Genomic DNA, 72,089 nt, shown 5'->3' with positions numbered 1-72,089 from the left:
ATTTGAGTCCTGATTTCAAAGCCGTCGTTGTATAGTGCTGGCAATGTGCAAAACAACTGAACACACATTCAATGTGCTGATTGTTGCTAAAATAGAATAATGCAAATATCATTTTCAAAATCTCCAAATCAAGGTCACACCTGTGTAATCACTTATTTCTAACATTATTGTTTATGCTGGTGGTTGTTGAAGCGTGAAAGAAATGTATTTGCTTAAAGAAATTGTTAATTGTATTGACAAAGCATCCCTTGGAACAGAACCACAGCTCGAGGGAGAAGCGCTGTAGAAGAAGGAGCTCGCTTAATACATTTGACAAATTTATCCTGATTCATTTTAATATTGACCTTAAATTCACACAAAAAATTCCTGGTGGGATTCCCCAATGACATAATGGCAGTTCTGAATTTCCTTCCCCTTCTGCAGCCCCAGCTCATCTGGGTCTTTATGGCTAAGTGAAGGAGAGAGTCAGCCAGCCAGAGTGAATTCATCACAAAATATAGTAAACATTGTCCAGCCAAAAAGAGCCATTTATTTCTTCTGTAAAGCAGGCTGTGGATAGACACCTTAATTAGAAGCACATTTAGATACAGGGAATAACTATATTTCCTTTCTCTATTTTAGTCTTCAGTCTTTTGCTGAAATGTGTGATCAAGCAGCTCCTGGACACCATTTGAAATTGGCATAGATGGATCTTCCTTGACTAAATTTAGCAGGATAGTCAAAATTTTAGTAGTCTGTCTCACCCACTCTAAGTTAATTTCCCACTTGGCATTTGTGCCTGCTAACTGGCTGTTGTTTGTGTGGAAATGTAAAGTTTTGCTTTCCAAGAGAAAAGAGTCGGGGATGGGGTATAGTCAGCCCTGAAACTGTTCCTATTCCAGGATTAGATATTATTTTCATCTTCTGGAGGGAGATGAGCCAGGCATGTACAGACAAGTCTTCTGCAAAAGGCCAGCTCAGAAAAGCCCTCTGTAGAACATACGCACTTTTGGTATTGCTATTTCAGATAAATTTCATCCCTAAATATATAAAAATTTTCCGGTTGCTAAATTTGGTTGAAAACATAATATTCTATTTGGATGGTGGATAAAAGGATATCATCCTGGTGACATTTGATACAATTAAAAAATAGTCTCATGTGGATAGCTAAAGAAAGAAAAACCTATCATGCTTTGGGACTAATTTCAGATACTGCTTTTGTGCTAAACAATAGCCATATCAACAAGCCAATTTCTATCACCCCCTACAAGAGGAATTCAAAATTTACTTGGTCAGTAAGTCTACTATGGCCATTAATTATCACATTGTAGTCCAAACAGTGCACTGATCTTTTTTCCTGTTAACCAGATGGTTTAATGAAAAGGGAGCCGCCTCCACCCCAGCCCCATTACCAGGCCCCTGCATGGTCTGGTTCCCACCCTGTCTCAGGGGTCCGCTTCCAAAGCTGTGTTTGCTGCACCCACTGCTGCAGCCCACCAGCTGAAGCTTCTGGAACTAGCCGCTTCCACCTTTGTATGAGCCTGGAGGGGGGACTTCTTTTCCCCTTCTTCTGGGAAAGTTCTTTTGGTTGGGTTTCTAGGTTGCACCCTCATGGCCCCTGTTTCCTCCCTGGCTCCTTTTTATCTATGTGTGACTATATCCCCTTTGGTAGGAGTATTTGATGAATTTCTTCCTTCCCCCCAGACTATAATCCCTTAGTGCAGAAAATAGTATTGTATCCCCACCACTTAGTTCAGTGTCTAGCAGCTACAAAGAGGAAACTCGATAAATATTTGTTGAGTGAATGACTGAATAAATGAATACTAGAAGAACTTACTCCATATCAAATGTCAGTAGAATTCAGAAGAGCCTTCTATGTCTGGAGCAAGGATTAGTGGCCTCACTGAGATAACGGAAACAGATAGAAGAGGCTAAAACCTTGAAGACAGACTTCTCTAACCCCACAATTTTGCTTAAGGACTCACTATGTTACTGAGTGCCCAGGTGCCTTGGGACAAGTTTACATCATTAGTGTCAGATTTTGAAGACCTTGATCTATAAAAGAACTGTTTCCTCAGGAACTTCTCGGGTAATGGAAGTGATTTTTTCTTCCGGCAGTGCTTACTAAACTTAACTACAACTCAGAGTTAGAGAACTGAAAGGACCCCCCGAGAGAGGGGCAGCCAAGGGGAAATAACTTTGGGGCAGCAGTGCATCCATGAGATTTGAATTCCAGGGTCACAGTTGGAGAGTATTTAGGATGTCTCTTCTCATAGACAGCCGTCTGGGTAGGCTTCAGTTCCTTCTCTCTGCTCTATCTGTGTATTGGCTGAGGTCAAGTCTGAGCAGACATCTTTGGCCCCAAACCTCTGCAGACCAAGGCAGCTGCAGCAACAGTTGGGCTCACATGCAGAGGACAGGTGAAGGTGTAACTGAACTCAGTGGGTTCGTCTCTTGGTGAGTGCAGAGCTGAAAAGCACAACCAAGGCATAAGTAGGTGAAGTAAAGGTTTATTGCTTGCACAGGCAATGGAGAACACCAGCGATAGCTCCCAGCGCAGTGTCTCTCTGAGCTCAGTGCTAGTGGAGACTATACACAAGAGAGCAGAAGATATGAGGTTTATTTGTAACAACTGTGAGACAACTGTATTAATTTAGGGCACATGAGTCTCAGGTAAACATGCTATTACATACATTGCATGATCTAAAAACGGCTGTTTGGGCCCTCCCAGAGGAGGAGAATTTAAGATACGTAATGAGTTTAAAGTAGCTTTAGGACGTTTGGGGCTGGAACATTTTGCAGGGGTCTTGCAGCAAACGTGTAAGTTTCTCTGCAAGACAGCAACATCCTCAAAATGGGGACAGCAACTTCTGCAAAACAGAACTCATAATTTCTTCTGAAAACATTTGACAGACCATGTTAGTTGTTGACCAGACCCTCAGTAACCCTTTCTTTGCCTGGTTCCCTGGTCACAAAGACGTGCAGCAGAAAGGTCTCTCTGGGAAACTCACAGAGTTCTCTTTGGTTGTGCGTCTTTCAAGGTGTAATCCTAGGAGTGCTGGCATCAGGTTCACCTGTGTGCTTTTTAAAAATTCAGATTTGTGCCTGCCTAGCCCTAAGTGAATCAGAATGTCCTGTTGGTTGGGGGAGGGTGGTGACTGGGGAATTGTATTAGTTTGCACGGACTGCAAAATACTATAGACCGGATGGCTTAAGTAACAGAAATTTATATTCTTACAATTCTAGAGGCTGGAAGTCCAAGCTGAAGGTGCTAGCAGGGTTAGTTTCCCTTGAGGCCTCTCTCCTTGGCTTGCAGATGGCTGCCGTCTTGCTACTTCTTCAGAGGGTTGACACGAGCCCCTGATGTCTCTCTGTGTACCCTAATCTCTTATAAGGACACCTGTTGTATTGCATTAGGGCCTAGGCTAAGGGCCTCATTTTAACTTTCTCAACTCTTTAAAGGCCTGTGTCCAAATGCAGTCACATTCTAAGATATTAGGGCTTCAATATACAAATTTTGGGGGGACACAATTCACTCTATAACAGAAACATTAATTAAAAGATACTTCAGGGGCCAGCCTGCTGGCATAGTGGTTAAGCTCACGTGCTCTGCTTCTGTGGCCCGGGGTTCACAGGTTTGGATCCTGGGCACAGACCTAGCACTGCTCAGCAAGCCTTGCTGTGGTGGCATCCCACATAAAACAGAGGAAGATTGGCACAGATGTTAGCTCAGCGACAGTCTTCCTCACACACACACAAAAGGATACTTCCAAAAGCACAAATCTGGAAAGCAGTGGTTGTTCTTCAGCCCTCTCTTGTAGAAAATGGTGGGACTTTAGTATTCCTTGGCATAAGCGGGAACCTCCTGCCTCTTGCTGCTCAGACTGCTTAGGCACATCTGTTAGTGCCATAACCATCAAAGCCAAAGAATGCTATGTACTTTTTTAACCTAATGTGATGACTCTTTCCTTCTAAACTTAGCTGTCCTCATTAGTAACTCTCAGAACATTAAAACATTTCGCTTCTTAGGCTAAGGAGTATTTGCAAGCATAATTTTTATTTTGCTGGGATGAACAGACATTGTTTTTATGAATTAATAATCCTTAATGGAAACATCAGCCTCCATCCATTCATTAACCAACATCCATTGAGCTTCCATGTACCAAGAGCTCAGATCACCTGTCATCAGCATAGCCCAGCTTCCAGCTTGCCCAGCAGCCGTGGCACACAGGAGTCAGCGTGCCTGTCACACTTTGCAACTGTGGGAGATTTGTCGATGCCTGTCTGATGTCAAGCACCACATAATATCATAGTTAATTGTTTATATATTTGTCTTTTTTGCCAGCTGATAAGTTTCCTGAGAGCAGGGGCAAGCACTAGATCTTATTCAGCTTTGTTTCTCTAAAATAGTGCCTGACATAAAATATTTTTCAAATGAATTAATGATGAATTTATTTGAGAAATGTCGTTTAGGTTTGAGATTTCTCTGAAGAGGTACTTCCTTATCCCTTATCTTGACTGACCTCACTAAATTATCCATATTCATCATTTTAAATCTCTGCGTATGGAGGTGAAGGAAGGAAAACCTCAATGTTTTTTCTACAATCTCAAGAACAACTCAATGCAAACAAACATATGAATAAAATTCAAATATATTTCTTTAATAGAAAAATTTAATAGTAAAACCAGTAAGATATGAACAAAGGAATAACCTCAGTATGGAAGACACATTATGCCTGTCTGAGCCATTTTCCTTCTTACTACAGGCTGAAGAGAAAGAAAGTGGCCCTGGGATGAGATGAATCAAGTCTTGAGGGAGAGGATACAGAACTCTCCACCTGCTCCTCCCACAGCAGAATGATTCGTCTCTAAAGTGAAGGATGCTTCTAGAGAAGGATCTCTTTTCTTTGAAGGAAGCATCTGTAACAAGCGTTGCAGCTAAAACCTGGTTACTGAGAATTTCCGGGGCACGAGCACATTCTTTCACTATGCTGCCACAAATAAGCATTTGGGACTAGGAATTTTTATTTCTTTGTGGGAGTTTGTCATTTTATTCACTATAACAGCATTGAAGCTATATTTGGGCATTTTATTTGCATGAAGTAGAATCTTTAAAAAGGTATATTTTGAAAACCACTTCGTATCCTCTCAAAACAATGCCTTTTTAAAAAATATTTTTAGTTTAAGACTGAAATATGAAACATTTGCTGGAGAGAGAAAAATTTTACAGAGAGCAAGCAGACAAGATGATGGTAATGACTCAAAAGAATGGAGCTATGAAAAGGGTATTTACATAGTGTAACGTCTCACTAATCATGACTTCCTTAATAAAGAATTTTGATAATTCTGATAGAATTGAACCTGAAAATAATTTATGCACTTCTGTAGAAAAACAAGGCTTTTCTTTAGTAAGTAAAGAGCATAAATATAATAATTCAAGAAGAATACATAAAAACCTATATGATGAACACACCATTTTCAAGTACATTAGCACCACAAACATACGTATTCTAGGCATAATATAGCATAATGCTCCTTTTACCTCTTTTATTCTTCCCCCCCTCATTATCAGTGGTGAGAAGCTTTTTTTAGAAAAATAATGCATCAGATCCTGCCTTGAGAAGTGACAGATATTGGCAAGAACTAGGTCTGTTTTGTCTTTTAAACACTCTACCATGAGGAATGGAGAATCCACCCTTGCTCTCCCAGAGTGACTCGGGAATGGCTTCCGTGGCTTTGATAACAGTGGGCAGTAGCTGGAAGAAGCTGAGTTTCTATGGGAAGACCGAGGGGAAAATAGATCTTTGGGTGCCCATCCTTGGATAACACTGAACAACCTGACAGGGACCCAAAGAGGACAGTGAGGGACTTCATGACTATCTCTTGGATTTGGAATGTTTGGAATTGGCTTTTTATAAAATTGTGTTCTTTCTGACTGTGGACTTACCTAGCATGCTCTTCCAGGTAAGTGAGTCATTTTGGCAGAGTTGCATTTACTTCACTGTTAAACGTGTCTTTTACTGCATTAAAACTTTAAGAACTCATAAACAATAAAAATGTATTTCTTTAAACACATTTTAGAAATCAGACTTTTAATTACTTTTTACTGGCCTTCCTTCCAGTTCGTGCATCTCTGACCTCCTATTGTCCTGATATTTCCAAACAGTTGGGTTCTCTAATTTTTCCTGTCTGCCTACCTGCTCTGGCTCTGCTGTTATATTGGAGTCAAGTTACTTCACAGTAGTGGGACCTTGTTTTACATTCCTCTTATGCTCTCCAAAGAGCAGAATATAATACAAGAACATACAAGTGCTTGATAAAGATGTGTTGTTTGTTTGGTATTTTAAAACTCTGACTGCATAAATCAAACAAGGTTCTTCTGATTTCAACTCAGTCTTTTCTCAGCTTTTCTTAAATCTCTTGTTAAAAGTTTTAAGAAAAAGATGTTGGTATTAAAGTTACCAATTTCTTGAAGAAAAGAAAGACCTCTTTTCTGCCAGAAGTTGGAGTGTTACAAACACGGATGCACTGAATCCTCTCACCCCATCACTCACTGGATCCTTTTTCATAAGTTAGTCATGGCTGAGCTCTAGTGCTTTCCATTTGATTAAATATGGGACATATTTTGTGTCATATACAACGACTCAACGGTCTTTCATCCACTGTCTTCTTGCTGCAGATCAGCCATCTCCTCATAACCACCATCTGAGAACCTTTGTAAGAACTGCTCCGCCTGCCTTTTCTCCATCCATTACATACAGCGCAGAGTGAGGAAATGGTAGCTCTCATTTGAGAGAAGAAACAGAAAGTTCTTTTTTCCCTTCCTTTCTCCATACTTGGTGTTCCCAGAGGGTTAGCCCGCCACTGATCATCAAGCTTACTAATATGAAACCACAGCAGTACCTTTCAGTTATGTTCGTTCATCATCAGCCCTGCGTCCTAATGGATTTACTTGAATATGTACACCATTGCTCTCGAGAGGAGTATAACAGGCCTGCTTAAAAATAACCACCCTTTTCCCATGCTGTGCTAGTTCAACCTCAGTAAACACTACATTAGAAAAGATTTTTTGGTTTTGCGGTGATTGTATGATAAAAGATTTGGCAATATGCATATTGATTATTGTTGAGAAAAAATATGAAAATTAATTGAAGATTTTTCTTATCTAGTTATCAGATAGGCATTGAATTGAAAAATAAATTAATAGTAAGATTACTGGGCTGTTTGTTGAGAAACTGGACCTTTGTTAATGCCAATATTCTTAGGATTTTTTGCTTGAAATAAATTTCTTGATAGATTTATGTCATGGAATCACAGAATCTTAGAAATAGAAATAACCTTATAAACTCTCTTGTCCAATCCCTTCAGTTTTAGCTTGAGAGTTAAAAGAATAAATGATCTTAATAGTATATTATTCTTCCTTTATTTTTTAAAATTAAAAATATTACATAAGCTTATAATTTAGAATGCAGATTTACAAAAAGTTGCAAAATATCACAGAGTCCCTATATACCCAAATACAGTTTCCTCTATTATTAACATCTTAAATTATTATGGTACGTTTAGCACAATTAATGAACAAATATTGATATATTATTATTTACTAAAGTCAATACTTTATTCAGATTTCCTTAGTTTTGTGGGTTTTTTTTTTAAGAAGATTAACCCTGAGCTAACATTTGCCACCAATCCTCCTCTTTTTGCTGAGGAAGACTGGCCCTGAGCTAATGTCCGTGCCCATCTTCCTCTACTTTTTATAAGTAGGATGCTTGCCACAGCATGGCTTGAGGAGCGAGGTCCACACCCAGGATCCGAACTGGTGAACCTCTGGCAGCTGAAGTGGAGACCATGAACTTAACTGCTGTGCCACGGGGCCAACTCCCAGATTTCCTTAGTTTTATTTCATGAATGTCCTTTTCCTGTTCCAAGATCCCATCCAGGATATCACATTACATTTAGTTGTCATGTCTCCTTAGGCTCCTTTTGACTGTGCCAGTTTCTCAGACTTTCCTTGTTTTTGATGACCTTGATGGTTTTGGGGAGTACTGTTCAGGTATTTTGTAGAATGCCCCTCAGTTGCGATTTTCCTGATGTTTTCCTTATGATTAGGCTGGGGTTATGAGTTTTGAGAAAGACGCAGAAGTAAATTGCCATTTTCATTACATCATGTCAAGAATATGTGCTATCAACATGACAACACTGTTGATGTTGACCTTGATCACCTGGTTCAGGGAACGTTCGTAAGGTTTCTTCGCTATAACTATACTTATTTCCCCATTCCATACTGTGCTCTTTGTGGGGAAGTCACTATGTGCAGCCCACACTTACGAAGTGGGGACCTGTGCTGCCCGTCTTTGAGGATGGGTTGTCTATGTAGATTATTTGTGTTCTTTTGATATCATTCAATCATTGTGAGGTTTTTTTTGTTTAGTTTTTAAACATTCCTAACTTTCTGACACTATAAGATGTTTCAGGCTCATCTTGCATATTTCCTGCCTGCCCCAGTCCTAAAATCACCCATTTCTCCAAGTAATCTTGGTTCCTTGTATTGGAGAATGGTATTAGAAACCAAGATCTAGTTGCCAGTTTTGCTTGTTGCTGGGGGAGTATTGCTGCTTCTAGGCACTTTAAGCTAGCATATCAAGAAAATATATGTGTGTATACTAATCCATGTATATTCATATGGCTATAGATATTTCTATATGTGACCAAATGTATCTTAACTGTATAATATAAGCATGAGTTCATATTGATATCTCCAACTCTAGTCCATTACCTCGTGGGTCATTCTAGATTTCTCCTCTTGCTTGTCTGTAACTTCCCACTCCAACAGTGAGATACCTGGATTCCACAATCTGCCATCCATTTACTTAATTATTCAATTTCATATATACTGATTTTAGAATTATTTACCTGTATCCCTATGGGAAACAACTTTATCAATCGTAGAATAGTCCTTAGGTACTGATTCTTCTGCCTTTAGTCTTGTGACTCCCCTTATTTCCAAAATTACATAAGTGAGCACCTCTTCTCCCTTCAGTGAGGTAATTTCTAATGTTTGTAATACAGTTAGATTCTTTTGTCATAGTCTGCATTCCATCCTGTGATCGCCTGACCTCTTAAACAATTTCTTTTTAGTTTGCAAATAATAATGTTCACTCTTTGTACTGTAAAATTTTATGGGTTTTCACAAATACACTGTGTCATGTTTCCACCATTAAAGCATCATACAGAATAGTTTCACTGCCCTAAAAAATCTCCTGTGCTTCATCTATTCAACCTCCCCCAACCTACCCCTTCCTGAACCCCTGAAAACCAGTGATCTCTATAGTCTAGCCTTTTCCAGAATGTCATATAAATGGCATAAAATGGACTGGCCTTTTCAAACTGGCTTCTTTCACTTAGCAATATACATTTACCATTTATCCATGTCTTTGCGTGATTTGAAAGCTCATTCCTTTTTATTGCTGAATGATATTCTGCTGTGGATGTAGCACAGTTTGTTTGCCCATTCACGTATTAAAGAACATCTCGGTTGCTTCCAGTTTCAGGGGATTATAAATAAGACTACTAAAAAATTTCTTGTGTAGTCCACTGTGTGTTGGAGGAAATGTGTGTGTGTGGGGTGGGGTGGAACTCTTCCCCATACAATCTTTTAAGGACACAGGTTGATAAATTGTTATCTTCAATGTGTAGCGCTCAAGTTTTCCCTGGTTGTTGACATTCAAGTGGCAATAGGGGAAAGAGAAAAAGTAGAAGATTGTGCCAAAGATTTTATGGGCAAGGCCTGGATGTGTTCTATACGTCAATTCTGCCCATCTTCCTTTGGTTGGAGCTCAGTCGAATGACCCTATTAACTGAGGGAGGCTGGACGGTATATGCCCAGGAAGAAAAGCAAATAGCTTTGGTGAACACATAGCATTGTCTTTTCCTTAGTACCTCTGTTTGGTCACCAAATATCTGTTTACTCTTCCTCCTATGCCTAGAACAAACTTAAACCCTCCCCAAACCACACAATCCAAAGTCCCATCTAGCCCCTGCATCCATTCAAAGTCTAAGACTTTTGCCTGGTATGGTGGTCTCGATATGGCACTTCATGGTGACTTTTTACTCTAAAGACACGGTTAAATGATGGAAGAGGGGAAGGGTAGCCACAATAAACACTCCGATTCTGAAAAGGGACGAATGGAAGACTTGGCAGCCACTGGTGCAGAACAATGCGGGAATCCCATGGGACTGGCATCGGGAAGTTTCTCTGCCCTGGCGATGGAAGAGGTCCCTCATTATCCCCTGATTAAACTTTATTTTTCTCTCTGGTGGGAACTCCATGGCCCCTGGATTTGTTTTCTAGGGGATTCTTCCTTTTTATTCCTCTCCCTTCGCCACATTTGAAAGGGACATTTGTATGCCCTTATTGGAAGCTATTGAGCTCCGTGCATGTGGAAGATTGAAGGTTCAAGATTTATTTTAAATGAGAAAAAGTCAAAGACTTTCTAAGTTCATGCTCATGGTTTCTTTGGTAATAAAGTTGCCTTAAAAATTTAATAAGGTTCTGACCCATAATCTTCCAGTCATTCCATATGCCAATAACCTCACAACAAATTCTTTACTAGATATGATTCTCAAATTTATTTTATTTCTTGGCTTCTTGTCTCTTTCCCCTGCCCTATCCCTCCCACCTAAAAGGTGGATATTTTGAGGCTATTAATCTTGAGAGGGAAGACCACATTTTTAATTTGATGTTGTAAAACTGGGTTTTAATGGTTTCTTTGGCTCAAGTGCTATTTTCATCTTAAATCCTCAAATCTTAATTGGGATATAGAAGCAGTTGGCTTTTCTGACCCTGGCCAAATTTCTAGAAACTGCCTAGTTCTCTCCTATGTAAATCTTTTTCTTTCACTGGTATGCCAAAGTCAGCCAAGGTCACCAACACACACTAATCCATTTATTCTTTCCAACCAACCCTCCAGAATGGCCACTTGAGAAGGCACATAGCCTGTCTTCTATGTTACTATAGTTTTCCCAAATGTTTTGCCACAGTATAACATTGATTGCTATCCTTCTGGAATCTGATATTAGCTTCTTTGCTAATGTAATATATTTTAGTTTTGTTACAGCAGCATCTTGCATCAAAGGTATCAATTTGTATAATAGGCAGGGTAATCAATACTGCTGTTGATTTTCAACAAGAATCCCAACATAAAAATCTCAGTGACTTAACCCATTAAAAGTATATTAATTGCTCTTGTCACATTCCAATATGGGTCTTCAGGGAGATCTAGTCCACATAACTATTTAGAGAACCAGATTGACAGATGCATCTCCAACACGTGGCTCACAAGGTCATCTTCAGCATCAACATCAAGAAACAGGTGGGAGGAGAGACCCTATTGCTTCTGCTACATTCCACTGGCCAGAACTCAATCATGTGATCTTACTTAATGGCAAGGCAGGGGAAGAAACATGATCTAGCTCTGGTTGTTTATGCCCAAGAGGAAATAGAATTAGGTTTGATTAACATAGGGCATTGACTCTGTAACAATATCATTGAGTTTCTGTCACCTCATCAGTAAAATGGGTCCATTGATAACCTACCTCATAAGGCATTGTGTATGGACGCTGTAATTTATGTAAGCAACTTTTGAGTTCCTGGTGCATTTTCCCATATTTGAAAAATGGGGATAATGCTACCTGTCCCCTGCCTTCTCTCTCTCTCTCTCTCTCTTCCTTCTTCCCTATCCCCACCTTTCTCTATAAAAAAGTAACTTCAGCTGTTCCCTTCAAATTAGTGAAGTTAGAATTTGATGATCTTTTACTGTGTGTCATGTGATCAGTGGCATTAGATGGTAGCTGATTATAACTCAATATTCAAATTTGGTTTTGCCACTCTCTTGGTGTCTGTCTCTCTTTCGTTAGCTATACTTAATGCAAAAATCTTGTTAATTTCCGTCAAACTAACTAGGCTACACATGCTCATTGCAGCCTTCTGATGTATGGACACTAGAGATGAAGAAGGCTTTCCTGGTCTTGTTCTTAGAGCCTTCCACTTTGTCCTCATCAAAAATCATGAGAGTCCTGGAACATAAACTATCTATGATTGAATTCACCAAGACTTTTACTAATTTATAAGCCAAACACTGAAGATAATGATCATACCCAGATCATCACTCCAGATATATCAGGCAGCTCCTGGTGATAGGCTATAAGAAATTACTATCTTCTCCCAGGATGGGTACCAACACGTCAAGTTCCTCAAACTAATACATCTTGATAATCAGTGCTTTTTAGACTTCTGCATGCTGCATAATGAAGACACCGAAATACTGGAAAGTCTCAGCAGTGCTTCACCCTAATTGTCACAAGACTGAAAGCCTGGGATCCCCCAACAGCTGGAATCTGCTGCCATGGAAACCTTAATGTTCCATCATCTGAGAGATTAAAAATTGAGACTATTAACGGATTCAACAGTAGTTTGCATGTTTCGTTAGTAAAAAATGCCATTATTCTAGGGCCCAAAGGAATCGGATTTCTGAGTGATGTTTTTTATTCTCTACTAAAACGGTCCAGGCATAATTTGGATGGTATAACAAAAGAAAGAAAACAACTGAGGAGGAATTAGGACATTTTGGCAAGTCAATTCTTCCTCTTCTTGACTTTCTCCGACTGGCTGATTGTTTAACTGGGCACGGGTGGGAGTTGGAGGATGGGCAGGAAATGAGGGAGAAGCCAGTTTGAGGCTCCATTCAATTCTAGTGCAGATTCTTTCCGAATCCCAGGCTCCTCTGTTTAGGAGGCAGCATAATTAATGTACTGTTCAGAAAACTGCGGACTACAACCCATTATTGAGTCATAAAATTAAGTTCACTGAGTCTCAACCAGCATTTATTAAAAACAGGATGGAATAGAATAAAAAGGAAAATACTTAAACATGTTCCCCATTGTTAGGATAGGTATTCTTTCCAAAACTCTTTCTGCTGGCTTACAGTGTAAAGTCATTTCCTATTGTGAATTATGACCAAAAAAGCTTGGAAAGCATGGTTATAGTGCATAATTAAGAGTTCAGGCTATGAAGCTAGACTGTCTGGATTTGAATCCTGATTTTACTACTGGCTAGCTGTGTAAGCAAGTTACTTCTCTTGCGTCCATTTGCTTATCTGTAACATAGGAATGATAATAGTAGAACCATAAGGTTGTTGTAAGGAGGAAATAATTAAACCATAGAAAGTGCTTAGAATATGTCTGGCACAAAGAAAGTGCTCAAATGAGAGTTAGCTATTGAAAGTACATCATCGATTACTTGGAGGAATTATATCTTTAGATCATTGAACGTGTCTATCTTTTCATATTTATATTTGTAAAATAGGGCCATTCTTGCCAGTTTAGAAAAACATCATTATAAATTATCCTGTTAGACCACACAGTACATCACATCCCCTTGTAGTTCTTGATACCGTTATGCAGGTTTTATTCCAGCCTCTTGATACCAGAATCCTAGTGGGTTCTACTGCATCATGAAGTCCTTAGAGAAGTGTTGTAAAGATAAATGCAAATATTAAGTCTCTTTTTTTCTTCTAGGAAACAACAAAGTTTTTGCCCAATTTCTCCTTAAAGGCTACATCCTATTAGAATGGACCACTAGGGTACCATTTAGTGCATCAAAACATTAATCCACTAAATGGCGCCCGAAAGGTTAATGCAGCCTCTGGAAATGACTGACCCGCTCCCAGAGGCCTGTCCTGGTAGAACAGAGTTCTCCAAGTCAGACATGGGGCACAGCCCTAGAGAACCGGTCAGAGAGAGCAACACAAAGTTGGGAGGCAGACACGTGGGCTTTCCTGGTGTATGGCAACTTTGGGATCTGAGGGAGTTGACTTATTTTCCTAAAAGTAAAACTTTTAACCAACTGAGACTGCTAAATGGAACTTACTGGGGTCACAGGTGTTCTGAACAATAAATGTGATGATAGTTTTGTGTGTTTGAAATTCTTTACCTTCACCCCATCCCCAGACAGGGGAGAATTGACTCAAAAGCGCAATCACACTCTAATTTACATAGGTATTGCAGTTAAGCATAAAGCAAGGAAACTGAGGCCCAGAGACGTTGAAAGGGGAAGGGGGTTGTATAATTATAGCTACCATTTCCTGAACTCTTACTGGGTACCAGGCACTGTCCTGAATGCTTTATAACCGTGAACTGATTGAATTCCGACCACAGCTCTGTCATGTTGGAATTATTACTCCTATTTTCCAGATGAGGAAATTGAGGTTTTGAAAAACTGTTTAATAATCTACCGAAGGTTATAAAGCTGGTAATTACTCTACCACCTTCACTTTAATGACTGATAATAGTGACCTTCAATCCATCAATTCTGTTGCTTTTTCATTCTCCATCACCCACCTACCTGTATCCTCACTTGTCTCCTAACATTCTAAGCTACTTTTTAAAAAATCACTCTCTCACAAAAGCCCTTGCTCTTGCCCCCTCTCTTCTAATGTATTCACCTGGGGAAACTGCAACCCTAGTTAAGTACAACCTTCTGCCTGCGCCAAGGCTATTTGAGCAGCTGTCCATCATCCTACACATCCAGGTCTTATATATATTGATTCTACTCCACCTGAGTCTAAGCCGCCATCATTTCTTGCCTAAATTGCTGCAGTAGCCTTTAAGTAAACTCTCTGCTTCCGCTATTGCTCCCTACACTATTCCCTGAACAGCACAGAAAAATCTTTTAAAATAGTATTCAGATTGTGTCCTCCATATGCCTCAAGGCCTCGAGTAGTTTGCCGTTGATTATTAAATAAAACCCAAGGCCCAGCATGATCAAGGCCCTGTGTGCTTTTTGACCTCAGCTCAAATCATGCTCCCTCTTGCTCATTATGCCCTAGCTCCGCTTGCCTTTTCTTTGTGCCCTGAAAACATGGAGTGTATGCCTGCCTCCGGGACTTTGCAATTGCTGTTTCCTCTACCTGACAGGCTCATTTGCCAGACCATCCCATACCTTGCTCCTTCTTGTTGCTCAAGCTTCAACTCAACTCTCACCTCCTCTGAGAAGCCTTCCCCAGATGCTCAGTTTAAGGGGCTTGTCACATAGTAAAGAGGACAAAGAATTCCCCAAGGTGGCAGAGAAAGCTAGTGGCTGAGATGAGGCCAGATAAGTTTTTCCAATTTCTTTTCCTGTGTTCTTCCCATTACCTTGTGCTATCTCCAAACCTTTTTCATTTTTTTGGAATCATAGACAACCTGGTCCAAAGCTTTCAAATTATCACTTGGATCAGGAATTATAAAATTCTGGTAACACATGGACAGAATTTCCTTCTGGGACTTCTTGGTATTGTGTCCCATGCTGTTGATGGCTCCCTGGAGGTCAGGCCTACTCTCAGCTGGCTCCCCACTCCACTGACAGGCAGCTCTGGGCCCAGCTGTACAAACACATGTAAATACTGTCCCCAGTGCTGTGTGGAGGAGAAGCTTCATGCTCCACTGATGTATCTGCATTTTTATAGTCACAAAGTCAACTGTGGGATCACGATGACTAGTCATGCACTTTCTGTTCCTGTGGACATAATCAAAAATGAACGCTGCCTCTTACTGAAGGTCTTCTCTGTGCTGGGTGATTTTACATATCTTATCCCTAAGGTTCAGAGAAATGAAAAACATATTTAAGTTCCCCCTTGAGTGATCCAGAGCCTGTGTTCTTTCTAGAACTTCATGTTACCTCTAAAATGATATGTGTATTTGCATGAGCTGCCCTTTAGGTATAATTTGCAATTAATGCTTTCCATCTCTCTGTTCCAGTGCTTTCCTCAATCTTAGCAGCCTTGACATAACCATCCCCAAGCCTTCTACCTGTTTCTTAGCTAGTCAATATAAAAACCTCACAAATGTATGATTTGATATGGCCCATTCTAAAGTACTAGGTGTGAGGAGGAAAGTGGCAGATTTTTATTTTATTAGGAAAATGAAACTTAGTCATACAGAGGAGGGGCTTTGACAAGAGGGTAGAGGAGATTTTATGAGGGTCTCACCACAAAGTCTCTCAAATCAATTTATGTGTCCCCACCACATCAATGGTCACTTACTTCTACTTATGTGCTAACTCCTTTCAAGCTGATAGACGCACATCCTTGTCTGAATCCAATTACATCCAGCTGCACCTGATCCTGGAACAGTATTTCCCATTTGAAAGTAACCAGCCCAATTAGAGATTAACTATCTTACTTTTACTAACACGGATTCTAACTAGTAGAACTAGCTGCTTCAGACTTAATATCAGGACACACTTTTGGTAATGTGTGTCTAATAGCTGTTAACCATCTGAGTGAATGCTCTCCTCACACTACTTCTCAGTGCCTTTTAGTACAAAAATTATTTAAGAACTAGGTAGGAAACGTCCAAGGCTGTGTTTTTCTTTCCTGACTGCATAATGAGGCCGTGGTGCCTTGCTGCCTAGCCATGCTTTCCAAAGGCTGCTTTCCATGTCTTTTGGGCAGTAATCATTACTCATTATCATTTTCTTGGCATGGCTTTTATTTGCTGGGGAAGCTATTCAAAGGCTTCCACACCCAGCTCGGTGACCCAGATAGGTATGAGATATCGACATCTCTGCAGGCTCGTTACCAAGACAGCGATCTTGCCGCATTGATTAGTAGGACAGATAGAGTGGCAATTTTAAATTCTATTCCAAATGTTAGAGTCCCTTAATTTTAAAACACTTTTTAAACCTTTGAAAAAGAAATCATCTGTAGAAACTTCTAATAGACTCTATGGTGGACTTCATGCCAGGATAAACATGACACTTAGCTGAAACAAAACCATTCTCAAAACAACAAAAAATGGGCAGGAAAGAGAACATTTACATTTTTATCCTCCAACTTGAAGTTGAATTACATGATCTCGATGACCCTTCAGTTATGATTTGATAATAGATCTGAGTATGTTTTATTTTCTGTGTTATTTTCTTATTGGCTTTCAGCTCCATATCTGCACTTCTCTACTCTGCTCTCTACTGCTGGGCTTGGTAGTCTGCAAACTACATTTCCCAGCCTCCCTTGCTAATTGCCTTCCCATCAGGCTCTTTCAATGGGAGGCACTGGTGGGAGACCAGCAGTCGGGAGGAAGAGAGATTTCTGCCTCTGGCCCCAACTCCATGGCAGGGACTGGCAGCTGCTGGCAGTTTCTGGGGGTGGGAGAAGGATGATTTTGGGTTCCCTGGCAGCACATCTTCACAGGTTGTCCAGTCTTGGCAACAGTTGTGACTTTTTGGCAGTTCCAGCCCCAGTCATAGTGGTTTTAATGCTGGCAGCGGTGGCAGTGTCTCTAGCAGCAAGGAAGCAGGTACAAGGCGGTGGGCACCAAGCCAGAGCACGTCAGCAGCTTCCTGGTCTCCAGATATCCCTACTTCTTCTTTTTTCCCTCCTCTAATCCTGCCAACACCTTTGTAGTCAATTCATTCTATTTGAAATACAGCGTGTGGTTTCTGTTTTCCTGACTGGATTCTGAATGATACATTTATGAACAAACCACTTCAACACTGAAATATCAGTACATTGATTTTGAACTTTCAAGATTCAGTGGTCTTACATTTTGTTGCTAATCATCACCTAATGGGACTTTTATTTAAACATTTGTAGGAGAAAATAGTAATAATAATAATAGTAAATGATAAAAATGGCTAACTTTATTATAATTTACCACGTGCCATGTGCTCATCTCAGCCCTTCACGTCTTTTTTAATCCTCACAATAACTCTTATGTCTTACACAGTATTCTTATCCCCTTTGACTCAGGAAAATGAGGCACAGAGAGGTCAAGTGGATTGCCAGTGTCCACCATCACCCTGTGGGGGGAGCCAGGATTTGACCTAGGACATCCTGACTCTGTAGCCTGAGCTGTCGATCATTATAGAACGTTGCCTCTGCCCTGGCCACTCTGTGCTCTAACTGAACACACTTTTATATTGTAGACCAGAAAGTCTTGGGTTGAACTATGGTCTTTTATGAAAGGTTTTGCAGATGTGCTCCCTGAGGTCACTTCAGGAGTTGGATAATTCTAGAAGTAATGTAAAGAATGTTAACTCTAGGCACTGGTAGGTTGTAACCTTCATGAGGCCAGCAACGATTTCCTGCCTTCTTCATCTCTGTATCCCCAGCACCTAGCATAGTTTGTGTCACATCTGAAGCTCTAATAATGTTTATACAATAAATATAGTATCTTTATACAATAAATGTTTATATAATAAGCAATAAATCATATATATAAAACAAATTGTACTTGCAATATACAGTAAATCAATGAATCAAAGCCAGCATGGGCTTGGATAGGGTTAACATTCCACTGCCAGATAACTCTCTCTATTGCTAAATACTTCCACTTGAAAACACATCTAGGCAACAGGTAGGCAAAGAAGGCTTTAAGTTCTTTTTCTCAGCCAGAACACAATACGATCAAAACTCAGGAGAGTACATTTTCATAAAGGCAAAAATATGGACTAAGAACACCAGTTATGAAAAGTAGAAAATTGTGTTATGATTAAGGACTATACTTAATGATTTCTCTTAAGTCCATCAGAGGTGCATAGATAAATTAAGGAGATGAAATAATACTAAGATGTAACAGATATATGGCAGATCCTTGGATAGAAGAGGCAATAAAGAGCAAACTTGGTCCCCTCTATTTCTTTTGGAAGGAAAGTGTACAACATTAAGAGCAAGCAGTTACAATGAAGGCTTTGCGTGTTAGGTTCAGCAATCTCATGAAAGAAGAAGTGAGATACCTTTGGGGAGTCAGGCACTGACACAACCTTGGAAGAGAAAAAGAGATGAATGAGAAAGAGGCAGGACTCTAAACAGGATGTCCTGTCAAGCTGGCCATCCAAGGCCAAGGATTCAGGCTCTGTTCTGAGGACTTTGACAATAAAGGGACATTTGCAGGTCCTGAGTAAGGAAAGTTTGTGCAGTAGCCTTCTGTGAAAAAAGTGGATAATATTATTTGCTCTGTGGCTGAAGGGGAGGGAATCTTTAAGATTACTGTAAGATGAACAAGAATCTGTCAAGATTGCAAAGGACTTCATAAAATGGGAAGAAGCAGCATATCGTACCCCAGACATAGGCAAAAAAGGAAGGCATTGTGTACAGGGCAAGTAAAATAGTAATAAAACCTATTAAAAGTTGGTCTATTTATTATCACTGCAAGCCTAATATGTATATATATATATATATGTATATATATATGTATACATATATATGTATTTTTGAAGCTAATTTGAAGCCTATGTATATGTTTCAAATATATATATGTGCTTCACATTAGCTCCTTTTAAAAACTTATGCTTCAATGAACATTGTATTCCACATGGAAGTTACCTTAGAGAACTGCCAGATGTCAAGTTGCCCCCTGACACATGTGACTCAGCCACATGAATTTGTTTCAAGAAAGTATGTATGAAGCTCCTTTCTGCCATAGTTTAAATCTTCACATATTACTGTGTTTGATCTGTAGGTTTTAAATAATGGTTGTAAATATGATGAAACAAAACTTGAGTTACTTCCGTCATTTTATGAGACCACTTGGAGTTTTTATTTGCATTTAAAATTTTAAAATTTACAGATGTTAAAGCTCAAAAACAGAAACTGTAATATTAACTATGTATGACTGTGACTAGCCAACATAGGTATCTTTCCCTTTTTTTTCCAAAAAATATCTTGAGGATATTGAGAAAGTGATCCATTAATTTCTTCCTTTTTAATACTGTAATATTTATTCATTTATTCATTCATTCATTCATTTTTGGTATGATTATGTCTATGAAGGTCAACAAAGAAAAATTTTCACAGTCTTCATTTCTTTTCTGGACATTATTCTTTTCATGTCATAGTTATTACTGAGAGCAATTTTGTCATATAGAGGAAAAATGTTCTTCTCTCAGTGTCAAATATGCTAGGGATGTCACTGGTTGGGAGTATATGGATTGCTGTGAACACGTGGCAAGTCTCTCACATTGTTATTGCAAGTGAAGCCCATGAGACTGGGTAAGAGAAATGCTATCAGTTATGTTCACTGCTTGTTAACTGACCCTCTTGATAGAGAAGGAAGAAGAGTATTGACCTATTTCTTGGACCTTCCTCCATGCCTCATGAATTTCTTAATTATCTATCCACTTTTGACATTTTGGTGAATCCTTTTAGGTTTCCTATATGATTTATAGCATTTCATTCAGTGTGACTTTGTTCAAATGGATAAAATGTGTGTTAGTATTATATTGCTTTTCATTCTTCAGAGCCATTGAGTTAAGGACATTTGCTCGGGGTGGGCCATCAACACAGATTTTTGAGTTGGACACCTGTTAAAAGCTAAAAATATTCTTGTCAATTATCTAGACTTTCCAATGGTAGGAAGAAAATAGTGAAGTATAATAAAGAAAAAAGTTTTCCTTTACCCAAGTAAACATTGGCATAGTAATTAATAGACTTCATATTTACCTTGCCTTCAGGGTTTAAACTTCCAGGTAAAAGTTCTCATATTTTATTGTGGAATAAATCAAGGTTAATAAGAATGAACTTGTCACATACCACTTTTTCAAGAAACTGGAAAGATGTAGGCACATGATTATCTGTTGTCTGAATCAGAGTTTGGCAAGTTTGATGGGAATAAAGAGGTTTAATATAGGAATTAGGGCTTCCAGGAATATGAGGAGAGGTGGGCAGGTGCTTCTGGTCACCTGGTCATACTGTTCTCCTCCTTGTAGGCCAGTGACATAGGCAGCCAAATCAACACTGGGTTCTGTGGCAACTGATCCAAATGTATAAGGACAGAAGGACTCAGAGCCACTGCAGCTGTCTCCTCAACAGGAAGCGAGCATGACCAGGTTATCAGCATAATTTGGCCCACATCCTCCTCCCCGGGTACTATCAGGGTGGGCACTGCCAAGAACTGACTCTCTGATTCTCGTTTTTCAAGTTTTCATGGCTAACCAATACCTCTTCTGAGTGACACTGTCTTTCCTTTAATATTCAGTCTTTAATCAAGTAACTATCTTGTTGATTCTGGAGCTTTTCCGCCACTAAAAATTGTCTGAATCTGGGCCATTTTGTATTGACTTTATAGTTTTACCCTTAGAGAGCAATCCTATAATTACTATTTTCTAGCAATTTATTTTTACATAATAACCATTACTAAATACCAACCAAAAGGAAGCTCATCAGTCAACTGAGAGTTTTATCAATCTCTCTTCAGTGCATTCACTTCTGAAGTTATAGACGAGCATGAAGAATTGGAAGGGGCTCAAAGGAAAGCCACAAAACTGATTAAAGCTGAAGGTGGATTTAATAACAGTATCTCAAAATAGTGGATTGTTAAGCATAAGAGACCAAATTATTTTGCAACATGAGGGAGTTAACCTTGACAGAAAGAAGAACTTCCTTATGGTGAGAAATGTGAATGATGAATATGCTACCAACAAAGCATTGGAAATTTCTTCTGCAGAGTTTGAAAAAATGAATGTATTTTCATTTATTGTAGACTACAGTTCTTTCTGGAGTCAGAGAAATGGGCCACATAACATTTCAATTTTTTTCCAGATCTGAGATTCATAGATTAACTTTCTCAGGAATAGGGTAATGAATCCTCCCACAGTTAAGTGAACCAAGAGCTTCAGATGGTGATCCAAGCTAAAATACAAAGAAATTCCTTTTTTGTGCACTAGTTTTAACTTCTTTTTAGCAAAGAACTCTTTGAGATACTGATATGACAATAAACCATCACACACACATATGTGCGCTCATGTCACACTTTGTATACAATTTCCAGGGATTCGTGGACTCCCCACAACCTACACAGGGAGCCCTTTCAGGGTCTAGGGAGCAACATACAAACAAACCTCTTTCTAGAGGAAATTTATTCTTATTCCAGAAATGTTCAATCTCATTTTTATCTTTATAGAAAATATGTTCCGGAATCTTCTTGGTATCATTATTACCTTCACACCACAGGAAATGTATGACTTGCATACTCTTCTTTCTCATTTTCTTCTCTTTTGTTCTCCCTCCTAATTTTTTCCCTTGCTTTGACAGTCTCAGATCCTTTCTGGGTCTTCTTCTTTGTTCCTTCCTTTCTGCATGGTCTGTTAGTGGCCCCCAGGACATAAGGTAACAACTTAAAAAGATTGCCTATTAAAGCCCAGAATCTAATTAAAATTAATGTACGTGTTAGACAAAGATCACTTAAGTCCATTTGCATTAATTGGTCAAAGTCCTTAATGTCACTCATACTTTATAGTTGCTTGTAAAGGAAGAGCTAATTGTAAGCAGAGACTGTAGAATCTGGAAAGGATTGTTGTGTTCCTGGGATTCTTCATTTAGAGAAATCTGGGAAGTCCTGTCTTTCGGTTGAGGTCAGAGGTAATTAGGGAAAGCACATTTCTCAAACCTCTCTGCATGATTGGAATCAATTTCCCTTAAAACAGGTTTCCTTGAGAAGTCAAGGCAAGATTAGAGGAGACTCTGACTTTATCCCCAAGACTTTTCTCCTGCCCTTTCCTGAGAATGAAATTATATGAAGAATAAATGTGTCCCCTCATGTTACTTCGCAGAATTTCCACTTATATGCAGCCCTTTGTCTTTTGCTAGTTTCTCTTTGAGGAGCTGTTATGGAAGCCATTTCCCAGGGAATCAAGGGCAACACATTCATTTAAGTCTTAATCAGAAGTCTGTTTATGGAACTCATCCTTCCCACTTTTGTAGCATTCTAGTATTTCCAGGCAAAAGATGTCCTCCCTGGGATACAGTTTAAAGAAAACCTTGCCATAAAATAAACTCTCTGAAAGTCTGAGTATTTATTCATGAGCTATATAGGAGAAAATAAGACCAGTGCACATATTTGGAAGGTTTTCTCTTACTTTTAACTTAAAAACATCACCAGTAAGAAGTCAAAAATTTAAATTTTAACTTGATATCTTGACCAAGTTTCTGTTATAAACCAAGAGAAACAAAGAACAAACAAACTATGCTTTTCTTTTAGGAAAAGAGTTTGATTTACAGAGGAATCTTTCTCTGAATGTGTACTCAGATAATTTTAATGTAATGGTAGCAAAGTCAAGGGGATGGCATTTCTTATTGGCAAAATTCTGCACCACTGAGATGCCGTTCTATATTTATTTTATTTCATTTTCTAATTGAGCTATAATTGACATATAAAATAGTATTAGTTTCGGTTGTTCAACATAATGATTTGATATTTGTGTATATTGTGATCATCGACTAAGTCTAGTTAACATTCATCACTTAACAATGGTACTGCATTTTTAAGGTGAGCATCCAGTTGATTAGGGCTTGAGCTATCCCAGTTATTGAGTATCTTCCATATCACCCTGGTCATGGACAACGTGACTCCACAGCTGATTATATCCGCCTCCTAGTGTGGGCTACCAGGGAGTCCAGAACTGACTATGTGGTTTCCCTATTCCCATGCAGAAGCTTGAGGTGTGCATTTCTGCGAACTAACTCTCCTGGGCTTTTTTTCCCTTCCTTTCACTTTGTTCTCATTTCTTTAGAGAAAAAAGATCTCATTGTGCTACCTGTGAGTCCATAAACTACCTCAGATCTGTTTTGCACTAAGGAAGGGCATTACATAAATAACACAGATAATTTTCTAATGGTGTAATCTTGAAACTTAAAATTTAGGAAGAAATCAACACCTTTGGAAAATGGGTGAGTTGACAACAACTTCCGTCTCAAAAAATGTTTGTCTGCTCTGTCCGATTCAAAGTTAGTTGGACCAACCTAAAGTTTCTGCATAGCTCCCTACAATTAAACCCACAACAATGACAGGCTCTTGAAAACTATTTTCCCAAGTCCAGATTTATGTCACACCTACAGATATATTTGGCAGAACATTATTTATATGTATTTATGCAGAAACTGCAATAAAAACCTCATGTTTTCCCATTTCTTAGGATTTTACATCTGAATGGTCTGTAAAATATAGAAGCCATATGCCACATACTGGGTCTTAAATATTTCCCCATGAATCTTGGTGAATGTTTTTTGGCAGCACTTAAGTTTCCTCCTTGTCATTTCTGGTAGAGGTCTCCAGTTTCTAGAGCCACTGCTGTTTTTCTGGCAAACTGGACAATCCCCTGGGGAACACACAGTCGAGTGATTGAGTAGAGAGCTACACAGCTGTAGCTTGAAAGCTGTGGTACAGGGACACCACAGGTTAGGAACAAGTGGACTTATTTGTTGTAAAGGAATAATTTGGGAGGAGAAGGGACTTTTACTGAATGGGGTATCCAGAAGTTCTTCCAAGCATAGCACTTTTTTCTGATGTCTACACTTGGCTGCTTATTTATGTATTTTTTTAACCTAAACGATTTTCAAATTTGAGTTTCTCCTCTATAATCTGTGAATTAAGGAAATGACTCCAGATATAGTCTCTTGACTTTTCTTTGACAGCTCTCACGGTATCCCAGAAAGTCACAAGCGAAAGGGAGTGTAGAGAGATGAGGGGAATTGCCCAAGAGGCTGAAATAAGCAAAGAAACTGAGTTCCTTGCAGTTATCCGAGGCCCCAGGCTGATAGAAGTTTTCCTTCTTGAGAATCCAGCACTTTCGGGATTCCTTAGATTATAGTTAAAGCAATTACAAGTTTGGAGACTGCTTAAACTTTAAAAATAAGCCTTCTGCTAAAAGACATAATCTTTTCCAGTTTCTGAAATCTTTTGGTAGAATCTTAGAAGTACTTTTTCCCATTACATTCTATCTTTTCCTTTAAAGAAGACATTAAATGAACTGAGTTCTGGAAAATATAAGGTGCCAAATAAGATCACAGAGAAGTAACCCAAGGCTCCATCCAGATAAGAAAAAATGAATAACTGTATCCTGCTCTTCTCCTGACAAGATGCTGAGTGGTGGTCATAAGACAGCAGAGCGTAGGGAAATAAACCAATGGCACATGAATCAGGGAACCCTGCTGGTGGGCTTGAAGATGTTGACATGACGTGACAAGATGACATGTTTGAAGTAAGACAGATTGGAGGTTATATCGGGCAGTTATTTCACCTTTATTTCCGTTTCCTACTATGTAAACATGTCCTAATCTGGAAACAGCATAACAGTGCCATTTAAACAAGGTTAAATGAAATAGCAGGTGAAATACCGAGTGCCTGGTACATAATAATGCTCAGTAAATGATGACTATTATTATTGCTTATAATTGTTAAACCTACTTTTTCTGTGCCTGAATTTCAAACCTATCTTGGAAATAATTATGCCAGTAGTTATGATTTTCACTTCCTTCAAGGGAAGGTGCCCTTCATTCATATGTAGTTTTACTAATTCAGAATGATTTGCTAGAAGGTCAATCTTAATGATTAGCAATTCAGAACTGTAGAATATGTTGAAAACAAGGAAGATGGGGCACTAGTTTCACCCACAGTGGATACTTATAGATATTTGTTGAATTAAAATACATAAATACTTGGGGAAAGATGCTCCAAGTCTTGTAATTATTAGGTGATCGCCACTTGTAACTAGTACCCTTTGGATGTGAAGGTGTTTGTTATTCTATAATTTTTGACTAATTGGCTACTTAAAAAATTTTTTAATGATATTTAAAAACTGCAGAGTTGGACTATTGTATAGGATAAGACTCAGTGTTTGCTGGGTTAACTGTACCCTAAGCAGGTAACTCGCCAAGTGTGTATTCAGGCCACTCCCACCCATTCTATTTCTTCTACTTTGCGCCTTCTGCCTTTGGGCCCTCCTGTTACCCTGGAGCCACAAAGGCTCCCTTTTTATAGATCTAATGGGATGATCACAGACTGAAACTTTTGATCCTTTTGCTCCTCATCCAAGTCAAAATATACTCATCCAGTGTCCAACTTCTTCAGAGCTCCTTTGATAGACTGATTTAAACTACAATGTGAAGTAGCCCACAATAATTTTGCATATTATGTCTCACAGATACTATTTGCATATGTAGAGCTATCATTAGTGTATTTATGAAATTTTATTATTTTGGTAATCTTTTATTCCTTTTAAAAATTTTATTTTAAAATAATATTAGATTTACAAAAAAATAATTGCAAAAGTAGTACACAAAGTTTCCATATACCCTTTGGTGAGCTTACCCAAATTTTAACATCTCACATAACTGTAGAACAATTATCAAAACCAGCAAATTAATACTGATATGATACTGTTAATTAATCTAAAGACCTGTTCAGATTTCAGCAGTTGTTTCACTTACGTCCTTGTCTAGTCCGGTATCCAATCCCGTTCCCGCACTGCATTAGACATCTGTAGTCCCTTCCAAACTGGGACAGCTCCTTGGTGGCTCGTAATCTTGACACTTTGAAGAGTCTTCCTGTCTCTCAGTTTGGGTTTTTCTGATATTTCCTCATGATTAACTCAGGGTATACATTTTTCTTAAGGAAACCACAGAAATGATGCTTTGTCATTCTCAGCACATCATATTGGGAGGTTATTGTGCAACACAAAATAACTAGTGGTGACTTTAATCTTCATTACTTGCTTAAGGTGGTGTCTGCAGAGTTTCCTCACTGCAAAGTTACTATCTTTCCCTTTGTAATTAATAAGTATCTTGTAGGGAGGAACTTGGAGACTATGCAAATATTCTGCTGCATATCTTACTTTTGTCCACTAATTTCAGCATCCAGCAATGATTTTGCTTACAACAATTATTACTGCGGTGCTTGCCAATTATTGCTGGGGATTTCCATTCCATTAATCCTTCCACATTTATTAATTGGAATTCTACTGTAAAGAAGAGTTGTTTCTTCTCCCCCATTTATTTATATATTAAATTATTTGCTTATATGAATATGGACTAATGAATGTTTGCTTTTTTTTATAGCCTATAATGCATTACTATTATTATTTATTTTTCAATAAATAATTGAGCTCCCTCAAGGAGGTGGCTTTGTCCTTTTTATATGCCTCCACTTTTTTTTTTATACATACTTTCTTACTTTTTGGGGCTCATCTTATAATATCTCTGCCCTAGCTTTGCAATTTTTCCAAAGAGTCCTGATTCCTTTTATTGGATGATGTTCAGAAAGCAAGGGCTAGGTGCTGTTACTTCTTAGGGTAAATCTTTATATATATATATATTATTTAAAATCATTTCTTTCATGCCTTTAATTCCTGTCCAACATCATACATAACTCCTATCCCTGTGAGAAAGCTGGATTTCATTATCCAAAATATATTTCTTATTTTCTCATAGAATGCATAAATGTAGTTTCAGATTTACTAACCTATGCTCCTGTGAAAACCAAATTTAGCATAGAGAGTACAATATTTGTGTCATTTTTTTCTTAGCCATACATACATAATAAAGTGTTATTTTCCAAAGTCACTAAGGCTACTCATTTTCTTCACCAACTTCTTCAGTGTGGTATGTTATTTATCAGTAATACAGTTAGGATAACTCTGAATTCCATTTTGGGTTCCCCCAATTTCCTGGTTGATTTTAATTATTTATTTATTTTTAGTGATATAGAACATTATCATAGTTCTAAAGATCAGAAATAGACAAAACAATTACACTGTCCCTCATTCTTTCTGCCTCGTTCCCACCTAGCCACTGTGGATAAATATCCCCATTAATATTTCTGGTTTGTTCTTGCTATATTACTTTTTGTATACTTTCTTCTTTTTCCTTATTTCTTAATGAAGATAACATACTGTAGATAATCTTTTGTACTTTGCTTCTTGTACTTTCCAGTATATCCTAGAAATCTTTCCATATTAGTTCATAGTGATTGTCCTTATTTTTCTTTATCTATTGGGTGGATATGCCATAGTTTATTCAAACCCTCTCTTATGTATGGGTGAGTGCATTATAGCTTTGTTATATTGCCAAATTCCTCATCCAGAAGATTTGTTCTAGTTTGCATTCCTAGCAGCAAAAGAGAATGCCTATTTCTTCGCAGCCTGTCCAGTAGAATGTGTTGTCATACTTTTAGGTGTTCCCCAATCTGATAAGTGAGCAATGGTAACTCAGTGTTGCTTTAATTTGCATTTATTTAATTACAAGTGAGTTTAAGCATCTTTACATATGTTTAACTGCCATATATCTAAGGGTCATTTGTATACATTTTTTTGTGAATTGTCTATTCATATCTTTTTTTTTAACCATTTTTTCATTGAGTTTTGATCCTTTGCTCCTCAGTTTTTAAGAGTTCTTGTGATTTAGGATTTTAGCTTTTTGTTTGGAATATATGTTGCAAATATTTTTTCCCAATCTGTTAGTTGCCTTTTAACTTTGTGATGCTTGCCAGGCAATTTAAAAGAATATTTCATGCAGTCAAATTTTTCAATGTTTTCTTATATTGCTCCTGGATTTTGAGTCATAGTTAGAAAGCCTTTTCCTACACTGAGGGTGGAGGAATTCACTCTTTTTTCCCCTAATACTTACATGGTTTGGTATATTATATTAAGATTCTTGTTCTATTTGGAGTTTCTTCTTGTGCATAGAGTGAGGTATGGACTTACTTTATCTTTTGCCAACTGGCTGGTATTTATTAAAAAGTCCATATTTGTCCCAGTGATCTAAGATGCACCTTTATCATACACTCGATTTCCATACATTTTTGGATCTATTTGCATTCTTTCCTTTGGTCTCTTTGTCTGTTCATGTGCCCCAACGTTTGAATCATAGCTGCGTTACCGCATAGTCTGCTTTAGGTAAGGCTGGATCGCCCTCACAGTTTTTCTTTTTCAGTGTTTTCCTGATTATTCTTGCATGTTTGTTTTCCATATGAACTTTAGTATCAAGTTGTCTAACTCCATAAGAAAGCTCGTTGGTGTTTTTTGCTACTTGTTGGGTTTGTAAATTTATCAGTTAACTTGGGGAGGGCCGACATCTTTATAATGTTGAGTCATTCATCTCAAGAACAGGGGAAGCCTCTGCATTTGTTCAAGTCTACTTTTGCATCTATCAGGAGAGAGCCATTCATCTTTTAATCAAAAGAAGAGATTAATAATGAAAGGGTCAGGACTCAGGAGTCAGCGGGTACAACCATCAAAAGCGACGTGTTGGTGATTGCGTCTTCCTTATTATCCATTCAGCTAATATTTACTGAGGGTTTACCTACCAGATGGGAGAGTCTACGCTAGGTCCTGTGGATACAAGAGTAAAACTCCTGGTTCCTGCCCGGGAGGCACTCACAGTATAGTACGGACACAGGTTATTAAGTTGACAGTAGCAATTACTCCTTTTCTAAGGACAGCCCAGTCTTTTTACTGAGGAGGAGAACTAGATTCTGTGTCTGGGAGACACCAAGGAGTATGTTGAAATTGATCATATGAAACCTAGCTGGAAGTTTGTTTCTTGAAGTCATTTGTGCATTCAATAGCTTTTGCCTACAATTGCATCTTAGAAGATATGTAATTTAAAAGTCTAATTGTAAAGAGTTGGAGCAGTTCTTGTTCATGTATGTGTATCGAGTGGAAAGTTCTCATTAGCTGACTTCAGCAGAAGCTAGTATGCAGCAAACTTCTCTTCTCAAATCACTTTACTTTCCCATGACCATTAATAATTTGCCTAAAAAGGAAACAAATCCTTAAAGACTTTTATTACTCTTCCCCAATTTTTCTACCAGTTCTTGCAATTTAACATGTAGCTAGAGCTTTTGGGAGGGTAATGGCGATTATGGGTATCCTGCTTATATGCTTTTTAACAAAATACAGTTGCTGCCTAAGCTGAGTTCATAATCGCTTAAAAACTTTTTTCGGTGACTCTTTCAAGCTTAGTTCAATCTTATTTTGACCCCATGGAGAGTCAAGCAGGATCTTGGGTCAAGTGTGATCTTGTGGGAAATTAATTAACCCTTTCAGGACTGTCAATGTTCCTAGAAAAAGAAACAATTTACCTTCTGATCTATTCTCTGACCAAATATCTAGTATAAAATTCCCAGTCTCGGGGCCAGCCCATGTGGTGAAGCAATTAAATTCTCACGTTCTGCTTTGGCGGCTGGGGGTTCTCCAGTTCGGGTCCAGGGTGTGGACCTAGCACCACTTGTCAAGCCATGCTGTGGCAGGAGTCCCACATATAAACTAGAGGAAGATGGGCACGCATGTTAGCTCAGGGCCAGTCTTCCTCAGCAAAAAGAGGAGGATTGGTGGCAGATATTAGCTCGGGGCTAATCTTCCTTCCTCAAAAAAAAAAAAAAAAACAACCAACAAATTCCCAGTCTCTCATTGTCTTGTTGGGAAAGAATTCTAGGTTTCAAAATGGAAGTAAGATAATGATAGGACACCGGTGTGGATGTATGCTTCCAACTGCAGAATTAGAGGGAGTGATCGCTGGCACTAGGGAAACAAGATGGGGTGGGAGAAGGGAAGGAATCCTAGTCTTTTTGATTCCTTTCTCATCTCAGCTTGAAAGTGAAAGGAAATATGTTCACTATCGCTTTTCAAAAAGCAAAGACTTTCTTCAGGGAGGCTCAGAATCCAAGAGGGAAAGTGATGGAATGTAGTCTTAGAAGCCGTTCCGAATGAGAAGCAGGCAACTATTATTCACATATAAGTTGAAAGTAACGTTACATGGAACTTGCTCGAGAGCAACTCCTAGAATTTCACTAGCGTGTTCTCTTATCTTCCTTTTTTAAAAATGTTTTCCCTCTTCTTTTCTGCTCAACACTGCAGTCGTTCAGTTAAATCCATTCATTCCCTATCCTCCATACCCTCCCCCTGCAAGTCTCCAACCCCTGGCTCCACCTTGACTCACACGTTTCCTCTTATTTTCATTCTAAAGCGGTGCTACCGGACAACTACATAGTCCCCAAGGCTTTGTGGTTTATCACCATCCTCAACCACCTTCAGAGCTGTTCTTTTTCATTCTTATCCCCATTCACCCAAGAACATGTTATATGCAAAGATCACCGAAAATCACTGGCCAAATCCATTAATATCACCAGTTTTCCTCCATTTATTCGTCCATCAAACAAGAGTATTTATTCCAAAATAATGACTAACAGCTATATAGTGACACAATTTATAATCAGGAAATTTCAAAAATAGGAAAGTGAGGCTACTGTGCCAAAGGATCATTAAATAATGAATGACAAGCTGGGAAATGTGAAATACGAATTTTCCCATTTAGTCTTATTATAATTATAAAGGATGAAAACATTTTTGATCTTTTCTCCTTTCTGTAGCCTTATTTCATCAGAGTGTTGCATGCCACAGTATCTTCCCAATAGCGACAGCTCCCCTTCCACTGCTGCCAGAGTGGAACATTCCCCACCCCCACCCCTACATGAATCTTCTAGCAAGGAGGAGAGGAGCTTCTCATCACCATTCCTGGGCCTCTTGACTGACCTGATGGTAGTGTTTAAGCCTCATCCCATGCAACCACATCCATCAGTGGCCTTCATAGATGAATTTCTGCTGCTTAACAGTCTCTCCATACCTCATCGTTTTCATGTCATTACATATTAGAATTTGGCAGAATCAGTTATTAAAAGGAGCATTTCCAGATTTACTTGCTACATCACTGCTTCTTTCCCTTATGTGTTTTCAGTTTTTTATTTTAAAAATGCCATATAGAGGAAAGAGAGGGCTTATTTACAAACTGATTGTACGAAATGTTTATGTTTAACATTGCATCCCTCTACTTCCCCAGAGATTCAGAATTTGGCTTTTATTGTGTTTGGACTAAAAATAGAACTTGCAATAGTTATAATTGTGTGGGACTTAATGGTTCATTGGCTTCCATGGATCTGGAAGTTTCTATACCTTGAGTCTTGGAGAAAGCTTACTCTGAGTTAATTATTGTAATTCAGGACCAACTGAGCTTCAAACTCATAGCACTACCCACATACCCATGCCGGTGCTGGCCCAGAGGTAGAAGGGAGAAAGAAAAGTTCGAAGGCAGGAAGAGAGAGACACCGGCGTGAAATCAACACTTTGTGGCTATGAAAAAAACTGCTTACAAATTTTGTCCTGACCTACTTTCTTTCTGACTGAGACTCTAATTATATTTGAGTGTTTGATATTATCTCACAGTTATAGATGATCTGTTGATTTGAAAACATTTTTTTATTTCAGATTGCATAATTTTTGGATAATTTATAAATTATATGGATAAATAATAATTTTGGATAATTGTTGGAAGTTCACTCACCCTTTTTTCAGCAATATCAAATCTGCTATTAAGTCCATCCAACAAACTTTGCCTTCTGATATTGCATTTTTAAGTTTTAGAACTTCCATGTGGTGGTTTTATACTGTTTCCATTTTTCGTGGAAAATCAAGAGAAAAATTCCATTTGTTCACCCATAATGTGCATTGTCTTGTAAATTCTTTGACAAATTTATAATTGTACTAAAGTTTCTGTCTATTAATTTCAATAACTAGGTTATCTCTGGGTCTGTTTCAATGTCGTATTATCATATTTTTGATTATCATATTTTCCTGCCTCCTCACATTTTTCACATATAGGGAGAGAAAGAGAAAGAGAGAATTCCAAACATTGTGGATGAAAGGACATTGAAGTCTATTGATCTTGTTGGTGTCTGAGCTGGGAGGAGTTGACTGCATTTCAGATACATTGGATTCACTTTGGCCTCAGAGTTCAATCACTGTGGAATTGCCCAAGACCATGTCCTTGCCCCTTGCTTACAACCCCTTCCCCACTGCTTCTTTCTCAATGGGGGAAAGACTAGGCAAAGAAACTAGCAGTACTTAGACTCCCAGTTCAGCCCACCAGCCCAGTTGTCCAAGGAAGCCCTGGCTATTTCTCCTCGAATCACAAAATCTCCCTATCTCTGGCAGCTCACCTGGGCCCAGGACCCAGGTGTGGGAGACTCTGCCAGTCTCTGCTCACCTGTGATGGGCTCATTTCTCTCTGGAATATAGTTTATCAAGGCTTCCTTGCTGCCACTGTTCTTCACTAGCCTCAGAGAAAAATATGGTTTTCATTTTATTGGATCTTTTCTTGTAGTTACCATGAGAGCAAAGGTCTTTCCCATCCTTCTCCATCCTAACTGGAAGCAGAAGTCTAACCTAGTTCTTTAATTCAACATTTATCTGCCCTGGAAAAGGACACAGGACACTGAGGAATATTCATAAAGTCCCCAGAGAATTTCTGTGGCATCAATGGTTTCTTTTATAAGAGAAAAACAGATGGATAATGAAATTTCCTAAGAAAATATCATTTATAATTATATTTTCCAAATGAGATGACAGAAAGAAATACAGAGAAAGAGGATGAATAAGCATAGGATCATTAAGGACTCCACATCACAAGATCAGAGGGTATAAAGATACCACACTATTACAATCACAGCATTTCAGAGCTAGTAGAAAACCTTAGGTCGTCTAAAGTCCACACTCCTTATTTTATAGACATCGATACTTATTTGGGTTCACATGATAGACTGAAAGTTTCTTTTGACTTTCCCAATGACTTGGGAAGCCTGTGACTAAGCATCAGCATTTCTTCATCAGACCTACAATGAAGGTCAGTCCTTCCTTTTTTATTCCTTGTAATCAAAATTCCCAGGAGGCATGTATCATTTCCTGATTTCTAAATTTGGAGTCTTTTTTTTTAAATATCAAACTTAGACCTCACAACCCAGGAAAAAATCAGACCATCTTTGCATAATGGAAAACAAGTTGTGGTTAGTGATGTTGTCATCTTTTGATAAAACGATAACACCTCAATCTAGTTTGTCTGAGGCAGGGCAGGTCTGAAGGATCAGGGGCGTTTTGGAACACATGTGAATCCTTCCAGATCTGTAGGATATCACAGGAAAATATGTTCATTAAGAATAGGCCTCAAACCCTTTAATACTGACTCACAGGCTCAGTGACTGAAAATTCATGCTTTGGGCATGTAAAAACTAAAATTAGAACTCATGGAAGTTGACCTATTCTTCCACGGTCTAACAAATGTTGGGATAAGGTCCACTGCTTCCTTGGTTTTCAACGTGAGCTGGGGCTTGTAACCCCGCTTTCTTGTGTAGTGTTTCTCAAAAGTTCTAGGAAAAGGTGCTTGAGAGTCACCTTCATGCTCTAACAGGAGATCGATAGTTATTTCCTAAGAGAACTTTACAGTTCCAAAAACCTTAAATAATTCAATTAGAAATAGCCAAGGAATGAAAATAATCACAACAGTGTAGCAATGATAAATACCCTGTTGAGTAAGCCTAATGTGCACGTGGTTGGTCCCATCAAGTCTATTCTGACTCTTAGTCACCTTATATACAGCAGAGTGAAACCCTGCCTGATCTTTTTGCACCATCCTCTGCCCTTCCGGCGCTCTATCGGACAGTGCTCTGCTGCTCTTCACAGGGTTTTCATGGCCACTTTTTCCAGAAGTGGGTGGCCAGGTCCTTCTTCCTAGTCTGTCTTAGTCTGGAAGTTCCACTGAAGCCTGTCCATCATGGGTGACCCTGCTGGTGTTTGAAATACCAGTGGCATATCTTTCAGCATCACAGCGACACACAGCTACTGCAGTATGATAACCAACAGATGGGTGGTGTGCTTCCCTGATTGGGAAACAAACCCAGGCCGTGATGGTGAGAGCAACAAATCTTAACCACTAGACCACCTAACATATAAGAGAAAACAGAAAATTTGGGAGGTATGCACGTCTTTAGGAAGGAAAAGGGTGAAGTTTTTGGTTGATACAAGAGCATGATCTGTGATTGGTTACATGGACTGTGAAACAGAGAATCATGCAATTCTTTCAGAAGATAATTTGTTTATTGACTATGGCCAATGCTTTCTTTGGAATTTATGGAAATATCATAAACTTATGCAAACAGTTTTTCTTAGTCTCTCACAAGAGAAGGCAATTTCATTATTGGAAGGTCTTTTGAAAATAGAGATTAAACTCTGTTAGCTTTAGAGTAACTCCCAATAGAAATGCTGTGGTTAAGATTTAGAAATAATTGTGATTGCTACCTCCAACACTCTCCAAGCTTCTCAAGAGCACTTGGTGGTTTCCTAACAAAATGCATTAAATGTAAAAATTTTGTTTGCAGACTATGTTCTTTTTCTGACTTGTGTTTTGGTTCTCTTTGTTTAATTTATTTTGTTTTATTCATTTATGTTTTTTCATGTTAAGAAGATGTTGTCTTACCTTCTCTTCTAGTAATGCGTGTGCCAGAGAGCATTGGCCATAAGGCACAAATGGAAAAATTAGAAGGTGTATGAAAAATGGGGAGATTTATAATGCTGAGGTTCATGCTTTAGTGACTTGAGGCACAGAGGGAGGAGGAGCAAAAGCCCCTACTTCTTCCTCCCCTTGCCCACCAGTGCCCTCATTGACCAAACCTAGCCAGAAACCTCACGGTGCAGAAATGCAACCTACAGGGGTCAGCACCATACCCTCACCTCCCTGACACAGAGCAGAGTGAGGGACGGAGAAGGAATGACTGAGGGAAACCAGGCCCAGGATCAGCTTAGAGCCCAAATCATAAGGGGTCCCATCATGGAGTAGCAATATGGCGCTTGTTGTAACATCATGAAATATTTATCAGCTGGCGTCAACCAAGAAGTCTACCCAGTCTCTTCATTTCCAATATGGGGGGTGGATATTTAAAATGGGAAGATTTATTTATAAACAAGGGTTTTCCTTGTAGCTGGGGCCAGCAGGATTTAAAGAAAGGTAATTGAAGATTAGTAGTCATCATTGTTTTGTAATATTTGGACTCTACAATAATAACTTGAGAATATTGCTAGGTAAAGTAATAATTTATGGCCTCAGACAAAACTTGGTTAAGACTCCATGGCAATTTATATAAAGTGAAATGTCCCTTGTCATCCATTCATCCTCAATCCTCAATCTGACACCTAAGGGTGGCAGAGAAAGCAAAGCAATAAAATTCTGAAAACCAAAGAATAAGTCAAAATATTCTTTTATTTTACAATATTGTTTTCATTCAACCTAGGAACTAAGATAACCTTTATTGGTGTAGTTTTTGGTTCTACTTCTACCACATTTTTGATAGCCACATAAAAAAACAAATTTACGTGTGTATGTATGTACTTTTTCAAGTCATATTAAATTAAAAGGCTATCCTACGTGTCCGCTTCCATTAGAGGTCGTCCATGATTCTACAGGTTTCATTTAAGGCTCTGGTCAAGGTCCACCTTCTCCAGAGCACTACAGCCCAAAGGGAGATTTTCCTGACCTTCGGCTGACCATCTTTTCTAAATGACTCACCTAAATCATACGCTGCTAAGTACATTGACTTATATTGCAGTCTTGGATAATTTTGAACCCTTGAACTGGATCTTAACATTTGGGTAGCCACACATTTTCTTCTCAGAGAGTGTGATGGTCACTGACCACCACATCCTTTATATTCTCCTCGACCCCTTGCACAGTGTCTGGCACAGAGTTGTCCCTCATTAATCAAGGAGAAGACTGACCATGCTAATTCACTGAAGTTCTAGCTAGAACCCTCTCTCTTATCAGAATTTCTGGGCTTCCAGAATTACTAGGCTCCCAAATCTGAAAAGTGTTATTTTTCCTCTAATGAAATATATAATGATCTTTTAAAAAATAAGAAAACAATCTACGTCAGTTGGCAAAGTCCTTGTTTTCAAGGCTGTCTGCTAGATTTGCCACAGCAGCTCCCCTAAGAAACGCCCCACCGCCGAAAATAACTCACCAGTTCCCCAGCAGACGGGCCAGCCACCGGTGCTGTCTCAGCAGCCTCAGCAGAAAGTGGCTTTTTGGAAGTCTCCCTGTTGGACCCTAAGAGTGACAATGACAGGACAATCTGGCTTCTGTTAGAAGCTTTAATTGAAAATCTGTAGTCTCCTGCATAATTTCAGAAGTATAACTTCATACCTGCTTTATTTTCATTTAGTTTAGTTTATTGGACAGTCAGAGTTCTCTGAAGAAACAACCAATAGGATGTGTGAGTGTGTGTATATATATGTATATATATAGAGAGAGAGAGAGAGAGAGAGAGAGAAGAGATTTTAAGGAACTGGCTCACACAGTCACAGAGGCTAGCAAGACCAAAATCTGCAGGATGGGCTGGCGGGGCTTGGGGACCCAGAGAAGAGCCTATGCTGCAGTTCAAATCCACTGTCTGCTGCAGAATTTCCTCTTGCTCTGAGGAAGTCACTCTTTTGTTCTAGTCAGGCCTTCAAATGATTAGATGAGGCCCACCCATTATGTAGGACAATCTGCTTTATTCAAAGTTCGCCAATTTAAATCTCATCCAAAACACTCTCTCAGAAGCATCCAGAATAATGTTTGACCAAATAATTGGGCACCGTGGCCCAGCCAAGTTGACACATAAAATTTAGATTTAGTTTATTATTTTATTTTAATGATAGATGCCCCAACACTCCTTTGGCTCAATGTGAACTTCACCTGCCCGAGGGCAGGCACCCTCTGCAGCTTATTCATCCCTGTATCCACAATACCCAGCTCAATAGATGCATGACTGTACACTACTAAGAGAGCTCCTCTTTCCTTTCTTCCATTCCCAGTGGCATTTGGGGCAGCATCTGAGTTGACAGTAGCCCTCAGTGCCTCTTTGTCTACGCCCACCGTATGCACACATCACTTCACCTGGGGGTCATAGGGGCGTATATTGAAAAGGGATCATCCTAAATATGCAATATGTAAGTAAACTGATTTCTAATCATGACATTGGCCAAATAATATTACCCCACACTGTCAGAGGCAGGGACTGTGTTTGTTATTTGATAAGGGGCCTCACTTCCCTAAGCCCACTTAAGCTTTTTGATACTTTTTTTCTTCTTGCTCCTCTCCCTTGTCACTTGTCCTTTACACACATTCACACACAAACACACACATACACACACACACACACACACACATCCTCCTTCCTCTCTATTCTCCTGTTTTGCCAAACTTTTCTCTACCCCCAGTATTTTTACGCAAATGTGGAATGGGGATAATGTTAGTTTTAGGATTCAAACAGCTTTTTGTGAGGCTGTCTAGTCTTCAGCCAGGACTGTCAGTTGTTCTTTCTGCATCTTACCGTCCCTTGTACTTCTTCCCCACATGTAACTCACTGCACAGTTCACACTCCTGGCTTCAGCATCACATTCCGGCTTGTGGTCATCAGGATGGTAGTGGGGACGCTTGTGTAGATGAACACTGGGGTGGGTGTCCAGAACCTAAATGAAATGAGGCAGGACACCCAGAAGTCACTTAAGGTGCCTTGTCCCTACTGCTTCCTTACTTTTCGGCTAATTTTTCTCAGATCAGTATTTACAGATGGAGTCTGCACATGCAGACCAGGCGATTTTGTTTTTGAACAGAATATGGATGGAAATGTTTGCAAAGAAAAGATTCATAATTAATGGATACTTTTTGAGTCTAATGATTTTGGGAAAAAAGTTTATACTGCAGTCTGTTATGTATTTTCTTCTCCATGAAAACAGTGTAATGTGTAGGAAACTCAGGCAGAAATAAGCCTGTAAATGCACATTTTTATATATGGGCTGTTTACCTAGTTTTCTTGCTCTGAACAACAGAATCTTGACTAGATGAATGAGGTATGACCTGACCAGTTCTGATTTTTATCCAAAATACTGTTTCTTTACCTTTTTATGATTGAAGATCTCTTTGACTTTCAAAGAAAAAACTATGGACCCCTTACCTAGGAAAATTCACATATGGCTATGAAATTTTGCAGAGATCTTTAGCCTTGATCCAAAGATAGCTTGCTAGTCTATCCTTGGGACTTCAGTTAAGAGTCCTCGATCTATGGCATGGGATTTTGCTTACTCCAGACTTTATAAAGGATTCATCGAGAATGGCTAGGGGCCGGCCCGGTGGCACAGTGGTTAAGTGTGCACATTCCACTTCGGCGGCCCGGGTTCGCTGGTTTGGGTCTCGGGTGCAGACACGGTACCACATGGCAAGGCATGCTGTGGTAGGCATCCCACATAGAAAATAGAGGAAGATGGGCATGGATGTTAGCTTAGGGCCAGTCTTCCTCAGCAAAAAGAGGAGGATTGGCAGCAGATGTTAGCTCAGGGCTAATCTTCCTCAGAAAACAAACAAACAAACGAAAAACAAAAAAAAAGAGAATGGCTGAACCCACTTATATTGTGAAAAGTACTATATATTTCACTAAATTATTCACCTAACAATGAACTTCAAATGAATGGCAGTGGTGATTGCTACAAACTTCTCATTTCCTCTTACTAACACCTCGTGAGTCTAGGAATAGTCTCTGCCTGCCCTGGGGTAGCCCAGATCCCACAGTCCCTCAAGCTGTAACAGGATCTGCTGCTCTTCCTCAGTGTATTCCACAGGAGCCGCCCTGGGATATACATTTTCATATTCAAGATCTAAATTTCACTCTTTGCTTACGCACTTGTGCAAATTTCTTTTTAAGTACAAACTCTCTCAACTGTATTGCTAAGGAGTTCTTTCTCTGTCTTAAAAATGCCTGTTACCAATAAGTTCCCAAAGGACTTTTCTCTGTTCGCAGGAAGCTGCAGTTTACAACCTATCTCTGAATCGAGTATATTCCATCACTCTTTGTTCTGTACTCTTTGCTGTCCTTGGGGGGTTGGAAGAAGTTTTGAAACAACTTTTGGTTGAAAGAATGTCTTTGCAGTTGAGATTTGAGTTAAAAGCAGATCCCTTGCCCCATAAAGGGTAGAAACATGGAAGCCATGACACCTCCTGCCCTCTCCCCCTACCACAAGCTGAAGCATCAAGGGATGGCCCCCTACAACCTCATCGTGCTCAGTTGGCTACGGCAGATTGAGCAGAGAATGTCAGCAGAAAATAAACTTACTGTATTTCATTGTTAGTCTTATCTCATATCTCCTGATCCAGATACTTTAAAAGTTTGCTTCAGGCTGAGGTTTTAAAGCAAAAGTTTTATGTTGTGAAACATTTTGAAGCCCAAATCCAAGCAAATAAAATTGAAGAAGGCAAAAATTATTTCTAAGTCCTGTAAGTTTAAAGGCAGTCAATGTATTCATTCTTTAATCTTTTAATTACATGTTACACGACATAGAGTAAATATGAAGTAAGCCTTCTGCCTTCTCAAAAGTTATGGAATAATTACGGATTTTAGATAGGAGAACAAGCATTAGCTTTGGATTGAATCTACATAGCAGGCCTCTTGGAGCCAAATGTCGGTTTCAAGCTTCCAGTGATTTAACAACGATCTCTCAGGACCTGGTGGGAGCTGGCTCCAGCACATCGTATGTCAAGTGTGCATCTGCTGGGCTCTCTACTCTGTTTCATTGTTCTATTTGCCTATTCATATTTTAATTGATACAGATGAATAATAAGTATTTGGTAGGCTAAGTCTTCCCTTTTATTTTTTTCGGGGGAGGGATGTTGGGTATTTGTGGGATTTTGTTCTTCCATAAAGAAGAACTGTTTAGATCTATTGTTCAAGTTCCACCAGAACCAAAAACCAAAATTCAACTCGTGGTGGAACTTGAAGTGCAACCACCTGCATGGAACTGGTCCTCTGGAAGGTAAAGGAAGACCTGAAAGGAAAGAAGTCATCGCTTTCCCCAAGAATATCTTCAATCTTTGCATTGTTGTTTCAGTGACTCCTCTGGCCTCCAGTGCTGGCAGTAGAGTTTGGCCTATAATGGTATGATGTTTCTTGACAACTTCAAAGAGAAGAGGAGGAGGAAAAGTGCTGTTGAGGTTTATTTATTACATTTTAAAGGTTACATTTCCATAAGATTTCTAAAGTTGTGACTGGGGGTGGGGGAATGGAATTAAGGTGGTTTGAATTTTTGACTTATTTCTGTAAGTAGTGTGTGAATAATAGTGGAAGAAGGTTTAAAGTTGAAGCAATGAGTCCATGACTTGCACAAAGATCATTTCTCTCTAAATATCTAAAACCATCATACTACTTGAAGTTAAAAACATCTTTTTTTAAAAAATTTTTCCCCTGCTTTTTTCTCCCCAAATACCCCCAATACATAGTTGTACATTCTAGTTGTGGGTCTCTCTAGTTGTGGCATGTGGGACGCCGCCTCAACTTGGCCTGACGAGCCATGCCATGTCTGCACCCAGGATCCGAACCGGTAAAACCCTGGGCCACTGAAGTGGAGCATGCGAACTTAACCACTCAGCCACGGGGCCAGCCCCAAAAACATCCTTACCTAACAAAATTGTAGCAGTTTTCTTTAGATCTCCTATATATAAACAGAAGTAGAGATTTTCCTTACAAAATATATGGAAGTAAATATAAACTTTCCAGGGCACTCTGTTAACATAAAGCTTTCTGGTCATTTGGGGGAAAAAAGCCATTAAATAGGGAAAGAATAGTCTTTTGAACAAATGATGCCAGGACAAGTAGATAGCCACATGAAAAAGAAAAGAGTTAGACCCCAACATCACATCATATACAAAAATTAACTCAAAATGCATGAAAGACTTAAATGTAAGAGCAAAAACTATAAATCCCTTAAAAGAAAACATAGGAGTAAATCTTTGTGACCTTAGGTTTATCAGTGGACTCTTATTTGTGACATCAAAAGCACAAACAACAAAAGAAAAAATAGGTGAACTGAACTTCACCAAAGTTAAAAACTTTCGTGCTTCAAATGACACTATCAAGGAAATGAAAAGACAACCTGCACAATGGGAGAAAATATTTACAAATAAAATATCTGATCATTTGTGTCTAGAATATATAAAGGACTCTTACAACTCAATAGTTAAAAAACAAATAACCTAGTTTAAAAATGGTCAAATGACCTGAAAAACATTTCTCCAATGTAGACATACAAATGGCCAATAAGCACAAGGAAAGATGCTCAACATCTTTAGTTAACAGGGAAATGCAAATTAAAACCCAAATGAGATTCAACTTCACAGTCATTGGGATAGCTATAATTAAAAAGCTAGAAAATATGTTGGCAAGGATGTAGAGAAATCAAAACCCTCATACAATGTAAAATGGTGTAGCTACTTTGGAAAACAGTCTGGCAATTCTTCCAAAAGTTAAACATTGAGTTACCATTTGACCCAGCAATTCCATTACCATGTATAGAACCCAGAGAATTAAAAACATATGTTTACACTAAAATTTATACACAAATGTGCATGGCAGCATAATGTAATTGCCGAAAGATAAAACGGCATGAACGGATGAACAAAGTGCGGTATATCCAGACAATGGAATATTATTCCACTCTAAAATGGAAAGAAGTATTAATCCATGGTACAACATGAATGGAACTTGAAAACAAAGTAAAAGAAGCTAGTCACAAAAGAAAACCAAAGAGTTGTTTTATATGAAACGTCCATAATAGGCAAATTTGTAGAGACAGACAGCTTAGTAGCAGTTGCTTGGGGCTGGGGCCAATAGGGAAATTGGAGGGTGATATCTAAAGTGTCCGGAGTTTCTCAAGTGATGAAAATTTTCTAAAATTGATTGTGGTGATGGTTCTAAAAACCATTGAGTTGTGTGTTTTAACTGGTGTATTGTATTATATTGAATTATATATCAATAAAGCTGTTACAAAATAAATGAAACAACACAAAAAATCAGTGTGATGATTAATTTTATGTGTCAACTCAGCTAGACCATGCTGCCCAGACATTTGGTCGAGCACTACTCTAAATGTTGTTGTGAAGATATTTTTTAGATGATATTGGCATTTGCGGAAGTAGACTGAGTGAAGCACATCACCTTCCATGGTGTGTGTAGGCCTCATCCGAACAGTCAAAGGCCTTAATTGAAAGAAGACGGATGTCTCCCAAGGAAGAGAGTCAGCAGACAGCCTTCAGACTCAGGCTGCCACATCAAACTCTGCCTGGAATCTTCAGTCTGCTGGCCTACGCAGTAAATTTTGGACTTGCTTACCTCCACAGTTACGTGAACCAATTCCTTAAAATAAATCTCCACCGGCCCCCCTGGGTATATGTATTCCTTCTTGGCTCTCTTTCTGGAGAACCCTGACTAATACAACTAGAAACAATCAAAGCTACCCAGTGCTTTATAAGGACATATGCGTACAGTTGTGACAACACACTTCCATTTGCAACGTGTCTACTGTTATCCTCTTGGTGTCTAGAGTCTTGACTTGGTGCCTGCTGACAGGGGTGGGAAGCTACTGCTGCAGAGACTTAGAACAATTAAAAAAAAATAGTTAACTTTATACTTGTTGAAAAAGGAAGATAGTTTAAATCTGTCTCCAGCGCTGGCAATACTTGGTAAAACTGGCACACCCCTTGAGAAATTGGCAGTATACATTGGCACAATATATTCAGAAAGCAATTTAGCAATAAATATCATGATATATAAAAATGTTTATATCTTTTGACTCAGTATTCCCATCCTATATATTTCTCGTCAAAACTTATCTAGAAAATTAGAAAAACACTATTTATGTACATTTATATCTATGTAAAACATACATACATATATAAGAGATATATATATAAATCTATACTTAGTTATACTACATTTTAATATATAGTTATATCATATGTATATTATATATGGTTAGTTCTGAGATGAATTGTGTTTCCCAAAAATTCCTTTGTTGAAGTCCTAACCCTTACTACCTCAGAATGCAACCTTATTTGGAAATAATGTCTTTAAAGAGGTATTTAAAATGAGCTCTTTAGGGTGGGCCCTAGTCCGCTATGACTGGTGTCCTTATACAAAGAGGAAATTTGGACACAATCACGCACACACACAGAGGAAAGACCACATGAAGACAGAGGGAGAAGACGTCCTTCTACAAGCTGCAGAGAGAAGCCTCAGAAGAAAGCAACCCTGCCAACGCCTTGATCTTGGACTTCTAGCCTCTAGAACTATGAGAAAATAAATTTCTGTTCTTTAAGCCACTTAGTCTATGGTACTTTGTCATAGCAATCTTAGCAAACTAATGCACATATAAATATACAGGCTAATTAAAACACTTAAAAAACCTGAATCAGCAATAGTAGGAAAATGCTTAAATTTAAATTGATGTATCAATATGGTGGACCATAATATAGTCATTAAAATGAAAATTATCAAAAAAAGATTACTACAATAGTATATAAGCAAACAATGGAGTACTATTCAACGGTCAAAAGAAATAAAACTACATATGTTCACATGCAGCATTCTCCAAACATAATCTTGAGTGATTTTAAAAAAATGAATGTGATTTATAGATTAATACCATTAATATAAATTTAAATCACATTCACAATAAGCAATGTATGTATACACATGAGGAAAGGTAGCTAATATGTATTGGAAGAAAACACCTTAAATGTATGAGTCTATGGTGGGGTAAGGGAATGGCATCTGAAAGGAAGGGAACGCACCACGAAGCTAAACATCCTAAGGAGGGCCCTGGAGGAGCTGATGAAGATAATATGCCCCGAGGCAGCTGAGGAGGACAACTGATTGGATCAGTGGAGCTCCGTGCATGTGAAGTGCAGCTAGAAACAGAAGAAAGACCAGACGCGTTGATTCTGTACTTTTGCTCCCATACAAGTATTTATATATCTGAACAACAAATTGAGTACCAGAAAAACAGAGAAGTAATGGTGGTGAAATTGAGAGTGTGTTTTTCTTCTTTAAACTCTGTTCTCTATTTTTGTTTTGATGAGAGTTTTTTGTTTGTTTGTTTGTTTTGTGCTATAAATCAAATTTCTGAGGGAAAATAAAAGAATGAAGGACTCTCTGTAGTCCAAGATCTGCATTGTGGTACTCTGTTCTTTCCAGAGAAGAAAAATTTCCTGCTGCTGTTATCAACAAAACAGAAATTAGATATAATTATCCAGAAATTCAAGCAAAAACTCTACTGTTACCTGACTCCTGTGGGCAATTGAAACCGAAAGCGCATTTGCCACTGGAGAGCTGGCTTCAGTTGAGGTTTGTCTTTTTCATTCTTGTTCTCCTTGTGCTTTTTTGTTCTCAGTGGCCTCTTCATCTTCTCCCATTCTGCCTCCAAGAAACACCTAAAATAAGCTTTGTGACTGTCTAGCTTTTCCTTGTACCCAGTGTCAAACGTAGTGAAAAGAACAAAGAAAAACCAATTTGGTCTGACTGCTTTGAGACCTTCAATAGTCATCTCAGTCACTTGAAGGAGAAGAGAAATCCTGCTCACAGGTGCCAAGGCACTGCTCTCCCGCTCACTGGGCCATGCATGGAGCTGCCACACAAGCAAAATTAGGGGAGTGTGCTCCCCCAGGTAGAGGAGAATTCCCCAGTAGGAGATGACTTCAAGTGGAGGTGGCTATTTCCTGTTTTTGAGATTGGGTCAAATTTCAAGCCTTTTAATCATAGTCAGCTATGAGTTTTTTCACCTTGAGGTGAAAAACTTAAATGCTAGCCAGTGGTTCTCAGCTCCCACTGCACATTAAAAATACTTGGGGATGTTTTAAAACATGCCCATGTCTGCTTGCCAACTCAGACCAAATGAATCCGAGTCTCTAGGGGTGGGTCAGGGGCATTGGTAAATCAAATGTGCAGCCATGGCCAGGAACCACTGGGCTAGAAGCCTCATGAATCCAGTCTAGCATTCCACAACAAACAGAGTCACCGCACTTGGTATTACTGTCAGCCCTCCGCTGTAACAGATGACGGGAGACTCGTGTCTGTTTCTAACGGGACTGGCTTATCTGTCAGCTCTGATATTGAAAAGGAGGAGCATAGTGATGGGATTATTTCTTTCTAGAATAAGATCTTATTCTTCTGTTGTTAATATGATTTAATACTGAAATGAATGAGTTCTGCTGGCACAAGGCACTCTTTTATTTTTTATTTCTAATTAAAAGTGTAAGAAAATACCATTTTCCTGGCTAACATTTCTCATCAAGAAACAAAGCAGATCAGGATATTTTAAAAAAGCTAATTCTCTAGATCTCTTTGAGATATGTAAGACAGTCATTAGTAAAAGTATAAATAATATTCCTTTCAGATTTTAACTTAGAAAGGATGTCCAATTTTGATCTTAATTGCATGCTTCTCCCCCAATTGTATTAAGTAATTAATTTAGACTAGAGAAGACACCTGGGAAAGGAGAATGAATACACCTTCTTTAACAAGTACAAGCATGATACATCTCCTATTAAAAAAAAAAAAAAGAAAGCATAACGAAACCTCTCATTCACCCTATGCATATCATTTCCCAGCTGATATCTCATATCTGCATCCCTTTACAAAGAGTCGTTTATAATTGCTTTATTCTTTTTCATCTTCATTTCTCCTCCTGTTCGCATTTTAACTCTTCGAATAGATTTTTGTACTTACATTCCACCGAGTCATCTTTTGTGAAGGTCACTAATGACCTCCAAGTTTCCAAATACAATGGTCACATCTCAGTCGATATCTTACCCATCTCATCAGTAGAATTTGACAGTTATTACTCCCTTGGTCTGAAAACACTTCCTTTGCTTGCGTCTGGGACGCCACTTTATCTTGATCCCAGTCCCACCTCCCTGACTGCTCCTCTCACTCTCCTTTCCTGGCCTCTCCCCATTTCTCTGATGGTTCATGCTGGATTGCCCCAGGGCTCTATCTTCCTTCCCTCGTCTCTCTATATCCTTACTCCAGAGCCTAGGAGATTTCATTTATCCTAAAATTCCACATATATGTTAACATTTCCCTATTTATATTTCCATCTTCTACCTCTTCCCGGAAGTATAGACTGATTTCTCAACATCTCCTCTTAGATGTTGATAGGCATCCCTAGTTTAATACATTCAAAATAAACTCTTGTTTCTTTCTCCTCCAAACTATTCTTCCCACCATCCTCCCCATCTTAATAAATGGCAACTCTATTCTACCAGTTGCTTAGGTCAAAAATCTTGCCATTACCCTTGATTTCTTTCTTCCATACTCCGTATCCAATTTATTAGCTAATCCTAACAGCCCTACCCTTGAAATTTATCCAGAATACTACCACCTCCATTGCTACCATCCGTTCCCAGCTAACACCACCTCTCACCTGGATTATTGTAGTAGCCAACTTCCTGTTTTTTCTCTTCCCATCCTTGCCAACTCCTCTCTTCCACCCCCACACACAGCAGCACACAACCTCACACATGAGCCAGACCATATCCCTTCTTTTTCAAACCTCTTAACAGCCTCCCACATGGCTCAGGTAAAAGCCAAATCCTTACATCATATCCTTACACCTCTGAGGCCCTACATGATGGGGCTTATACTCCCTCTTTGGCTGCATCTCCTAGAACTGTCATGCATGCTCACTGGCTGCAGCACACTAGCCTCCTGTCTGTTCTTAAACACTCCTAGCATATGTCCTCTTTTTCTGGAATGTCCTACTTCTTTGCTCTTTCATTTTCCAAAATGCTCTACTCTCGGGAGGCACATAACTGACATCCTTGCTTCCTTCTCTGTACAGATGTCGCTTCCTCAGAGAAGACCACTCTGACCACCTCAGCTAAAGTAACAATTTCCTGCCACTTGCCTCCCCTACCTTATTTCTGACCACTTCTTGTTTTCTTCATAGTACTTATCATCAACTGACATTCTACATTTGTTTTTTGATTTATTGTCTGTTTCCCCCTCTATGATGTGAGCTCCACAAGGTATTTTGTTTACTGCTATGTCCATAGCACCAAGACAGTGCTTTGCAAGTGGTAAATGCTGTACAGTTTGAATTGTGACTCTGACTTCTTTAATTCTTGGGAAATTTCTTTCTGACTCCATGTTCTAAATTTCTATCATTTGATCACTTTATCTTTGTATTTTTAACTAAAATACATTAACAGATTCCCCCAAACCCTGTATGAATATATCTTATTAGGTACAGTTCACCATATTCCATTGAATGTAAGACACTATCAATTATAAGATGCATGATTATTTTACATGCCACTAAGAAAAAAATGCTACCATTTAAAATACAGCATGCTATTTATTGTAAGAAGCATCTTTATTTGTGAATTATTAAAATATGAAAAAGTAAATGTATCTTAGAATTAATGAATATGGTATTAAGTATTTTCCATGTAGCAGACGTTGCCCCTTTGGTCCCTACATCAAGAGGTACAGAGGCTGGTGAGGGAAGAGACAGGAGTGTGTGCATGTATGTGTATGTGTGTCTCCTAATAATGTGAGCCATGGTGAGTGGTATTGAAGAAAGGAGGCAGCTAGCCGTAGAAATTGAGTTTGAGTACTCAGTATGCTGGAGGGTAGGGTAAAAGCTGATTTTTGTCTAAATGAGTCTCTCTGATTTTGTTATTTTTTTTAAACTCATTTTGTGGCTGCTAAAAAGCATCTACTTCTTAAGGGATAAACATAGGTGGTAAAAATAAAACAAAACACAAAGACCAAGGCAAATAATTTTCAAATTAATCCAACCATTTTCTTTTAAACGAATAAACAAAGTCTGGTATTATCTTTTGCAAAAGAACCAATTTAGTTTGTTTTCATTTCAAAAGCATTTAAGCGTTCCCAAAAGGATATTTCTGGTGAATAAAATGGAAATCCAAGATGAAAAACTGCCAGGTCAGTTATCAGAGCCTTTGACTTATTGCTGAGAGGCAGTTGACTTAAACTCGGCATGGCTGCAAGTCATTGTGTCATCGGTGGAGCTTCTCTCGAAATTACTCGTACACGGATACTGAATCACCTTACACGGCAGCTGGTCGTAAAGGATCAGGGCTTAAGAAACGATGCAATATTAGATTAGCAATAATGTTTTACAGGGACGTTATTGCTGGGAACAAACACAGACTTTGAAGGACAAAGAACAATTCTATCCTAAGCTACACATTGGATTCCTATCCAACAAGAAGTGTTTTCAGTGTCTTCAGAGAAAATAAAATGTCTTTTCTCATAAGGCAGGCCATTTGCCATAGTGATTCATTTAAGCTTAGCTCTCACCTCATGCTTAATATCATCTAGGTTCATCTCCCATTCCTGAAAGCCCTATATTATATACATTGAAAACTTGAGAGGCAGCAAAGAAGAAACTTTAAAGTAAAAAGTGCGTGCAAACTTCCTTCTCTCCTTCCTCTTGAATCCTTTGTTGGGCTCTTTGACTTCTGGGCCTTTATTGGACTGATCACTGTACTGTACTGTGGGGAGAAGAAGACTTTTAAAGCCAAAACAAGTGGAGTATAAGTTCTGTGTAAGAATGGGGTTAAGCTACTTGGAAAGGGACATCCAGAATCAGGAAGGAAGCTAAAGCTACACGGAGAAAGAAGGGGGAGAAAAGAGTTGGAATTGGACAGCTGGTGGCTGAGAGAATGTTTGAGCAGTTTCTGTGAGAAGCGGATCTTTGGCGGGGGCAGAGCTCTCAGGGATAAAAGCCTTGCTATGTTGTGCTATGTGAGCTGCATGCTGCTTCTGCCTCTGAAAACTTCAGTAAAAGCCTATACTCTTTTCAATGCTTTTTGGAGTTAGGTTTGTAACTTTCTGGGGGGTGCAGGTGATGGTATATCGAGATTGGTTGTAGGATGAATGAGGACAGTGCAAAAAGTCTAGCTTTATTTTAGTCACTTATCTTCCTAAGACTCACGCAAACAGCAGGTCCATCTTGGCAGAAATGCAAAATACCCAAAATTGTGCTTAGTTCGTCCAATGGCTTCCCCCTCGCTCTATCTCAGCATGTCCACTGAGGTGCCACTGGTCCCTGAGCCACCCATTTGGATTGGCCCATGTTCTCACATCTTCCATTCCGTCCATCAGAAGTACCATGTCCCCAGTCCTGTTCCATTAAAGATGTAGTAAATGAGTGGCCAGTTAAAGGATGAGTAACTGATAGGAGAGGGCAGTGGTTAAGAGCATGAATCATAGAATCAAACAGCCCCAGGTTTGAATTGGCTCTGGCCTTCCCAGTTATATGAAAATGGAAAAGCTACATGGCCTCACTGAGCCATCGTTTTCTTCAGGCAAAAGAGAGTGAATGCCTACCTCTTGGTGGTGGTTAAATAATTAAATAAAATAGTGTTTGTATAGTGGACCTAAACGACGTTTGCATTTTTAGCAAGAAGTAATTATTTAATGTAACAAATCTCACAAACTTTGTAAGGCTAATACGGCCATGAGATACTTTTTCACCATTTTTGTTACCATTTGCCATGAAATAACTCCCATAACAGGTCAAACTGGGCTTGAAATTCTAATCCACTAGGAATCTTTATCTTCCATCACGCATTACTGTTTGCAGTTGTCCTTGCTCAGGTGTCAATGTCCCTCAGGAGGGCAAAATCTAAAATCACTAACTGATTGTCAAATTTCCCTGACTAGATGCCTTTCTGCTATGCTTGGAGGCAGCAGGAGGGATGGCACGGGGAAAAGAGAGGACTTAAAAGAGGGGGAGGTGACTTTTGATCAGGGCTGGTCCCAATCACGTTATGTTTTAAGTTTGTATGTACCTGAGGCTGTGCCCATTCATAACAGCTGTATATTCTGACAGCTGCGCACGTGACCATGAGTGGGAAACCACAACATCTGGACAGTGGTGATCTCATCCACGTATCAGCCTCAAGGTATGTGTTTTCACATTCTAATCTTAGTGAAATGAGAAATTATTACATTTCAATGACCCTTTGTGTCACTGGTAATTCTTGGAGCCATATTTGCTTTTTAAAAGAATCTAGACTACAAAATCCCCATGAGTTAAGTGGGGAAAAATGTCTTCCTTCACATCCAGGCCTCAAAATAGCTCAATTTTTCATTAACAATTCCCAAGTCATGTCGACAAAGACCAACAGCCCCACCATAGCCCCCAAAAGTTGTGATTTATTTCTCAAGTTTATGAAAGACTATGGTTCAAATAGAAGAGATATTTGCAAGAAAAAAAGATAAAGCATAGGTGGTAATTGTCTATTCTTCTGGAGTCTCTTGCCCTCTTACTCAGGTTATTCTTATGCTAGAGACTTCACAGATTCAAAAGTATGACAGGGCCATTCTTCCAGATTTTATCAGCTGCTTTTCAAAGAAAGCCCCCTAACTTGCTTAGATGCCCTGGTGTGTGGGCTGTGAAATCTCCTCTTCTGTTCTCAGAAGTGACAAAATTTGAAAGTAGGCAAAGTTTGTCATTAGCACTCTCTCTCTTTCCTTAGAGTCTCCATCTGTCCTCTCCCTGGACCCAGCCCCTGACATGCTGCCCTCCACCTGCTCGATGCCTTCTTTTATAACACCCCGATCTATAATGTTGTACTCAACTAATTTCTGGGCTTCTAGACTTCCTTTGATAGTCCCATTTCCAGGAGGATCCTAATCTCAGCTGATTGTTCCGATAAACTGTTTACTTCTTGAGGCTGGCAGTACTCACCTTCTAGAAAAGGTAGGTTGATCTGGTCCTATTTAAAGCTTTATTTGAGTCTTGAAAAGTATAATATTAAATGACCAATATTGTATTTTAGACACTCATGGAATCTTCTGAGAACTAAGGCTAGAAATGTCCTGTTTGCCATAATCAAATGACTTAAAGAAATCTAATGAAGTTTAAATATACTATCTCAGTGATTTTAAGAACCAGAAATATGTAATAATTTACCTTTTTTTGTTAAAAATAAACATTTTTGGAGTTATCTTAGTCAGTTATGTAAAGTTATCATGACTTCAGTCCTTACCAAGAATGTGAAGTATATACAAATATGACAAAAAAATATATTCTCCTAAGAAAGATTTGAAGGTTAGCATAGTGAATAAAATAGAAAGTCTTTGCAAGACTGCTCAAGTTAGTGATAGCAATGGCTTTCTCTCCTACAAAATCATGCTGTTGCCTCCAGACTTTCAGGTTGGCAAAATGACCTTTGATGGCTAAAGTTAATATGTATGCACATGACCATTCTCTCAATTCTAAATAAGGGTACAAAATACTAAGTATATTTATTCAACACTTTTAGGCATTTTATTTGTTAAATTAATAAGATGATGGATGAGTCCCTTAATTTCATGAATGAGGAAATGGAGGCATAGGAAGACAAGAGACTTTCCTGTGGTCACAAAGGAAGACAGTGGCATATTTCCGATGTGTTTGATCTGTCCCTTCTTGCTAGACTATGGTTCATTTAACAGCTAAAGCACAGCAAACTCTGGGATTTGTTCACATAATTTTTTCTTTTTCAAAAAAGGTGTCAAAACACTCAGTGAAGTGTTAAGGTTGGGCAGTGAAGCCAGATGTGGGCAGATGGCAGACTAAGTGTGAACAGTACTGACTCTTGCAAGGTCAATAGAAGGCAGTGGGGTGTTCATGTAACATTACATTGGAGTCTATAATCTCTCAAGGCACAGTGGGAGGGAAGAGCCTCTCTGCCTTCCCAGGAGAACCCAATATAACTGAAAATGTGTATTTCTGTAGGTCAGTGAAGGACCTGAACAGAAAAGATAGTTGGTACTGACACTTGCATTCTCTACTTCTTGACATTAGTTAGCCATGCGCTTGCCCTTCCATCACACAGGCAGGTTCACATGTGCAAAAGGGGACACGTGCAAAGTTGCTCATTGTAACATTGTTATAACAGGGGACAAAGGAAACAAACTTGGTGTCCATCAGTAGGGTTGTGGACAGATTGTAGTTTATTTATTAATGGGAAACCATAAGGTAGTTAAAGTAAATGAATTAGATCTATGGGAATCATTAAATCTCAAAAACATAATGCGGAACGAAATCAAATGAGATGGAAGTTGTTGGTGTCTTTTGACACCATCCATGGTGCCCCCTTTTGGTTATGTAGTCCTAATCAAAGCAAGATAAAGATTTTCCAAGAAAATCTGCGTCTTTCAAGTCTTTGATTTTATATTTTCTAATGTATCCTTCTACAGTGAAATAATCTATAACAGATATTTATTAGAGTAATTGGTTTCTCTCTCCCACTATATCTGTTGGTAATACTGCCAACTCTGATAAACTCTATGTGCACAATTCCCACAAAAATGTGGCACTGGCCTACATACCTGCTATGTGTTTCAAAAGAAAAATTAAATGTAAACTCTTTATTGAAAGGCACATTTTCCAGTTAGACTTTTAAGCTTTTAAATTAATTTTTAATAAGAAATACATGTAAATAATTTAAACATCAAAAAGAGTATATAGAAATCATTTGCCCTCCCTTTTTTTTCTTTTTTTGAGGAAGATTAGCCCTGAGCTAACATCTGCTGCCAATCCTCCTCTTTTTGCTGAGGAAGACTGGCCCTGAGCTAACATCGTGCCCATCTTCCTCTACTTAATATGTGGGACGCCTGCCACAGCATGGCTTGCCAAGCAGTGCCATGTCTGCACCCAGGATCCAAACTGGCAAACCCCAGGCTGCCAAAGCAGAACGTGCGCACTTAACCGCTTCGCCACCGGGCCGGCCCCTCCCCCTGTCTTTTACCTACTCAGTTCTCACCTCTCCAACAAATAAATACTACCATTAGATTGTTAAGTAATTGAAGAGATGTGTGATAGCTATATGGTCTCAGTAATTTATTTCTTAGGAAATTTATATAAACATATTTATGGAGAAGCTGGTATACATAAAGCAATATGCCAATCCAAGATAGATAAGACCCATTTTCTCCCACTGCAGTCTATCTTCTAGTAAGGAAAACTAGCAAGTCCAACTGTTAATAAAAGCCCCAATATGATCATTTTTGGGTCCATCCCACTGTCAGAACCCATGACAGATCACAAATTCTGATCTTTGTTCTGAAAACATGGGTCACCATAACCGTAAGAGTTGTAAGAATAAAAGAACACAAAATTACATCTGAGTTGTTAAAGAGAAGAGACATTTGCTGTAGCCTTAAATGATGGGTATGATGTTGACATTGAAGTGAAAGGCATTACAGATAGAAGAAACTAGGTCAGATGTTTACTTTAGCAAACATGCAGAGGTTGGGAGAGCATGCACATGCTTAAAGAATTACAGGTAACTTGTTTTGGTTTAAGATAGATTTTATTAATATTTTGGGAAATAGTGAGAGACAAGCCAGGAAAGTTTCATTTGAGACCGTACTGTGGGAAGTCCCTAAATCCTGGGGTAAGTAGTTTGTGTTTAATTCTACATTTATAGGCAAGCTATGGCAAGCTTTTGCAGAAGCATGTGGCGTGATGAGGGCTGGGCTCCAGAGAGAGTTTAGTGACAGTGTAAATTTGAATAGGAGAATGTAAAAACTGGACTCAAAAAAGATGAGTTGGGGTGGGATAAACATGCACTGGATTGGTTGTAGTTTATACAACCAATTTGTTTATACAATTCTATAACTGTAGTTATAACTACAACCAGTTTATACTGCTTTTCTTATATTATCATTAATAGCACATTATTTCAATTTCAAAAATATCCAGGTTTGGATGATATATTAATATGGTCCCCCTAGTTAGGAGACTATTACAACATTCTAGGCATGTGAAAGTGAGAACTGGAACTTGGGAAGCAGTTTTAAGACATGGGAGTTAGTCTTTATGACATTTGGTAGTAAGATATGGGGGCAACAGAATAGAGTCAAAAATTTTGCGTCCATTAAGATGAGAGGGAGATTGATGGCACCAAGAAACAAAATAGGAAAGTGAGTAAAAGGAGCAAGTTTAGAGGTCATGTAGAAACATTTTTGGTTGCCTACCTCAAGCTTTCCCTCACCCCTACTTCTTGTTAAGAGAGATCCAACTTTGTTTAGTTGTTCCTCTTTTGCTACGTAACTATATTCTCAGGGAAAAGGAATCTAGATTATTTCTAAGCTGATCATGGTAAGTCTTTAATCACTGCCAGTGATTGGCTTGGGAAAGTTCATGTGACCTAGTTCTAGCCAATAAGCTGTGAGGGGAAGTCTAATGGGAGGGACCAGTCTGGGAAAGATTTATTAGTTCTTATACAACATAAGGGGGAGAGAGCGTCTCTGTTCTTGCCTTCATACATTGGTATGAAAAAAAGATGTCTGAAGCTGCTGCAGTTATCTTGGGATCAGAAGGGTATGCCTAGTGATGTGCTGAGAAAGACAGAGTGGTGAGATAAAGGGATGCTGATGATACTATTGGGCCACTGAATTAATTGCTTCTGGAGCGTCCCTACCTCAAGACTTCTTGTTATATGAGGTGACAAATCCTCTTACTGTTTAGAACATTTTGAACTTTTTCTTCTGTTACTTGTATCCCCAGAATTCTCCTAAGTGACACAGAGGTAAGTGTAGGGATGACTAGGGAGGGAGGAAATCATGAGTTTTACTTCTGATTTACATCTCAAGCTGGAGTAAGTGCTTCATCATCTAAATTTTCACAGCATTTCAGCTATACTTCTCATCTGTCTCTTTTTCATTTCTAACCAATACTATAGCTATCAGTAGATGTCTTGTCTCTCCCCTGAGATTGTAAACTCCTCTGGATTAAATTCAGTTTCAGATTCATGTTGTATCTTTGCAGTACGAAGACCAATGCTTTTATAATGGAAGTCCTGAATAAGCATTTCTTCAAGTACTTTATGAATACATTGAACAAAACTAAGTAAGGTACTTAGAGGGTAGATTGTCTCAGATGTTAAAAATAAATGTGTTTTTTAGGCATTATTAGTGCGCTAGGCTATTAGAGACACTTGAGAAAAGGTATATGTATATCTGCCATTTTATAGCCTGAACTATCTGGATAATTTTGGCATAGAAATTAATGGTTTTCAAGATAATTGATCACAATATGTAAAAGCGTTTTAATAAGTAGACATGCCTGTCTGGAGAAGTACAAGAAACATGAGACAATTTCAATAGAGTAGGCACAATGTGTTTTAAAATCTGCTTTACTAGGAATGATGAGGATAAATAACCTAACGTATGTGAAATCACTTTCAGCTCTTTGGAAACTGCTATATGAATCAAATATATTGTAAATATTAACGATCCATATTTCCGTCTGCCAGATTTTTAGCAGTGTTACATTGATGCATATATTACAGAAATATAATTTATTTTTTCCAAGAATGTTTTAAAAAACAATAGATAGACTTACAAATAATAGCATTGCTTTGCATAATTGTTATTGCTAAGCATAATTGTTAATGCCTTACCATGGAACTCTAACTCTTCACACCGTTTTGACCTTGGAGACAATTTCATGCCTACTAACTCTTGAAGCTACTAACACTAACATTTGAAGCAAGAGAAGTTTGGGTTTGTCAAATTATAAATATGAAGACTGGTGGAGTTCTAAAGGAAACAATCTATTAGTAGTTTCCTGAAGTAGGGATTGATTTTTGAAGTATGAAGGGAGAGAGATGAACTTGAAGATAACCATGGACCAAAAATGACAAGAAACAGATAAAGTGAGTAATTCATTATCTAAACCTATAATGTGTTTTACATAAAAGTGGTCAATTAAAATAATTGAAAATATATTATTTTTATAATATTTATTTATTGGTCAAAAAATTCATTTCATTATATAGTGTATCTATAAAATAGTTATATTTAAAACATTTTTGAAATAAATATATATTTATTTCACATATATACAAACAAAAGTGAAATATATATTTTGTACTTATAATAAAATTTTAATATATTTAACACTAAATTAATATTTTATTATTAAATTATTTCTTATAATAGATGTTATACCTATTATTAATTTTTTATTGTTCATTATAAATTTAAAAATCTATTTATAAATCAAATAAAATATCAGCATATATTACATCAATATATATTAAATAAAAATTTTAAAAAACTTCTTTATATCAATTACCTGAACATTAAAAATACAAAAGCAGATAATGGTACTTATCACGTATTTATATAATTTCTCCAATTCTCTTTATTAATGGTACTTTCCGGTAATTTTAACCATTCTAACAGATATAAGATGATATCTCGTTGTAGTTTCAGTTTGCATTTCCCTGATTAGTGTTTTGCACATCTTTTCATGTGCCTCTTGGCCATCTATATATCTTCTTTGGAAAAATGTCTGTTCATATCCTCTGTCTGTTTTTTGGTTGAGTTGTTTGCTTTTGTGTTGTTGAGTTGTGTGATTTCTTTATATATTTTGGCAATTAACTCCTTGTCAGATATATGATTTGCAAATATTTTCTCCCAGTTGGTGGTCTATCTTTTCGTTTTGTTCATGGTTTCCTTTGCCTTGCAGAAGCTCTTTAGTCTGATGAAGAAGTCCCATTTGTTTATTTTATCTTTTCTTTCCCTTGCCTGAGTAGATATGGTATTCAAAAAGATCCTTCTAAGACCAATGTCAAAGAGTGTACTGCCTATATTTTCTTTTAGGAATTTTATGGTTTCACGTCTTACTTCAAGTCTTTAATCCATTTTGTGTTCATTTTTGTGTATGGGGAAAGATAATGGTCTATTTTCATTCTTTTGCACGTGGCTGTCCAGTTTTCCCAACACCATTTAATGAAAAGATTTTCTTTTCTTCATTGTATGTTATTAGCTCCTTTGTTGAAGATTAGCTGTCTGTCTGTAGATGTGTGGTTTTATTTCTGGGCTTTCAATTCTGTTCCATTGATCTGTGTGTCTGTTTTTGTACCAGTACCATGCTGTTTTGATTACTGTAGCTTTGTAGTATATTTTGAAGTCAGGGATTATGATGCCTCAGTCTTTGTTCTTTTTAGCTATCCAGAGTTTTTTGTTGTTCCACATGCATTTTACAGTTCTTTGGTCTATTTCCGTGAAGAATGTCATTGGGATTCTGACTGGGATTGCATTGAATCTGTAGATTGCTTTAGGTAGTATGGACGTTTTAACTATGTTTATTCTTTCAATCTATGTGCATAGAATCTCTCTCTATTTCTTTATGTCATCATCAATTTCTTTCAGTAATGTCTGATAGATTTCATTGTATAGGTCTTTCACCTCCTTTCACCTAGTTAAATTTATTCCTAGATATTTTATTCTTTTTGTTGTGATTGTAAATGGGATTGTAGTCTTGAGTTCTCTTTCTGTAAGTTCATTATTAGAGTATAGAAATGCAACTGATTTTTGTAAGTTGATTCTGTACCCTGCAACTTTGCTGTAGTTGTTGACTATTTCTAACAGTTTTCCACTGGATTCTTTAGGGTTTTCTATATAAAAAATCATGCTGTCTGCAAACAGTGAGAATTTCACTTCTTCCTTGCCAATTTGGATACCTTTTATTTCTTTTTCTTGCCTAATTGCTCTGGCCAAAACCTTCCATACTGTGTTGAATAAGAGTGGCATGAGTGGGCACCCTTGTCTTGTTCCTGTTCTCGTAACGGTGGCTTTCAGTTTTTCACTGTTGAGTATGATGTTGGTTGTGGGTTTGTCATATATGGCCCTTATTATGGTGAGGTATGTTCCTTCTATACCTTCTATACCCATGTTATTAAGAGTTTTTATCACAAATGGATGTTGGATCTTGTCAAATGCTTTCTCGGCATCTATCGAGATGATCATGTGGTTTTTATTCCTCATTTTGTTATTGTGGTGTATGACATTGATTGATTTGTGGATACTGAACCATCCCTGCATCACTGGTATAAATCCCACTTGATCATGGTGTATGATCCTTTTGATGTATTGCTATATCCGAATTGCCAATAGTTTGTTAAGGATTTTTGCTTCTATGTTCATCAGCAACATTGGCCTACAATTTTCCTTCTTTGTGTTGTCCTTGTCTGGCTTTGGGATCAGCATGATGCTAGCCTTGTAAAATGTGTTAGGAAGTGTTCTGTCTTCTTCAATTTTTTGGAATAGTTTGAGAAGGATAGGTACTAAATCTTCTTTGAATGACCAATTCTCTTTATTAATAGTACTTTCTGAAAAAATATTTTTTTCAAAATAGTCTTACTTTTTTTTTTGTAAATATAACTGAAATCTTCTTCAGTTTCAAATTATAGTTAATTGTGTCTTCCACTGATTCTTTTTTATAGACCATGATCTTTTCAATAGAGAACATGCTTTCTTCAGGTGCTGATGTAACTGGTAAATTCAAACAAAATTCTCTCAAGTGAAGCATAATGCCAATTATATATTCTTTATATTAAGCATCAAAATATTTCCACAAGTGCTGTCTTTTGGCCTCCATTCAGAGTCAACAAATATTTTTATAAGACAAAATTCATAAGATGCTTCAACTATTGTTCATTTGAATGTTTTGCCAAATTTAGATACTATAATATCTTCTCTTATTAGTTTTACTTTATTCCAGTGCAAAAAAATTTTGTATAATTAAAACATAAACTACATCAAAAGTTTCTTTTTAAAAGTCAAGGTATTCCAAAGTACAATTATATAATTTCAAAATCATATCTTGTACACTGTTAGAACTCTCTTAGTTTAATTGGTTCATCTTTTTTTTTGCTTTTGCATGATATATTTAAATGTTTCCTATTGACAAATTTTGTTTGTCCTAAGCGAAATTTGCTAAAAGCTTCAAAAGCTGAAGCTTTCTTCTCTCCTTTTGTTGACTATTTAAATGAAGATATCCAACTGATTTGGAAAATAATACAACCCTAATTAATATAGAAGACACTCTCAAAACGGTACAATATCATGGTAGAACATTAGGTTGACTTAAAAATCAGTTCTTTAAAGGTTTGAACATCTAAAAAAAAATCCAATTTATGATGGACAACCAAAAGAGAAATTTCATGTTACCATGCTAAATGTTTTTCAATATCATCTTTGAACACCCCCCAAATCCCAAGTATATTTCTGATCTACAGATTTCTTAATTTACTAAAAATATTTTTTTTTCCATGATGCTTTATTCACCAAAATTTGTGATCATATTTCCTCTGCAAAAGCAATAAATTTTATCTTCAATGATGAAACTTTTAATGGATTTCTCATTCACAGTAATGAGATATATTTTATTTTTGACAGAATGAAACTCCAAAATACTATGATTCTATGAATTAGATTAAAAGCCATAAAATTATTCGTTCAATTAATTGATTTTCTATTGAAGCATCTGATAATAGTGATGTCATGCTGGTGTCCTTTAACTATTTGCACTTCTTTTTATAGTACTGGAGCTAAATATTAACAAGTAATGCTTCATTTTCCACATGTGCACAAAAACTTGGACATATGAGTGAAGCAATTATTTGATCTAAAGGAAAAGTCATGCTTTATGAGGTCTTATGTAAACTTACTATCTACAGCTTCATGTGTTAAATCATCATCTTTGGGCACAGTATTTCTAGAATACTACTAATTTTTAGGTAGATATTGAAACTTCCTCATCATATTTGTATCTTTTAGTTTTTAAATAGTGATGGCACTGTGGCCCCAGTGGTATTAAATGTTAACAAGTATTTTGTGTAAGTTACACATTCATCATAGTCATGAACTTTTTAAAATCTTCTTGCTTCTTAAATGATATATTGCAAAAGAGAAAACCATCACCAAAAAATTAAATAAATATTTGTAGAACTTCTCAGCCTCTATCTTTTATACATATTTTATGTTTGCCTAATCTATTTTTGCCCATGTTTCTCAGCAACCCTGCTGGATAGAGGTTTAGGAGCTTTGTGCATCCCCGAGGCTTCAATATAGTACAAGGTACAACAGGCTGGTACATCAAGTGGCCAGTAGGGTTAACAGTATCAAATACTTCTCCCTCCACCACTAGAGAATAGAATGAGATGGGTGTCCCCACCTACTTGTATCTAAGCATACTGCAATTTATCAGCAAGAGCTGTGCATGCTGTCCTTTAAAGTAGGGTGTGATAGATCATTAGCCTCCAGGGAAGCCTGCCTTTCTGTGTAAATGCTCTTCTGCAATGGAGTGTTGTCGCTCTTCCATCGAGAAATGAAATCTATTTTTCCACTTTCTTTAATATGGATTGAACTTATGTTTTGCTTTGACCAACAGAATGTGGTAGAAATCATGTTTGAGTGAGTTCTGGATCCTAAGACTTAAAAGGAAGTCTTGCAGCTTCCACCTTGGAACCCTGAGACCATCATCCTGTGAAGAAATCCAGATCAGAGGCCCCATGGAGAAGTACCAGAGCATGCCAGCTGACTACCCACACAAAGGCTCCGGACATATAAGTGAACCATCTTGGACTTCCCAGCCTGGTCTGGTCACCAACTAAGTGCAGCCACATGAGTAAGCACAGATTAGATTGGCAGAAAGGCCACCCAATTAATCCACAGAATTGTGAAAAATAATAAATCATTGTTATTTTAAGTCACTAAATTTGGAGTGGTTTAGTATGTGTCAATAGATAGCTGATACGGAAGGTGTTAAGTACATTCATTCTGGGTCAGCCAAGGAGAGATGAATTATCACTGGTCATCCTTTAGATTTAATCACATGTTAATTGTGAACTATGATCACTATATATGTATTTTACATGCTACTAGATAAAACCGTATCAGAAACCAGAAGTACAAAATGGAAGTCTATCAAACTCATCCTGGCTTATTTTAATGTAACTATTAATAATAATAATGCCTCATTAAAATATTTTTAAATGCATTCTGGTGTAATGCTAAATCAAATGAGATGCTGAGATACAGGCACAAACCATGACTGTCCCAAGAAAATGAAATATTTGATCAGATAAGCATAGTCCAAAATGAATTTCTAGTCATCAAAGAATCAGGGTTCTACCAATTCTGTGCAAAATTCAAATGGGAAGATCTTGAAAGTGCTCAAAAATTCCATTGGTTCCAATCTGGATACACAAGAAATTGTTTCTCACTCTTCCTTGACAAACTAACAGTTAAAAGGGGGCTTTGTGAGCTTTCACTGACATGATGAGAAAGTAAGATATCAATTCTTTTAATGGTAAATATATATGCAGACTTTGTCCTTCGTGAGATTAATGGTTTTTAAAATCTATGAGGATGTCCTCTCCCTTTGAACCCCTCAGCTCTGACACCTGCGAGCTGGAAGTCCTCCTGAACCCTCACTGAGAATTGTTTGAGGCATTTTGATACACTCCTCTTAGCATGCTTTCCTTGTCCTGGAGTGTTGTACCAAGATGCTAAGTTACAGACCCAAATTGATTTTGAAGGGAAGAAGGGAAAGAGTAATATCCTTAGGCTGTTTATAATTCCATTTCCTCTAAGTGTGTGATTTTTGTGTCTGTGCAGTAGCTGACATTCAAAAGACTGAGGGGTTTTGAAATTACTTCTGCTTAGAAACGAGCGTCAAGAAACCAGTTTTCTATGGCATACTGGCTGAGAAAGTACGCAAACACAGAGTGAGTAGCACACACACAAACACGTGTTCTTCAAATGAGTGTTTGGAGGGAGTTAGTAGAATCTTTTTCACCTGGGGCTGCCACTAATCTTTGGAAACCTGTTGTAACTGCTAATATGTGTCCATAGTGTGGTGTTTCTGGCAAATGTAAGTCACCAGGAAGGCTAAGAGCAGCACCCTGCGTGCGATAGCATTCGGAGCTGTGTGTGGGCTCTGCCAGGGCTGCGAGAGCAGGGGAAGCGGGCAGCCCCGCCCTACCGATGACCCTCACTGCTCAGAGGCTCTGCCGTGGGCTGCTTTTTCATTCCAAAGTGCTGTCTTTTAGACTTTCACTTCCCTGATTCTTTTTAAGAACTGAATAAAGTGAAAGTCTTTGTAATAGCTAATTTGGTGAGTATCATTTATCACATAGGACAGTGTGGAAAGTTCTATTTGGTGTTCCTGACATTTGCAATTTAAACTGTCTTATACTGTTGTAAATCCAAGTATTTAAATACACACACACACACACACACACACACACACTCAGTGTCACATACACACAGAGGGAAAATTCCTAAACATTACAAGCTACTGATATCATTGTTGGGATTCAAAATCTTTAATGTTTCAAAATCCTTAATGTGACCAACTTAAATTCTTGTACAGATTATAAAATTTAACTTAAATGGGACAAAGGAAAGTAGAGGGTAGAAGATGACAAAAGGTAGGGCCCGGGGTTAAAACTCATAACTAGATCCAGTAGTTAAATTGGAAGGAGATCATCAATTAGAAAAAAAATCCTCAGGAAAAAAATATGAGCGAGTTTTTAAGCCTAGAAGAGAAACTTGTTTGATCACAGTGATAATAACCCCGAGCGGGACAATCACTCCTAGTTACTGACAGAATCAAGGGCAGCTGAAACGTTTCTCAGGAGAATGTTAGAAAATTCTTTTTTTTCTAAAGGAAACATGTTCTTTCATCAATAGATTAGAAATATCACAAGCCACAGTCTATTAAATAGATTGTCCCTTGGCTCCCATTCAGTTCTAGTACCAATTTCCTCTGTATATCTGAACAAAGATGCAATCCCTGGTGTGTGTCTGCCCTCAGCACATGAAATTGGTGTTGTTTAGCTCACAGCAATAGTCATCCTGAGCACACACCACAAAAACAACATCCCGACAGCCTGCATGTTACACACATACATTTTTGAGTGTTGGGCTGTTTGAGATGTTAAATCAGGTTATGAGCTCCCTTAGTTGCGATGGCAATAACAATTATTTGTTATGGCCTTACATGCTATTTGTTTAGGCCACTGTCTCATTTGTTCCCCCTAAACTATTCTCTGAATTATTATGACGACAGTTTACATCCACAGACATCAGGCTCAATTCAAAATGCATGTTGTTATATTTTGCAGTAACAATGTCAATGATGGCCTGCCTACCCACATCCCCTCCTAAGGAAAACTGCCCCATCCACTGTCCCTGTTGCCTTGATGGCCATGTGCTATGCTGGGCGATCCATTCTCTACCCCATCCCAAACTCCTCACCCTCGTCACGCACAACTGATTAGTCCTGACGTACTTAAATGAGTAGACTTGCCCGCAGCCTGTGACACATCCTGGAATGAAATGTTTATCTCAGACAATCAGACTGCTACTCTTAGGAATCAAATTTAGGAAACACAGAGAGAAAAAGTCAGTCACAGGAGTAGCAGAAGCTGACAAGTCGTGATCGTGACCAACTACAGGAAGGGCGACCTGCGTAGTCACAGGAGATCCCGGGCTTAGAAAGCCCCACCCTTGGTGTAATGCTCTGCAGTTGCTGTCTTCAAGTTCTTAATAATCTTTGAACAAGGCACCCCACATATTTATTTTGCACTGGACCCCAGAAGTTATGTATCCAGTCCCAGTCATGACACAGAAATTAGAAGAACAATTCTCAACTGGAGGAATGGGCTCTAAGAGAAACACCAGAATCTCTGGGAGGTGGGGAGGTGGGGAATTGGGGTGGGAGGATGCAACTGAAAAGTTTGAGAAGACATAATCAATATTATAATTTATTTTTATTTTATAAAAATATAACAAAACTAGGGGCCAGCCTGGTGGTGTAGAGTTTAAGTTCACACACTCCACTTCAGCAGCCCAGGGTTTGCAGGTTCAGATCCCGGGCATGGACCTAGCACTACTCGTCAAGCCATGCTGTGGCTGCATGCCATGTAAAAGAGGGGAACATTGACACAGATGTTAGCTCAGCGACAATCTTCCTCATACACACACACACACACACACACAAATATATATATATGTATATATATGTAACAAAACTGTTATTTTTATAATGCCAACTTCAGAAAACAAAACACAACCACACCCTTTTTGCTGCTAGGTTACAAAGAAAATACAGATTTCTAACTGATGTTTCCACTCCTCTAATCCTGAGAGACATGTTAGAATTTCTGGGGGAGGTGTGAATGAGATGTTTATATTTATGAAAAGTCGGCATCAGCTTAAAGGGTTGAGAAATACTGGAGTAGGGAGAGCTGGGGATGTGTGGGGAGTCCTGTGCGAGTGGAAGTTACAGGAAGTGGACCTGAGGAACAGAGAAAGCAGGAACAAGGTTAAACCGTGAGTTCAGGCCTTTCCTAATGCTCTAATCCGAGCATACAGCCAGTCCTCAGATAGCGGAGATCTTCTTGTGCCCACTGCTGCTCTTTAATAGGAAACAAAACAAGTGTGGCTGGTGTTTAAAAAGAATGTGGGCCCTCATTTCATTCGCATATGCAGACAATTAGCAGAGGCTTATTAGTTTTAAAAATCAATTAATTTTTTGTGAGCCCTGGTCGGTGTCATTATAATGTTAATGTCTCAGGTCTCTCTTTTAACCTAGAGCTCCAGAGGCCCTTTCCCATCCAAAGCACTCTCTGTCTCCTCTCCTCAGTTCTAGAAACAGCTTTAAGAGAAAAGAGACTTTGCATGATGTGAGAAGAAAACTTTCTTTTGCAGAAGGATGTGAGCCACCTTCCAGCTCCTCTCAGTGGCATATTTAACATGAATTTATTGAAATTCTTAGGACATCGGGAAAAGAGCTCTTCACCTCTAAGTACAATAATAGTCTCAAAGAGAAGTGATCATTAGGGTTTTCAGCCATTGTAAGCAATCTGTTGAGAGAATTGAGAATTGCCTGAAAATGTGGGGGTTTTTGAAATTTCAAAATATATGGGGCATTCTACTTTTGATTTAGATGCCAAGTCTCTGTGGGCACAGAAGGCAACCCTTTGTGATTCTTTTGGGAACCAGCACAGAATGGAAGTTTAAATACAATATGAGCAACTTTCACGGGGTTTTTTTGTTTGTTTATTTCAATTCTAAACATCTCTCTTTGTCTCTTTCACTCTGGAAAATTTCTGTACAGAAAATATGCAGTTTTTCAATTGAAGTGACTTAAAATGTTATTTTGAGAAACTTTTCAGAATTTCATGACACTTCTTTAAATAGCTAAAGACCCCTGGGGAGCTGCAAATCCAAATAATGAAAGCATTAAAAATAGCAAGGAAAAGTCACCTGAAGCAACTAGGGAGGAAATTTTACTTTTCTATGGAACCTATGTACACACACACATAGGTACACCTCTCATCTTCAAATACTGCCATGCTTACCCTCAGCCAAAAAGTTATCTTTCCAGAATTTCGAAACACTTTAGAAATATTCTTATTATGTAATACTGGTAATGATTTCTTTTATACCATTAGGTATTTTTTTTTAATTTGATTTCATTAATCCTCCGACCCTGGGAGCTAACGACAATAAGAGTGCCTGAAATTGTATAATAATGAAGAACCGAGGCAAAGAAAGAAAGAAAAGTTTGCTTTTTCCTCTGCCCATTTAGAAACTGCATTTTAACTCTACTTAAAAAAAAAAGAAGGTGAAAACCAGCATTTTAAGAAAGAAGTGGGGGAAAGGTGGAGCACAACGGCCTAAGTGGTTAAACTAATTGATATTTCTCGTGATCTGATTTTTAAAAATTATTTTGCCGTTTTAGGGTCTTGCTCTGAGGGAGTGGTGATCTGTTTCTCATGAAGAAATGTTCAGGTAATTGTTGAAACTTGGAGTCTTAGCATTGAAATGAAAGTTGGAAATAAGTCAGAGCAGTGCTTCTCAAAGCGGAGTTCCCAAGCCAGCGGCATCAGTGCTACCTGAGAACTTGTTACAAATGCAGATTCTGGTGCTGTCTCCAGACCTCCCGCCTCAGGAACTCTGGAAGGAGTCCCTTGCAATTGTGTTTTACCAAGTCCTCCATACTGGAGTTTGAGAAGCACTAAGCTAGACCACCTTTCCAGCCACTGAAGAATTCTCTCCCATAGCAATTCTGACACAGCTCACGCGTACAGGTGATAACATATGTAAAATGTCCCTATCAGAAGCGGGCATGTAGTTGACGTTTAATATATTGTAATGATAATAATAACAATTAAATATAAATATAATCACCTCACCGTTAATATCCTCCGCCTCATCATCATCCACTCACTGCTTGCATAATATCTTCATCGTTAGTCTGCTTGCCAGCTATCACCACCCCATTCTTTTAGGATACATCTAATTGTTAGAAAGGTCTTTCATGTTAAAAATTTACCTCTTTGTAACAGTCACCCATTGACTCTGATTTTGTCTTTTTCTGTAAGATGGATCAGAGTTTTTAGCCCTTTACTATGACCTTACAAATGTTTGGAAAGAAGAAGAATATAATTTGAGAGTTTGGAGTCATAGACTGTTTTGAAGCCCTTTCATTGGATATAAGAAAAATCTGAGGCCCCAAACAGCTAAATGACTGGAAACCCCCTCCAGATGTTTACCATTGTCCTTTCCTCTCCAGACTAAATTTCTAAGCTCCCTCAATATTTTTTCTACTTGACATGACATCCAGGATCTTCACCCTTTCTTCAGTGCTTTCTGGACATGTGCCTGTTTGTAAATCTCTCTCTTAACGTGTGGTATTCAGAATCTCACACAAAACTCAAAATACGGTTTGACTATTGAAGGGTGCATGGGGACTGTTTCTTCCATGATTAGGGACTTTTTCTTCTTTAAATGCTACTTAAAGATTGTATCTACTTTTTATTTTTTCTGGATTTATTGAGGCATAATTGGCAAACAAAAATTGTATATACTGAGGATGTACAACATGATGATGAGAAGGCCAAGACCCCATTTACCCCACAAATGTCATTCATATTCACTGTGGTTGATCTGCCAGATGCCAAGTGGTTTAAGAGTGTAACGGCGCATCTCCTTTTCCACCATCAGATCAAGTATGTTATGAAAGTCTCTGTCCATTGTTTTGCTCAAATAAAGACATGCTATATTTTTCAGCATTTCTTCATGAACACATCAGTAAACTTATCTAAAATGTTAATGGAATGAATTTGGAGCAACTTTCTCTTTTAGTGGACACACCTTGACTCTAGTTTTTCATTACATCATTTCCTCATGAACCTGTTCTAAATGTTTCTGGGGTTTAATGTCAAACCTACTGGTTGTACTTTCTGAGCTTTTACCACTTTTCAGCCTTTTGAAAACTGGGGACATTTGCCCATCTCTAGTCTTCTGGAGACATTTTTCCATACTCCGTGACTTCTCGACTATGACTGACAGTCACTCTGAGGTGGTACCTTAAACTGTTTAATCAGGCTGCAAGATCATTTTTCTGGGTCTGAAGATGAATTTATTCAAAAAATTTATGGAGTCTTTTACTATCCCCTCTCTTGTCTTGATTTCCAATTTTCTCTTAATCATGTTTTACCATTTCTAATTTAGAAACATATTCCATTTTCTGGAAAAGGTAGTCACAAAATAACCCAGCAGTTTTCTCCGTCATCTGTAAGCCTTATTCCATCTGAGACGAAACGTAAACTAAATGATATTACCAGGTGGTTGGGAACTCGGGCTTGAGGTCATATGAAACAGGGCTTTGCTGAGCTCTTTGAGAAACCCGTATTCTGAACTAACCGAGAAATAGACCCCTCAAAAAATGAGGCCTATGGGAAATAAACATACCATCGCATGATTGGGAGAGCTGATATTGGAAAATTTGACTCATCTGGCAGCTGGTGAGCTGGAGTTGCATCCTAGGATGTGGCAGACGTTCCCGGTTAGTCACAGCCACTTCTGGACCACTGCAGACGTTCTTCCAGGGGGCAAAGACTTCATCTCTAAGTTACCTCAAGGCTGTGAGCATCTGAGATCATGGTTTGCAGAAGCAGCTCTCTCCCGAGAGAGCAGGAGGAAGAGACTGGTAGGTACAGTTTTTCCGTCCAAGCTCACAAATCAGGTATTTGTTCCTCGACCACACAGCGGAAGGGTGAGAGAGAAGGAGAAGGGCCAGGGTTAAAGGACGTTCCTGGACATGGAAGGATACGCAAGTAAGCAATGTGTCCTTCACTGGTTTGAAATCTCTGCTCCACTGTTTGAAAGGTACATGATACGGCAGAAGCTACTTTACCACTTGGCACCTCAGTTTTCTCCTCTACAAAATGGAGGAGATAGCAACATATACTCCATGCTTTGTACTACTTGGTATGAATCAAGTGCTTTAGACAACATTGTATTGTTCTCCGTAGTTTTTGTCCTCAACTCTTTGCTCAACTTCGATCTTTGACTTCCCTGAGTTATCCCTAACAGTTCATGCTATTGTTTATACTTGCCTGTGTTTTTCCTTTCTTTCCTTCATATTTGACTCATGTCCTTTAAAAGCCTGAACTTGTCAGAGACTCCCTATGCTGCCATGCTGGGTTCCCTGGTGTCCACCCCACACCCCCATCTATTTGAATTGTTTGAATGTATAGGCAGAATTTCACTGCTCACGATCTTTGATCTTCATGTGTCACTTGTGTGTGTGTGTCTCTGGCTGTTGGCATATCTTTATTCTTCCCGGAACTTTTTGAAGTTAACTTTTTTTTTTTTTTTAAATGTCTATTCAGGTCCTCTGCCCTTTTTTTTTTTTTAAAGATTTTATTTTTTTTTCCTTTTTCTCCCCAAAGCCCCCAGGTACATAGTTGTATATTCTTCGTTGTGGGTCCTTCTAGTTGTGGCACGTGGGACGCTGCCTCAGCGTGGTTTGATGAGCAGTGCCATGTCCGCGCCCAGGATTCGAACCAACGAAACACTGGGCCGCCTGCAGCGGAGCGCGCGAACTTAACCACTCGACCACGGGGCCAGCCCTGAAGTTAACTTTTTAAGTCAATCTGGAACGTATGTCCAGAAATGTCCAGCACTTCATTCCTGTTCTTTTGTGAACTCCAAGATGATGTGGTCTTTTTTCGTTCCTTCTGTCACTCCCACAAAGTCCTCCTTTGTTGGTCAGAATTAAATCCCCAGAGGTGCTCCATGCCTTCTCTTACTTTATGACATTTTGCTTGAGGGCCCAGAATTTAAATTAGTAATTCTGGGTGGAAGAAATTTATATGGCCTTGAGTTGTTTAAATGTCAAACATTCACTCATTCTTCAGATTTTTATCATGCTTCTTCTGTTTGTCTTGTCAAGCACCATAGTTGCTTAAAAAAATTCTTTAGGTATCTCATAATTCACCTTCATACTCATCTGTTACTTTAATGGCCTACTTTTTAAATAAATAAACACTGGATATATAAGAAGATCTGAATTTTCTGGCAAATAGGTTAGTACTCCCCAAACAGTATGATGATGGATAGAAATCTTTTAAAAAATTAAAAATCTCTTTCAGTTCATATTTGTGAAAATTTATATTTTTCCTTTGAAGGAAGCACCATTAGGAAGAGAAAAGAAAACTGTTTATTGTTAAGAAATATGGACAAGATTTTTTTCAAGTAAAATAGATAATGCTCAAGGACATTGTTAATATGCTAAATTAACATTTGCATATATCTTTGTTTTCATTGCTTTAAATAGTCATTAAAATTGTGGCAAAGACCATGTTGTTTATTTAAGAAGAGTATGAGATTGCATAATGGAAGGGCCATTGCTTTCATATATGTGCAATATTTAATATGGATTAAATGAAATCCCATACCCTAGTCTGGCTGTTGCTAACCTTTTTGGGGATAGTAATCCATTGAAAATGATGATGGACTCTCTCCCCAGAATAGGTTTGTATGAAATTACACGTAAAATTTTTCATAAAATTCTACCTCCCTCAAAGACTATTTGAGCGGTTACTATGTGCAAGATACTTAGTTTATGTATGTTGATTTTTCATTATTTGAGAAGATCTATTAATCTGTGGGATTCAAACTGTTTACAAAAAGAGTAGCTGATTAGTGTCATACTTTACAGATGGCAAGACTATTGGACGATTTAAAGATTTCAGCTCTTCTATCAACTGGATGCTTACTATGTAATAAATAACTAATCAGAATTGAAATAGGTTAGGCAGGTGGCCACTATGCCTGGCCACCAGTGGATTTAGAAGGCACTATATCACAAAACATTTTGTAAACGTCCCTCCTTTTCTTCCTTCCTGCCTCTTTCCTCCACTATTTTATGTATCAAGAAAATCTCCTGGAGCTAAGAACATACAATGGAGAAAGGAAAGTCTCTTCAATAAATGGTATTGGGGAAACTGGACAGCCACATGCAAAAGAATGAACATAGACCATTATCGTTCACTATACAAAAAATTAACTCAAAATGGATAAAAGACTTGAAGGTAAGACCTGAAGCAATAAAATTCTTCGAAGAAGATATAGGCAGTACACTTTTTGACGTTGGTCTTAGAAGGATCTTTTTGAATACCATGTCTACTTGGGCAAGGGAAACAGAAGAAAAAATAAACAAATGAGACTTCATCAGACTAAAGATCTTCTACAAGGCAAAGGAAACCAGAAACAAAACTAAAAGGTAGTCCACCAACTGGGAGAAAATATTTGCAAATCATATATCTGACAAGGGGTTAACTTCCAAAATATGTAAACGACTCACACAACTTAACAACAAAAAACCAAACAACCCGATCAAAAAACGGACAGAGGATATGAATAGACATTTTTCCAAAGAAGATATACAGATGGGCAATAGGCACACGAAAAGATGTTCAATATCACTAATCATCAGGGAAATGCGAGTCAAAACTACACTAAGATATCACCTTACACCTGTTAGAATGGCTATAATTACCAAGACAAGAAATAGCAAATGTTGGAGATGATGTGGAGAAAAGGGAACCCTCCATACACTGCTGGTGAGAATGCAAACTAGTTCAGCCACTATGGAAAACAATATGGAGATTTCTCAAAAAGTTAAAAATAGAAATACCATATGACCCAGCTATGCCACTATTGGATATTTATCCAAAGAACTTGAAATCAACAATTCAGAGACTTCTGCACTCCTATGTTCGTTGCAGCCCTATTCACTATAGCCAAGACATGGAAGCAACCCAAGTGCCCATTGACTGATGGTTGGATAAAGAAGATGTGGTGTATATACATATATATATACAATGGAATACTACTCAGCCATGAAAAAGACAAAATCATCCCATTTGCAACATCATGGATCGACCTTGTAAGTATTATGTTAAGCGAAATAAACCAGACAGAGAAAGGCAAACACTGTATGATTTCACTCATATTTGGAAGATAAACAAACACAGGGACAAAGAGAATAGAGTAGTGGTTACCAGAGGGGAAGGAGGTTGCGGGGTGGGCACAAGAGGTGAAGGGGCACATTTATGTGGAGACTGACAAATAATAACGTACAACTGAAATTTCACAATGTTATAAACTATTATGACCTCAATGAAATTTAAAAAAGAATTTTTAAAATAAAACTTTGAAAATAATTGGTATATTTAAATGGGCTTTATGTGAAATGATTGCATCTCTTTTACCTGATTGTATTATAGATTATATTATAAGGATAAATCTTGTGTCTCACTGGGGAATGTTTCCCCTGCTTGATATTGTAAGAGCATATAAATCCACCCTTCAGGCAATGTTGATTAAATGTGCTGAAGGAAATCTCACACACACACAAATGTCTCCTGGGAAGATACTCACTTGCTAGGTAGGGGAGTCCATTCTAGGATTGTCTGTTTATAGAAGTAACTGTG

Source organism: Equus przewalskii, chromosome 9 (assembly GCF_037783145.1).
Source record: "Equus przewalskii isolate Varuska chromosome 9, EquPr2, whole genome shotgun sequence".
NCBI lineage: Eukaryota > Metazoa > Chordata > Mammalia > Perissodactyla > Equidae > Equus > Equus przewalskii.
The sequence above is the reverse complement of the archived record's forward strand: the minus strand, read 5'-3'. Positions refer to the sequence as shown.